This window comes from Lynx rufus, unplaced genomic scaffold, assembly GCF_022079265.1.
Source record: "Lynx rufus isolate CCGP_SWC_20201006 ecotype Redwood Valley unplaced genomic scaffold, mLynRuf1.p SCAF_14, whole genome shotgun sequence".
Lineage (NCBI taxonomy): Eukaryota > Metazoa > Chordata > Mammalia > Carnivora > Felidae > Lynx > Lynx rufus.
The window spans coordinates 35,032,620-35,102,406 of NW_025814828.1; the positions used below are offsets into that span (position 1 = coordinate 35,032,620).

Consider the following 69,787-nt stretch of genomic DNA (forward strand, 5'->3'; position numbering starts at 1 on the left):
TAATGTCTTCAGATGCTGGAATGCTGTCGTAGAACAAAACATTTCCCTTCATATAGGAAAGGCAGGGGGAAGGCTGGATTCTTTCCCTTTGCCCGTTTTCAGATGATGAGGTTTTCCCCAACACTCCTCCCGGGGGGTTCAGTGAGTTTGTGTCTGCCTGCTGTGATGAACTCCCGATTTGAACGTATCCGTGATTTTTATATTCATTGACGCTATCCTCGCTGATGCTCAAAGCAGCCCACATTTATCGTGTGGGGGCTTCTCCAAGTTGGTGGCTGGTCTTTTTGACATAGCCCCACCAGCTTATTGTGTACGTCCACACCCCCCTCCAACTCTCTCCCTCTGCACGCCACAATCAGCAATTTCTCTCAAAAGAACCTCAATTCCTCCTAGCCGGATAAGGTAGTTAGAAACCACAGTCTGGGATCTGGTGGTGCTCATTTCTGTAGGTCATCCTTTCGAGGACTTTTCAGAGGACAGAGCTGTGAAATATTTTTTTAAGATCGAGTTCATCATGACTTCACAGCAATACTTCTAATTCAAGGGCAGGACTACATAATTTGTATTCAACCGCGCCCATCTTACCTTTGCATCCCCTTTCTCCCCTGCAGAAAATCTCAGTTCTCAACAACAGACGCTTTTTGCTCTATCTCACAACGCACACAGGACCGGCTCGGAATAACAATGCGGACACTCGCGCCAAGGATGGGATTATTGAAAACAACTTGAAATGTTTTTTGCCCTTTTCTGTCGTCAGGATTAATCCACCAAGGATTATATAATCAATCGACTGTGTTTTACAGACGCTTGGGACAGTTCTTTTCTGAGTGGTTGTGCCACCAACTGGATACAAGTTGGGTTTGTTTCGTTTTGCTTTTTGATTCATAGGCATTGCTTTCAGTTTAAAACTGTGTAAACTCTAAAGTCAAATCGATACAAGAAGTTAAATCAGAGATGGGCAGCTTCCATCCTCCTTCCCTTGCGGCCGGCTCTATTTTCCCCAGATGTAACCATTTTCTCAGAGGTTTTTCATTTTTATTTGACTCACTTGTATTTTTTACATTTTTTAATGCATTTTATGTTTTTTATGAAAAAAAATTTTAATATCTCTTTCTTTCTGAGGGGAGGGGAGGAGCAGAGAGAGAGGGAGACAGAGGATCCCAAGTGGGCTCCACGCCAACAGCACAGAGCCCGATGCAGGGCTTGAACTCACGAACCATGAGATCATGACCTGAGCCGAAGCCGGATGGCCATCGACTGAGCCACCCAGGCGCCCCATTTTATTTTTTTAAGATTATTTGAGAGAGACAGAAACAGTGAGAGGTTTTGTGAGTTCAAGCCCCCTTGAGATCATGACCTGAGCCGAAACCAAGAGTTGGATGCTTAACCGACTGAGCCACCCAGGCGCCCCGGAGGTGTTTCATTGTTAAAAATAAAGCAGATAGACGTATAGGCTTAACTCCCCTTCCCCATCTTATACAGTAGGAAGCCACGCATACTTTTCTTCACCTTGTTTTTTTCATTTAATGATATACTCTGAAGAACATTCTAAAGCAGTTCAGAGAGCTGGTCCTCAGTTCCTTGCACGGATGCACCACCGTGAATTCACCCAGAACACAGGAGGCAGAGACTTGGATGCTTCTGGTCCTTTACTGTTAACACCTGTGAGGACCGAGTTCACACGGGTGGTAAGCGTATGAAGATCGGGTTTGGCTGGAGCAGTAGAAAACCTCAAAATAACAGTGGCCTCAACGTACTCGCTTATTTTTCCGAGCCATAAAAGCCAGGAAGGGCGGGACAGGGCTGGGGTGGTGGCTCTGTCACACCAGGTCCTCAGGGACCCAGGACCCACCCAACAAACACATTGAGTGCTTGACTTCCACGCTTCACGGTCCGGGGGTCCGGGGTGGTCACTCTGGCTACAGCTACCACAACCACATTTTTTGGCCAGGAGAGGGAGGCTAGGACATATTTAGGGACCCCTTCACAAGTGGAAGGAACCACACTTCTGATCCCCACCCGTGATGCGCAATGCGTGAATTTCTACCTGCCATCCCACTACAGCGATTGTGATCTCCGTATCTTACGTCGTATTTGCACTATGGTCCTGCACGCCCGGTGCTACGTGGTCTATTCCTGTGGTCCCTCTCGATTCCCTCAGGGAGCTTTGACACACAATCTCGTCTCTACTCCGGGTCCATTCTTTTTTTTTTTTTTTTTTTTTAATTTTTTTTTAACGTTTATTTATTTTTGAGACAGAGAGAGACAGAGCATGAACGGGGGAGGGTCAGAGAGAGAGGGAGACACAGAATCGGAAACAGGCTCCAGGCTCTGAGCGGTCAGCACAGAGCCCGACGCGGGGCTCGAACTCACGGAGTGTGAGATCGTGACCTGAGCCGAAGTCGGCCACCCAACCGACTGAGCCACCCAGGCGCCCCCGGGTCCATTCTTCAGCCCTTCTTCCTCCGCGTTTCCAAACACACGGTGGTGGCTCGACAAATGTTCTTTATGTTTTTTGTTTTTTAATTTTTTTTTAACGTTTATTTATTTTTGAGACAGAGAGAGACAGAGCATGAACGGGGGAGGGTCAGAGACAGGGAGACACAGAATCTGAAGCAGGCTCCAGGCTCTGAGCGGTCAGCACAGAGCCCGATGCCGGGCTCGAACTCACGGACCGCAAGATCGTGACCTGAGCCGAAGTCGGCCGCTCAACCGACTGAGCCACCCAGGCGCCCCTGTTCTTTATGTTTTTAATGTTTATTTCTCTGGGAGAAAGAGAGCGCGTGAGAGGGGCAGAGATAGAGGGAGAGAGAATCCCAAGCAGGCTCCGCACTGTCAGTGCAGGGTCTGACGTGGGGCTCGATCTCACGAATCGAGAGATCGCGACGAGAGCAGAAACCAAGAGTGACACCAGGAGTCGGACGCTTTACTGACTGAGCCCACCCTGGCACCCCTCAATAAATTTTTTAATGACTTTTCAAAGATTTAGGTATTTATTATTATTTTTTTTAATGTTTATCTTTTAGAGAGAGAGAGAAAACACGCGTGCATGAACTGGGGAGGGACAGAGAGGGAGACAGGATAGAAAGTGGGCTCTACGCTGACCACAGAGAGCCGGATGTGGGGCTCAAACTCACAAACTGCAAGATCATGACCTGAGCCAGAGTCGGACGCTTAATCAACTGAGCCACCCAGGTGCCCCAATACATTTTCTTTTTTCAATTTATTTTAGAGAGAGAGAGAGACCAAGTGTGCGATCTGGGGAGAGGGGCGGAGAGATAGAGAGAGAGAATCCCAAGCAAGCTCCACACTTAGCACGGAGCCCGACGTGGGGCTCGATCCCATGACCCTGGGATCATGACCTGAGCCGAAACCAAGAGTAGGACACTCAAACAACTGGGCCACCCGGGCGCCCCAATGAATGTTCTTTATACTAATACCCCCCTTTCAAGTGCATGAACCACCATCTTGAAAGTCTCCCAACCCAAGCTCATTACTTCCCCATCCACCCCCTTAAACCTGTGGCTCCCACCTGTTTTCTTGGCTTAATTCATAGAAATGACCTTCATCCGGGATGGAACCTCAGCTGGCCTCAGGCCCTCCCTTTGCCTCCAGCCCAAACACAAGTACAAAGAGCTGAACGCCCTGGAGTTATTATTATTATTGCTTTAATTTGGGCTCCCGGGAGCCCCTTGCAGCCTTTAGGAGTTGAGGCTCACTACTCTTTTGCTTAAATTACTTCCACGGGGCCTGTTTGACAGGTCTTGCTGTTTGCTTCTGGCCACTCTCACCTGCTGTTTGAAGGGACTTCCGAAAAGACAAAAATTTGGCAAACTATTAACAGTCGTTTTCATACCAGAATGGGGGATGGGAGGAAAACTTGGCTTGGGAGGGGTGACAACAGGAGCCGGTTTCTCTGAAACGCTTGGATTGTCCTCTTCACAACAAAGGTGAGTTTCTTCTTCCTTTTGTTTTTAATGTTCATTTCTTTATTTTTGAGAGAGACGTCGCGTACAGGTTCGAGCGGGAGAGGGGCAGAGAGAGAATGAGAATCCCAAGCAGGCTCCACACTTAGCGGGGAGCCTGATGCAGGGGTCTGATCCCACGACCCTGGGATCATGACCTGGGCCAAAATCAAGAGTCAGACGCTTAACCGACTGAGCCACCCAGGCGTCCTGAAAGTGGGTTTCTTTCTAAGAGAAGAATGGATCAAACACAGTCCTTGGCTGCCTTCTGTCTTCAGAATACATCCCAAACGTCATCTGGTATTCCAGGTCTTCCCCAACAAAGGGGCTCTCTCATTCCACCTACCGGGTTAGCCAACGGCGCTGGATTTCCCCCTTCCCGGCCACCCCTTGATTTTCCCTCCTGCTGCTAAGCCTTGACGACCCCCCCGTTCATCAAGTACATCAGCTCCATGACCTCTTCCTGGTCTCCGGAGCCGCCTTCCATCTGTTCTGCCTTCGTGTTCTCAGAGTCCGAGGCAGGCCTGGAAAGTACTCAGGGCATTCTGAGCACAAATGGATTTGATACAAGGAATCGCGTGCTTATAGAGTCTTTCAGGTGGGGGGGGGACCACTGGGTTCCAGAACAATCTGCCGGGGTTGTCATCCAGGCGTCCGAAAACGGGCCTCGGCAACCACTGATGCTTCTAAAGACCCCATGTTGGAAGTCTGCTTGGTCTAGTCACTCCAACTGGCCAATGTGTCTGGATGACCTCTTTTATCAGCCGTTACTAGAGCAGGAAGAGGTCTCTACCTCACTCTGCCTTCCGAACCGAAGGGGCGTTCAGATCCTAGCTGCAAGAGAGTCTGGTAGCTTTCAGCCTTCTAGCCTCTGCAACGAGGGAAGGCCATAAAAGGATGTGGGACAGAAACTGGGTGCCGACCAATAGAACCCAGCATGGATACTGCTAGAAAAACTAAGAGCGGTAAAAGATAATGGAAAACATGAGGCCCGGAGGGAGAAGGGACAGCTCGGTGTCTGGAAGGACCACTCCTTAAAGATAAAGGGTTGGCCATGATGGAGTTACCATGTTCCATCAAGGCCAAAGACAACGTACGACCATACGAGGGCATCCAAGAAAATGGGGAAGAGAAGGATCTGAGAGACATCAACCTATATGTCCACGAATTGAGATGTTAGAATAGGACTCCAAATTGTATTCTTTTTTTTTTTTTTTTGGAAGTTTATTTTTGAGACAGAGAGTATGCACACAAGCAGGGGAGAGGCAGAGAGAGAGGGAGGGAGAGAGAGAATCTCAAGCAGGCTCTGCGCTCCCAGCACAGACTTGGGGCTCGGTCTCACGAGCCGTGGGACCATGACCTGAGCTGAAATCAAGAGCCGGATGCTTAACCGACTGAGCCACCCAGGCGCCCCTAGTACTGCAAACCGGTTTATAGGACCATATATTCCCCTGAAGTCATCTGTAGGGAACGGACCATCGTGGTCACTTAAAAAACATCCGCGACAAAAGTGATGTGTTTGAGGAATACACAGGACACAAGATGCTCCAATTTTCTCCTTTCCGCAACAGGTTTATTGCCTTTTAAGAAAATTTTTGTAAAATATAAATACAAAGGCAGAGAATTTACTTACAAAGTTAAAACACAGATTTCAAACATAAACACACAATTCAGAAAATTTTAGTTTTATGTACATTTCCAAGCAACCTCGACATTATTATGTTAGTTCTCAATATTTTACAGGGTACAGAAAAAAATAGCTCAGTCTTCTTTAAATAAGAGCATAAAATGTTTAAACATATAAACAATCCGGTTTGATGCGTGAAAACTAATTTCACAGCTTTTTAAATTAGGATATAAAAGTTTCATACAATTAGTTGTTGTGTGTGGATATGGTTTGAATTTATATTACACACTACCGGATTACATCCAATAGCATTGACCTGGCCCGAGCAGGTACTCTGTAAACAAAACATAAAGGTACAACAATTGCCAAGCGCCTTCACCCAACTCACTCCCCGAAACCAGCCGCGTGGCTCGGACCACACTCCCAAGAGTCGTGGCCCTCCGACGAGGGAGCTCTGTGTGACGTCGCGTCAAAGTGTGGAACTCCGTTTCTTCATTGTTTGTTTTCTCCTTAAAAGAGAAATGGAACAAAACAAACAGTCCCAGTAAAAACGAACGTATCCCAAAGCGTGTGTGCATCGAAACAGTAAAGAAACGTTAGAACAACTTCATAAAAACTGACGGAGACGTTTAGAAAGAAAAGAACAACGACAGCAACGAAATCGTGTTTTCTAAGTCCTTCTGACTGGAGCCGTTTCTCTTATATAAAGAAGAGATATTTTCGTATGTAATAGTGTCCTTTCTTTACAGAAATAGTCGTATTATGACACATATGCACAAAGATTAACACTATACCACACTGTACATGGAGGGCCCGGCGAGCTCACCAGTAGTCGTCCGAGCCCATGTCGCCGGGGTGGAGCCACTCCATGGACGAGCCCAGCAGAGTCTGAAGCTCGCTGGTGAACTCCACCAGGTCTAAGAGCTCCTTGCTTTCGGGGTTAAAGGCTTCCAGGTCTTTGGAGCAAGAGAACAGGAGACTTGCCGAAACTTGCCGGTAAAACTCTGCCTCTGCGATGGTGACGATTTCCACATTTGGGAAGTTGCACCGGAATATGCGGGAGGACATCTTCAGTTTCTTGAGCACGTCCGAGAGCAACAGCCAGTTTCGAGGCCTGCGCGTGAGAGGGGAGAGCGGTTCGAGGCTGCGGCCAACTTAAAAGCGTTCCCCGCTATTCCCCGCACCCTCCCCCCCCAAGGAGCCGAGTCCCTGGGCCAGGCCAGCGGTTACTTCTGCCCCCGCCCCGGGTCTCACCAGCCCTGCGACATCTACTTTTACGCGGCGACAACTCTGGACTCGGCTGGATTTAGGAAGAGACCGTCTAGAGACGATTTAAACGGGAGCAGGGACCGCGCCTCTGAAAGAGCCTTCTCTTGGGAGGGGTGGGGATCTCAGTGCTGCCAGAACCTTCCAGGTGAAACACCTGCTCGCTCAGCTCTGGCCACACCTCGGGTCACCACTCTCCAAGGGAGTGCCTCGCTGCCGTCACCGCGGGAAGCCTTCGGTCTCCCAGCCTGACAGTGATGCAGAGGCCTCTTTGGTCTCTCGTCTCCTCCAACCCCCATGAACGGAGCGTTAGACACCCAGAAGGCTGGCTGGCTTTCTTCCCCCCTCCCCCCACCCCTCAGTGCTTTGGGGAGTGACGCTTTTGAGAGGGAAGGTGTTACATTCCCTCTGTACACCCTCAGCATACGTGAGGAGGATGTTACTCGTTAAGCACCTCTGTCAACATTTCAGCAGAACAGTTTCCTGACATGTACGCACCCCCCGAGGGATGGGTCAGTTGCAGCCCAGTGGCCTGGCCGCGGGGGCAAGACTGGATCTGACCAAATCTGAGGACACACGAGACCCGAGGTGCCCTGGGACGCGTTTCCCAGTTCACACGAGAAGGGGCCATGTGGGTATAGGCCAACAACAGACCTCAAATGCCTTGGAAGGTCCCTACGGTGGCCTGTTGGAGCGGGGCGGGGGCGGGACGGGGCGACTCCTAAGGAGGACCCCTTTCCAAAGAGTTTAGTGACCCAAGGATCCAAGTTGCGGACTCTTCTGTGAAGTTCCGATCAGTGAATTCAACGTCCCTTGGGCTCCAGGGGTGCTGTGTTCCCAACCTCCACGCCTTTTCTGGGAAAGGCCTGCTGTGGGCTTCGTGGGCTTCGAGGAATCCACTCACCTACCCACCCACCCGCCATCTGCTTAAAGGCGTCTCTAACTCCTGCCGCCGAGCAGCCTAACTAGTCCACGAGCAAGTGATGGCCATGCTCAATGCTCACCCCTGAGCGACGGACACTTGGATGTTATAACACGGTAAGAGGGGGCTTTCTGAGAACTCAAATTCAAACACGTCGCTGTAGGCCTCATCGTCGTCATCCTGGTCCTCCGGCCCCGGGGGGTTTGCCAAAACGTCATATCCGCTTTCGTCATCTGGCTCTAATGCAGGGCAAACGAGAGAGAGAGAAATCAATAAGCCACCGCGAGGTATCAGCTCTTGTCGAAAGAGGACGCCGTGAAAAACTCTTTCCCCAAGTCGGCCCTGCTCGTGGCGCCCACTGCCCACCGCCCCTCGCCCACAGCACAGAAAACTCCTTCACTTCCCACCGAACCAGAAGGAACAACGGCTCACCGCACACAGCGCTGCCATAGAACTCCCAGGAGCCATTGGAATCTTCGTCACTGCGACCCTGTAGGTCATTTAAATAATCTGGAGGGAGAAAAGCAAGATAAAACCCGCTGGGGAGAATCAAATGCTGGCCGCTTTCGGGGGCATTTTACCGTCAGGCCTGGCATGCGACTTCCCGGCTATCCCACAGCGCCCCCTTTGTGCCCTGCTGCCAACACCCGGTTCTCTGCCACATCAGACCAGGACCTGCATACCTGTCCACCTGCCTTCCGGACAGACGGGCCACCCTCACTGCCCCTGGAGCCCACCAAAAAACCTAGACGGGCCAGCTACGCATTTTCTCAGCCCTCGAAAGCAAATTAAGAGTGTGTATCTTGTCTTTGAATTTCGTATCCCTTCTCTGATACACTCACTTTCCCCAGGAAGTATGACTTAAGGTAAACGAGGGTGGGCCCCACGACTGAGTGGTATTCCCTGGACAGAAACGCGCAAAGAAGCCATCTAAATGGTTGAGTAGTAAGCCCACGTCTTGAACTCTGTCGTACCTGTTAAAAACTTTTCCATAAGCTCGCTGTGGGTCATTTTCATGATGGTTCTACCTGAGTACGTAGCCAAAGTGGGGTCAGCACCATAAGAGAGGAGCAAACGGACGATTTCCAAGTGATCGTTCTCGACGGCATCGTGGAGAGGTCTAGGAGAGACACGCGGCGGGATTACACGTGTGCTTGCCTCTGACAACGTGCAAGACTGGCTACGCGCGGGCCAAGCTTCCCGGGGGGGGGGGGGGGGCATTTCACCAAGGTGTGCGCCTGCCTCTGCCATTCCGGACAGGGGAACTGAGGCACCGTGAGTGGCCCGAGGTCAAGCAACGAAGCACTCTGTTGTGATGTCTGTACTTAACCCCTTACAAGGCAGGTGAAGGGACACATTTCAGGCCTAATTCTCAACTGCAAGTCTATTTTTAACCCAGGACCCCAGGAGGAACTCAAGCCCAAAGGAAATCATTTTCAATGAACTTAAGCAGGGACAGACTGGAAAAAGAGAATTTATGGGGGGGGGGGGAGGAATCGCACCATTATGGAAGCCAAAACACCAAGCAATTGTTATACCATTAAAAAAAGAAAAAAGAAAAGCTTATTCCTTTTTTTAAATGTTTCTTTTTGAGAGAGAGAGAGAGAGAGAGAGAGAGAGAGTGAGTGTGAGTGGGGGAGGGGCAGAAAGAGGGAGACACCGAATCCGAGGCAGGCTCCAGGCTTTGAGCCGTCAGCACAGAGCCCGACGCGGGGCTTGGACTCACAAACCGCGAGATCGTGACCTGAGCCGAAGTCAGGCGCTCAACCGACTGAGCCACCCAGGTGGCCCAAGCCTACTCCTTTTTTCAAAAAGAAACTAGGTACGAAGTGGAGCCTTTCCTGAAAGGCGCATGTCAGCAGCTTAGAGATCAATGATCAAACCTCTGGCCCAGAAGCAGAGTCCCTGGGGTGAGACCTTGGGAGGGTACACACTCTTCCGGCCGGTGTCCACTGGGGTCAGGCGGTTGCCCACAGTCCCGTCCTGAGGGAAGGCTATTTGAAAATCACGAAACACCAAATACCTTTCAGTTTTGCTAATTTTATGCCTGTCAGGAAAGCCCTATGCCCCGCCTCCTGGTGGCATCCCATGCACACAACCAGGAAGATGCTTGGGCTGACTCAGACCTGGGCCTCTGACCAACAAACCGAGGTCAAGGGCAGGGTAGGGGACAGGCCTGGGGATGTGAGTGGACAAAGCGGGTCCTACGGAGCCAGTGGCCTCTGGCCCTCTGTCTGTACTCCTGGGACTTTCAACTCACGTCTATTTTAAATACAGTGCTTTAATACATGCTGACATGGGGCATCCGACTTCGGCTCAGGTCATGATCTCACGGTTCGTGAGTTCGAGCCCCGCATCGGGCTCTCTGCTGTCAGGGAGGAGCCTGCTTGGGATCCTCTGTATCCCTCTCTATCTGCCCCTCCCCCGCTCGTGCTCTCCGTCAAAAATAAAAGACACGTTAAGAAAAACTGCTGACAATAAGTCCAGGGTCTTCAAAGGCAACACCTGCGATTATTCGTGAAGGCTCCGACATTTTCAGGGACTTCTGTCCAGGGGAACGTTACTAACTGTTAACGTTCTATCGAAATTTGCCAGAAAGGTCTGTTCCATTCCATTCGAGGACTCTGCTGTCCGCGTGCTTACATATCAGTCTCTATCTATCTTTCCTTCTGGGGGTTTTCCACATGCCCTGAGAACCACCGCCACTGACCTTGTTCCGTCCTGGGCACTGCAGTTGACGTCCGCGCCATATTCAAGGAGGTGTCGCACAATGTTGAGCCACCCCCTGGCACAAGCCTCGTGCAGGGCACAGTAACCCGCGTTGTCTCGATGGTTCACGTCACAAATCTTGTTCTCCAGGCAGTACAAGACCACTTCCTGCGGGGAGAGGGGGAGAGGGATGCCATCATCCATCATCACACGGCGAACCTTCCAAGGGTGACCTCTCCAGAGCCCGTCAGTGCCTTCTTTCAAAGGCACGCCCCCCCCCCGGGCCCGAGAGCCACCGCGGGGTGGGCAGACGGTGGACGTGTCGGTGAGGGGGTGAGGGCATGTGTGACAAAGATTGAACGGGCCCATTCAGTAGGTGGTAGTGGAGAACAACGCAAGTCTGGATGAAAGCATGGACGACCGACGCGCAGAGATTAAATCAGCCGGAGAACATTCCTTCACGTAGCGAGGGAGGGGTGGCCGGTTAGGTTAGCCAGGTCCTCCCACGCTCCCGCTTGCAGGGTAAGTAGGGTAAAAGAGACACTCTTTGCACCACAGAAAACATCAAGAAGGGACACGAAATTCTTCAAACAACCCCCGCCCTATACGTTACCTCGCTCCACCCCCCTCGGAGCGGAATCGATATGATATTTACGGATTTACCGAAGTTAAAGATGAGCATCCGACATACCACACACTGCCGCCTACGCGTCTCAAGAACTAAATAAAACAAGTCTACCCTTCCCCCTTCGAGGAAGGTATTCTGTGTCAACGGTTTGCATTAGAATCACTGTTATTAATCTGACTTCTTTGGTGTATTAAAATATTAATATGAACTGCTCCCGGTAAGCAGAGCAGTAATTTATTCAGTGTTTTATTACCTTGATTAAGAAAGTTTTCAAACACACGGAACAGCATTTGCCACCAGAAAACACACTACACTGTTCTCCTACAAGTCATGTCCAGCAGAGAGCCGTCAGGTCCCGAGAGCTGGGGGTAGGCGGGGCCTGCCCACACGTGGTCTACTTGGTAAGAGGGAGCTGGCTGGGGTCAGAGCAGGCCTCCCGGTGACAACTTTTAAATAACTCATCTGTTAAACCTCAAACAGGGGTCATTCCAGCCGCCCACAGATGTAAGGTGGGACCTGAAAACCTTTCGTGGCCTTTCTAGGACCCATCAATCAAAAGCGACCGCTTCCTTGGGAGCTAACCGGAAGGTTCCATATGCTCACCCTGGGGACCTAATATCGCACGCTGGTAAACCTGGCCGTTGTGGCCCTGCTGCTTCAGGCGACTGAGGCAGCTCCCTTCCAAAACAGGAGGAGGAAGAAAGAAGGTGTGGCCAACAAATGAGTGTCTTCGTTCAGACCCTAACCTGCCAGGAAGCCCACAATCCTCTGGGCTCCCAGGCCACCTGCCCTGAGCCCTCGTATCCAGGATACCGCATGAAGCTGCTGCTCTTTTAGCAGGCCCTCACTAGCCAGACTCGAGTGGACGGCTGCAAGCTAATGAGTTGTGTGCCCCAGCCAGGGAGAGGCCCCGTCACGTGGCTCTGGGATCAGGTCTGAGCACCACCGCTGTGCACAGATCAATTTACCCGCGGCCCGGCGGCCGGCCCGGTGTCCTATCAACCCAGGGTTTATTTGCTCTGACAACTATGGCCTTCACCTGGAAACCTTTGTCGCTACTGGACGGATCTGAGGGTACCTAGAAATGAAAGGACAAAGCTGATGGGTAAGTCAACCCTCTTTTCCTGGAGGGTGGTGGGGAAGGCAGTAGTAACCCGACGGCCAGGTCAAACTCTTTGACGTGGGCTGCCCCAACTGAGCCGTGTGGCTATCGCCGTTTACAAAGGACTTCTCCCTCTCCCCAAATGAGTATGTCATCTGTTATCCCGCGGTCATCTAGGAGACCTCAGGAAGGGAAGGCGGTACTATTCTCGTTCAACACTCGGGTTTCGAAATAGAGGTCCGGAGAGGTTGGAGCCCAAGTTCAATTCACATGAAACCCTAGACCTATGGCTCCAGTCTTTTGGTACCTGGTCAGCTAGGAAGATTGAGAAGGCCCAAGAGGGCCCCTGCGAGGGGGGTGCAATCGTGCTGTGACGAGCATCCCATCCCGACGCCAGGCTCTCTCGGTTAGGGGGTCGAGCAGGCTAACCGCTCTCTCTTAGCTGGGACGGCGGCGGCCTCTATAGGCTGGCCACCGCTGTCACCAACAGAGACAATGGTGAAGAGGCTGGGCAAGTTGGTCTCCCCAGTACGGTTCTTGGTTTATTTTCCACACTAGAAATGGGACTGTTCGAAGGGCAGCCCACCCATTTCCAAACAAAATCAAACTGTTTTTGTTGGACAATTCTCTGTTAAGCGGCTATAAGCCGTATGCCATTAACCGCAAAATGTAACCATAAAGGCCATAAACCCGACATTGTTAATTAATTAAATGCCTCATTAACTTTTTTAAAAACATGATTTATTCAATTCATAGAAAATTTAACCATCACCACTAAACGCACAAGCATGTGGCTGCACATTGGCATTTTAGCCTAAGAAACAGAAACCTTTTTACCGGAAGGGAAAGGTTTGAACGTCTCTGGCCATGCACGTGGTCTATTTAACACAGAGGGTGCTTCTGAACCTTAAGAACCAGATAAACACAACACAAAGCTTGGACAGCCTTTTGCTTTCACATAGTATGTCCAGCTCAGCAGAAAATGACAGTGGGAAAGACTAACTTCAGGAAGGCCTTCCCAAGTCAGTGCCTTCGTGAAACACACCTTTACGGGGTTAAACAAATTGTCCTTCACCTTTCAAAGTTTTAGCCCACCACATCTAACTGGCCATCATCGAAACATTTTAAGTCCTGCCTGGAGAAATCCTGGGAAGTTGGAAGTTAAAAGTCGGTAGTTAAAATGTTCAGCATCCGAACCGCTGATCTGTGCAAATTACATATTGAACTTTACATGTGAAGGGGGGAGAAAAAACCCCGGTCGTCCTGACATAAACACTTCTACGGCTTCACGTGCCATCGAAGGCCCTTTAGGTAGCTTACAAACGTCTGGATCAAGTAAGCGCTCCTTGGTCCAGGGCTCAGACCCACTGGTTCCACGAAAACCAAAATGCAAACTTCCTCAGAGGACCAACCAGGGTCCGTCCCTGGTCTGAAAGGGAGACTGGTGGAAATGTCAAGATCAAAGGTGAGGCTGGGAGCCCCGCCCTCCACCGCCCTCCACCGAGGGGTGGAGCCCGCTGCCCTCCTGCTCCCCCTCCAGCCCTCAGGTGAGGCTTCCTCTGGGGCCGCCCCGTGGGTTTCACCTTCCCGAACTAAAAATCATCCCAGAGAGCTCCCTCCAGGTAATCTGGACATCTCCAGAAAAGACACGACCGTACAAACGACAGCACATTTCACCAACGAGCAAATGGGGCAGGGGACGGGCTGGCTTGGGGGTCAAGGCGGTCACACCGACAAGAGCCCCCCCGCCCCCACAACGGATGGAAGCACAGAGCTGGTCAGGCTGTGGGGGCCAGGACTTCGGCAAATCCCGGGAGCCCCCGGCAGAGCCCTGCCACCGCAGCCCTCGGCCACACCTCCAAGCTCCACACTCCGCCTGCTGAGCCCCGTTTTATTTTCACCATTCAACTCCCAGAGGGCTGATGCCAGCATAAAAAATGCCTTTGCCCTGTGGGCTATTACATCACAATTTCATCTGACAAGTGTGGTGGGGGAGCCGCACAGGGCAGAGGGGGTCATCTATCTCAGAGGGCAGCTCCGACGTAAGCCAGTCTTGGAGAGGAGCAGGGTGGGGGAGGGGGCAGTGAGTCTTAGGCCTGAGTCCCGCTCCTGCTCCTGCTCCTCCTCCTCCTCCTCCTCCTCCTCCTCCTCAGCAGCCCTCAGGCTCCCTCGCCCTCTCACATAAAAGACTCTTCACTCTTCGGGTCCGCCCCCCTCCCCCACCAACCCCCTACCCCTGCCCAGACATTTCCCGCCCCGCTCCCCACAGGGGCACCGCTTTGCCCGAGAAACAGCGCAAGCAACCCAAAATAGAGCTAATAACTTCTCTCCCCCTTGCTAATCAGAATCCAAAAGGGCTCATTAAAATTCCCCCAGTCGCCAAGCCCTGGGTTATGTCAGATTTTATATCAGAGATAAGTGAGCGAGACTGGAGGATGCCGAAGCAGCCTACCTGCCTGAACACGAACTGAACATCAGAGAGGCCTTTCTTTTCACATGGCGATTGAACAAGCCAGCAAAGAGTCGGAACGCGAGTGGGGCTAATGCAAACATCCTGCTGGAATACCCAGCCCAGCCCCTGATGGGGGAGGGGAGGGGCGCTGGGCTCCGAGACCCTTCGAGACCCTGCCCGGCTCAGCCAGGGCACCCCACCCCCCCCACCCCCACCCCAGCCTCGAGGAGCGACAGCCCAGGCTCTTGGAATCCGGGCACCCCCAAGGACGCTCACCTCGTAGCCAAGCCGGGCTGCCCGCTGCAGGAGGGTCTCGCCTGCGTTCTTATTGACAATAAGTCTCCGTGCTTCTGGCGGCATCGGGCGCGACTGGGTGGTCTCGGGAGGGGAGCTTGAGCGCGGCAGCTGGGAAGACTGGGAAGCCGGCAGCAGTTGTTGCAAACGGTCGAAGGGCTTCTGGTCCTGCTTGGCCGGTGACAAATCGTAGTCGGAACTGGGCTCGGGCCGCTTTCTGAACCTCCGGACGGTCACCTATCACAAAACCAGGCAGCGCTCGTGGTTAAGCCGGCCTTCCAGCCAGCACCCGCGTCTCTTCCCCTCCTCCCCGCAAGTTACAAACCCGAGTGGGGGAGGCACTTTCCCCTTTCCGTTTGTTTGGGGGAGGGGGGCTGTGGAGTGGAGGGAGGCTGGGGGGAAGGGTTTCATTCTTAACTAGTTTGAAACTTGGCCACCACCCAGGAGACGTGGCCCCTAGGATGGGGGAGTGACGTTTTGGGAGGGGAACCTGGGAAAAGGAAAGCTTTGTCCCCAGAAGCCGAGAAGCAGGGGGCAAGAGGTACCTTGCCGTCAGTGTTCTCCACATAGTAGTCTCCGGTCAGCGACAAGCCCTGCCTGGGCTCCGGAGGGATCAAATGCTTGGTTTTGCACAGTCTCTTCCCGGATGGTTTCTCGCTGTTGTCGGTGTATTTCTGCAGCAGGGAGGCAGCCTGGCAATCTTCTTCTTCGTCTGTGCACAGCACATCTGTCTTCTGGCTTTCTTTAATTTTCTGCTGTTTGGCAGGCGGCCTCGAGGCTGGCGCGCAGCTTGGCGGAGGCTGCTTTTTGCCGCTTGCATTGGTGGATGAAAGGCTCTTCATGGGCGGAGAGCCGGAGAACACAGGCAAGCCTAAATCCGGAGGGGGTGGCGGGCGGGAAGGAGGGAGGGGGAGAAGAAGCAGGCGTTACACGGTTGTAGCCGGTGCGGAAAGAAAAGCCCATTGTTAGCACTGATCACTGGAGCGGCTTCAGTTTTTAAAGATATACCAATTATGTTTCCAAAGCATTAATATTTTAATTATCCCACATTCAAACGGCAAATAGGTTAACCCACGAAACGCCAAGCGGCAAGTTTCTCCGGAGGGCCGGGACAAGAGGGCACAAGCCAGCCCTTCCCGGACCTGCCACCCCCAACCCGTGGGGGGCCTGGGTGCTCAGCACCTAGCCATCGGCCACAGCCTGAGGCTGCCACCGGGGTGCTGGCGGGCCCGCGGGGTCACCCAGGCTTGCCCTTTCTGCAGGGAAGTGGGGAGGCTGGAAGGACCTCCCGAGAGAACTCCCCGCCCGCCACATCCTACATCCTACAATCAGTCCATTTTCTATGGCGCCCTTCCCCAGGCAGGTGACCCACCCTCCGCGAGCGGGGCGGGCGGTCACGGGGTGGCCTCCGCGTACCTTGTTCGTTGTCACTGGATTTGAGGGACTCCTCCGACCAGCTTCTGTTGCCTTTGGCCTCTGCCCTTTTCCTGCCAGGTTTCTCTTCGGGGCTGTTATTGCCCTGGGCAGTGACCTCAGGCTGAACTGCCTGGGTCACTTCCTTCCTGCCCTGCCGGCCAGGTTTGCTCTCTGCTGCCGACACCTGCTGCTCCCACCGTTCTCTAAGGTGCAGCAAGTGGCGTTGCTTTTTAGGATGGAGCCCTGTTAATTCAATGCACACCTTCAGGTTGGTCAGCTCACTATAATGTGGGTCTTCTAAGTAGTTAGAGGAACTGTTTGTCATTTCCCTCTCAGGCCAGTCATCTAATGGAGAAATAACTACAAATTAATCAACAAGCCCCCTGGGGAGGGGGGGGAACAAACTGTCTTAAGCATCACTAATGGGGGGTGGGGGAGGGGAGGGGAGTGGTCACAGCCTCCGCCCGAGGGCTGTCACCAAGTCTTGGGAGGGGGCCTGTTCATCTTTGGCCGTCTTGGGGCTGGAGCTCCTTGCATCTGGCTTTGGGGCAAGGGTGAGCGGCTTCCCCAGGGCTCCGGGGCGGGAACGGGGGGTGGGGGTGGGGGGGTCTCCACTGCTCCGCATTAGGACTCCCCCTGGGCGCCCTGCGGCCGGGGTGCGCGGCACACGTCATGTCCGTCCACCTCTGGCCGCGTGCGCAGGCAGTCGAAGCCGACCGAGCTCACCTTTGGAGACCCGTCTTCGCTTGGCTTTCAGCAGAGGGTCCTCCGGCAGGTCTTCCGCTGCGGTCTCGGTGTGGTTGCTGTCACCTGAGACTTTGCGCTTTCTGTCCAGCCGGAGGGTGGGGCTGTGTGGCATGTCCCCGGCCGCCTGGTCGGCGGGGGGCTCGCTCGCAGGCTGCCTGTCCACGAAGTATTTCTCCACGGGAAGATCTTTGTCCTCCGGCGCTTCAAAGGGATCGTGTTTGTTTCCAGCACTGTATTCGCCTGGCGGACGGGAGACAGGAATACGAGCGATGAAGGCCCGAAGGTCACCACGGGAAGGCAGGACCTCCATGCCCACGGTCGTCCGCCACCAACCGACCGTTCTTTGGAAGACCGGGGGCCTCACGCGTTGGCGGCACAAAACCCGCAGAAATACAACGTCTCAAAAGGGAGGCACACACCACCCTCGGCTTTCTCTTTCTACCTTTTTATAGTTGGGGCACAAAGAGAGTCGGGAGACGAGGCATCCTCACAACTTCAGTGATGCTCAGGTCCCTTCCAGGGCCCTGTCCCGCGGGGGGCAAGTGACCCCGCAGCAAGACCCAACCAAGCCAGGGCTGACCCAAGAAATCTCTCCGGAATCATTTGCTGAAGGCATTATTTTGAAATCAAAGGAAAGCTGTGTAATAAACAGAACGAATAGCGCCGCCGCGTCATCTGCAGAAGGGACAGCAGCAATGTTCCCTTGGGTCGACAGGGGAGACGGGGAAGAGAGAGGGCTGGGGAAGGAGTGTGTTGGCAGGCAGGGAAGCTGGGGGACCAAGCGGGGAAGACGAGCCTGGGGAAGCCAAGGAGAGGCTTCCTGGTGTGCACACAAGAGTCAAAGGCAATTTCTTTTTTCTTTTTTTTAGGTTTCTTTCTTTTGAGAGAGTGGCGGGGGTGGGGGGGGGCAGAGAGAGGGGAAGAGAGAATCCCAAGCAGCCTCTGCACAGTCAGCGAGGAGGCTGATGCGGGGCTCGAACACTCGAACTGTGGGATCATGACCTGAACCGAAGTCAGACGCGTAACTGATTGAGCCACCCACGTGCCCCAGAAGGGTCAAAGGCAATTTCAAAGAACTCAACCTGATTACCACACTCCCCTCGGTCTTTCTGACATCTGCAGAGTGAAAAAAGTGTAGTGTTTTACTCCAACACCTGGGTGACACCATGCACACCCACGGGGACCCAACCCGGCACTCCTTCCATGCCTTCCTTCACACGCAAACATCTAGGGACATTCCAAACGCAAGGATCCGCCCCCTTTGGTGCCCTTAAATCGGCTCGGCCCAACGTCACGCGCTGCTTTTGCTCCAGCCTAAGAAATGGCTCATCGACGGCTTTGGTCCCATTTCTTCTAATCCCTGAATAGTTTTGTAACCATCACTGTGACGTTAAGGAGCGGGAGTTCAGTATCTCGATGGTAACACTGAGCAGAACTGCTCAAGTCCATTTCCACAGGAAGTCATAAACACACTCATCATATGCGGACCCCATTCCTCCTCCTTCCCCCGCCTAGGCCACTTCAAATATCACTCCCGCTCCTGACCAGCCCAGCTGGTCCCCTGATCAGACTTTCCTTGGGGGCATCGGCAGCATTCAGTGGCACTCCGTTGTGGGGGGTGGGGTGGGGGGGGAATTTCACCCTGGCCTCGGCTAGCCTGAGCTGTCAACGGTGGAAGGACCTGCCCACGTGGGTCTTCTGTCACGGCAGTGTCCCAACACAAAGCTCAGTGGCGGCGGCAGGAAGCCCGCGCAAGCCTCTGACCCATGCTTCCGGGCGATGCAGCCGGGATGACCGGCGGACTGGGTTTGGCCCAGGCGAGCAAAGGGGACAGGCTGTGACTCGCATGCCTGCCGCGCTGTGACCCTCTTAACCGCTCTGGCGGTAACAGCGCTCCTTGACAACGCGGTCCCCCCTTCGGTTGTAAAGTGGGAACACTGCTGCGAGCTCTCCTCCCGCCGGTGAGCTGCCTCCCGGGGGTGGGCTCCATGAACAGCACGAGCCCAGCTAACGGAAAGGCCGGAGAAATCACTTTAACGGACGGGATGCCAAGACTGTCAGGCTAGGCTTGAGTGTTAGCCCTGTATGCATGAGATGTTAACATGTGAGCCCTCCTGGTTAACACCATTTGACGTTCCTGGTCCAACCAGCCTTCCCCGAAAGCCCCGTGGGAGGCGCTGGGGATCAGTGTACAGATATAAGGGCTAGCTCAAGAACCACCGTGTGCAATTTTAAAGTCAATTCAGTGTATCCGCCTCCCCCACCCTTAGGTAGGAAAGATGGTTCAAACGAAGTGGGCTGAAAGCAGGGGTAATCGGGAGATGACGGATGCCTTCTAGGGTCACAATCAGGCAGAAAAGCTCAGCCGGTGACCTGCGATGTGCCCCGATCGGTTTAAGCCTCTCTTCGCCCCCGAGTGCTTCAGATTCCGCTTCTACATTTGACATCTTAGCTGCAGGTCTCGAAATCACCTGTATCTGTTACGGGCCCTATCCGGCGAAAGAGGCGCGTCTTGCTCGGGGAGAGGGATTTCCGGGCGCGTTGGCCCTCGCTGCCAACTTCCCACAGTGCAGCTCGGTTCTATTCTCCCCTACCTGGCCTTTCACCGTGTCAGCAGGCCGTGACCGACCGGAGACCTCGTCTCCCCTTCCTCGCCGAAGGACAGCAGCCCTACAGGCGCACAACAGCCTTCCCCTTCACCCGCCGGGATGGGGAGCCGTGGTTCACTGAGATCACCCACCCACGCAACGTAGCTGAGCTGCTTTCGTCCCCATTTGGCGAAAGGATCTTTCCCCAAACTAGGTCCATCCATCCTTCCCACAACTCCCGAGCCTCTCAGGGCAAAGATCCCAGTTCAGCCGAGGGAAACTGCCCCCCCTACCGTGCCCAAGACCTCATGCGCCACGACCTTACCCAGGCCAGTAATTAATAATCCTAAAGAGCACCCGCCATGACTGCCCTAGATACACGTGGCCAACCAGCTATGGGGGACACGTGCCATGTCACACACCTGATCTGCCGGGAGCTCCTCGATGAGACTATTCTAGCCACAGCTGCCGGGATTACCCTTGAAAGCAAAGGAGATGGAGAGCCAGATACACAGGGGTCCTAACTACCCACTCCACCACCTGGTCCCTTCTAAACGTGGGAAGCTATGTGCTCTTGGTCATTTGATCCAAGCGGATGCGAATGTGGCTCTGTTGTTCGTGGTTTAACACTTGGTCCCTGCAGTGTGGTCACGTGACTCATGGACCATACATCCCATAATTTATCATGGTTGTGCCATAGCACCACCTCAAAGAAGCATCGCCATGGCAACATTTACAAGTCACCGTGGCAACAAAGCACCCTCGCCACCGTTGAGCCATGACCAGTCAGCCCTAAACAAGGTGGGAGGGTTCCCCATGATGGAAATTCCCTGCTCTGCAGATAACTGTGACACCTCAAGCAAAGGCTAACCTTGTGGAAACTTACGCCCTCCACAAAGCAGCATGGGGAATCGCGGTTTCAAACTCAGCGTAGTTCATCAACATGCAGGCGGCTCGGCCAAAGAGAAGTTTCGTGAAGCCCTTTGACTGAGGCTTCCTCCAGTTCCTGCCCAGGCACGGCCACTGAGCAGGTCCTGGGTCTGCCCCAGCCAAGTGGCTGGCAAGGGAGACGGCCACTCCCAGTTCACGAGGGAAGGGACCAAGGTCTCCTTGTCCTCCCCGCCCCCCCCCTTCGAAATGCCACTGATGGGGAGGGGACCCTCAGCAAAGTTCCAAGCTTGAGAACCCGCCTAGGTCCTCTGTTGACCTTCTCAAATAAAAACTTAATTCAGCCACGCCTACTATCATAAAGCATAAACGAAAATCCCGGCCGCGGTGTTTTCAACTTAATTCACTCTTCTCAGGCCAGCCCCTCCCAACGAGTGCATACCGAACGCCTGGGAGGCAGAGGCCACACAGGAAGCACCCACCAGGTTAGAAGCTCCTGGGGTCCGCAGGAGTGGGGGGCTGCTTTGGAAGAGGGACGGCATCTCGTACCTTCTTCATCACCCCTGCCTACCCCAGATCCCTGCCCCACGTCTCACGTGCTCACAGCTCCACCTTCGGCCACACGGACACCCGCGAGGAGAGAACCAACTGTGAAGCAGGGCCTGAGCCCACACGGGACATGAAGACATGAGACACGAAGGCCAAAAGGACAAGAAGGCCCGTTAATTTGCGGCCGGATGAATCTAGCACCTGCCGTCCCCTGGATGAGGAGATGGCAGCAAAGACAACCAACGGCTCTTCCAAGTTATTCCTCTTGACCAACACAAACCACAGGTCCCCCAGAAGATTGGGGACGGGGACCCACCTCCTTGGTCGCCCCAGTCTTTACAAGTGAGCCCCCCTCCCCCCCGCTCCTCTATCCCCTTCCTGCCCTCGGGGACGATTTAGGCCTTGCCGGGCCATGTCCTGGGTGCTCCAGGAACAGTACCCACTGGTCGGAGCCTGGACGGACTCAGGGGAGGGCAGAAGGGAGGCCTTTCGGAGGCGTCAGAGCTCTGCTCCCCATTGGCCTAGTCTGATGCTCGTCTCTAGGTTCCGCAGGAAAGACGAGGAGGGACATAAACTTCCCTGGGAAGACGGCCGGGGTGAGGCCGCTGCGATGTGAAGCCGGGTCTGGCCATCGGACTGAAAAACCAGACAAAGGTCAAGAAGACTCCGGGCTGGCTAACTTCCCACTCCCTTCCTCCGGCCTACCTCTCAGTGCACCCAGAGCAAAGAGGGAGTGTCGGGCACGGGTAGTTCCCTCTCCTCAGAGAAGCACCTACCCATTAACTTGGCCTTGTCCACTTCTACAAGGTCTCCCTGAGAGATTTCCCCAAGAGCCGGCCTTATGAGGCACGTCAGAAAAAAAGGCAAGTTACCCAGATGCCCAGGGTGAGCGCGCGCAAAGGGGAAGGCGTTCTCTGCTGCTTTACTCAAGGGCGGCCCAGACTCTCCAGGTCTGCCTATCAACGCCATGAGCGGGGGGAGTAAGGAAATCTTCACTCCAGGTACATCAGAGGACCCGCCACTGACTCGCCACCGAAACTCCCTTCTTTGAGACTCACGTGAAACAAACCGGCCCTGGTGGGTGGGCCTATCCAGAAACCTGGCCACAGGCCACTGTCTGACCCCAAGGCGGACTGGCGGGTGGACGGAGGAGGGGGCTGTGCCCCAGGCAGCGAGAAGCAAGCTCTCCTGGACCGCAAAGCCTCCCCAACTCCACCAGACGCCCACGAACCGCGTGTGTGCGGGAACGCCCCGCCCGTGACGTCCAACAGCACAGAGCTCACACGATGCACCCGCCATCCCGGACTGTCCCGCGTCACGAGGGTTCTGCACCCATCGTCTACTTGACGTTCAGCCAGCAGCCCTCATTCACAAAAGCACTAGCTCTCTCCCCATTTTGCCTCCAAAACAGAACACAACCTCGGTGTGGTGGGAAGAACGCGCTCATTTACACCACGCCCTCGGATCGTGCCGTCGACATCTAACGATGGCAGACGAACCTGCCGCAGAAAACAGTCATCTCATCTCTATGTTGCCTTCGCTCCCCCCCCCCCCCCGCCCCATCTCATTTTACCAAAACCACTGCTTTTGGAGGGGGAATACGAGACTGTCACTGGGTGTGTGTGTGTGTGGGGGGGGGTGCCTCTGGCTGGAAGGATCATTCCACTGCTACCAGAAAGAAAGAAAGAACAGGAAGAGAAAAGAAACCCTATCTGTACCTGCTACAAAACAGAACGTAACATACGTGCCACATTTACATCTCCCGCTGTCATTCTGCCGCTTATATCGTCCCAGGCTGTTACTGACTACAGGACCGGTGCTTCTCTGGAAAAGGAGAGGTGTCCCAGGAAATAATCGTCGGTAGGTGCCTCATTCCTGGATGCCACCACGGTCAAAAGGACAATTGGCCCTTGGCTCCCTTGGACGGGAAGGGCGGCCCATTTCTCTGAGCAACCCGCTGGACGTCGGGCCCTAGCAGTGAATTGCTTCCTGTCCCCTCCGTCAGCCCTGGGAGCGGTGGCCCGCTGTTCCCACCGACGCGGCACCACACGTAGGCTGCCGGGGTTTACTTACATCTCTCATTGTCATTCTGGTCGGCAATGGCCTCTTCCAGGGCGACCGACTTTGGCTTTTTGTCCGGATTTCCTTTCAACCTCTCCCAGTCAGCGGGGCTGAATTTGCACACCTCGGAGTCTTTGGCTGTTGGGTGGCCACCTTCTCTCTCTTTCATCTCCAGCTCTGAGAAGCGCATCATTGCACGCTAGAAAGAGAACGGAGATGGAAAAAAAAAAAAAACACAACACCTTACCATAAAAGCTATTTCGTGTGCCTTACCTTAAAGGAAAGTATGTTCAAAGAAAAGTTTGCCCAAAGCCAACCACAATTTATGATACAGCGGAGATATTTTAAAATGTAATAGATAAAAATTTATGAGTATCTATACGTAAGTAATCGCACATTCTTTACTCGTAAAGCCATATGTGTATAGATATATATGTGCCGTGCATGTACATCCATACATACACCACTGCATAGAGACATTCTCTTTCGAAGGTAAATAAAACAAAACAAAAACACAACGCAAAGAAAACAAAAAAAAAAACACAACAGAAAAGAAAACAAAATGCACAATGAATAAAGACGACCATGGCCCACAAACTTCCCTTTGTATATTTGGAAATGAAATTTAACTCAAAAGGTTTATGTAAGATTCTAGTAATAAAAATTTGAAGAACTGACCTCACAGTAAGCAGCGGGGAGACATAAAATACTGTCCTCTTGTAATCCTTCCATCTATGTAATTAAAATGGGCACTCAATGGATCATTTAGATAACTTCATCCATTTTTATAAGCATAAACCAATTTTTTTCTTAACATTGCAAAAACAATTTGGCTGTATTTATCTTTTAATGAAAAGTAAAATATCTTAAGGAAATGCCTATACAACATCTATCATTCGCTAGCAAGTTAAACACATACTCTATCCCTTTAAGCGAGCTTTTTTTTTTTTTTTTTTTTGTGAGAGAAATCGCACGAATCCCACAGACATGCGGCTGTTCTACACCTCCACCAAGTCTCACATAAGGCATTCTCAGCGGCTACAGGTACTATTTGTTAACGTACAGTAATGGCAGAGAATTCAAAGCAACTGATAGGCAAACATCATGCAGTCTTTCGATATCCTTTGCAACAATTACCACTTCTGTTAGCAGCAGCTGAGTGGCGTTCCCTTAATATTATCTACAGAATAACTTCAAGTATCCAGACACGCGAACCTCCTAAGAGCTACCGCTCACGTCCCCTTACTGGACACATTTCATACATTTACATTTACCATAAGCTCCATTAACCAAATCTGCCTGGCGTCCTGCCCTACCACACTCCCCCAATCCTCTTTCCACATTAAAAAAAAAAGAACTGACAACTGGTAGAGTTCCTGAGATTCGGGTGGGGGGGCGCTCACCTGCAGGGCCCGCTGCTCCCGGCTGAGCTGGCTGGAATCTGCATACAGTTCGGTAGTGACACACTTGAATCGGTCACCCACGTAACCGGCGGAGTTGGCGATCCTCTTTGCCAGCTTCGACGGCTTCGGTTTCAGAACTTTGCCATCGTTCGATTCCGCCTCATCGGCTCCATCTTTGGTATAGGTGGGGGCGACGTCCACGCTCGGTGGGGCACTGCCCACGCAAAATGGTTTGGGATCCTCTTGGGTTTTACCGAAAGTCACAGCAGGGCCATCGCTCCCCAGAGTCGGCTCCAGGAAGGGAGTCGCCACCGGCATCCCCAGGTTCTCCTTGTTGGTCCCCGCTGGAACGTTCTCCTTGCTCAGGCTGAAGACTGACTGGCCCGGGGCCTGTTTGAACGCGTAAGCTTCGTGGAAATCGCTGATGCGCCCCAACTCCTCTCTCAGGGCGATGAAATCGCGGTGTGGCTGCAGGGCCGGGTCGGCCGGGGGCTTGGCGGGCTCGGCGCTCTGGCCCACGCTCTCCGCCGCGAAGCCCGGTTTGGACCCGTTGGCGTCAGTTTTGGCCTCCGGCTCTTCGCGGAGAAGGTCTACGTAGACAAGCTTGTCGCTCTTGACGACCGTCTTCCCTTGACTCCAGCCGGGGCTCGGCTTTAGGCTCTTGTCGGCGGCGGGGACGTCCTGGTGTAACTTCGTGCCGCTAGCTTCCAGCATCTCGGAAAACCGGTTCCGGAGCGTCGGGTCCTCATAGCGGGCTCTCTCGTGGGAGCGGGACCTCCTCTCTGGCTTCTCGTCTTTCGTGATCTCGATGGGCGTGTGAGGTATCAACATGGGATGCACCATGCCCAACCCCAGTGCGTCCTGGTAGGTGACAAACTCCGGCCGGCCTGTGGGCAGCCCGTAGGGCAGTCCGGGCTTTGGGGCAAGGTGCCCGGGAAAGAGACTGCCGTTGGGCAACAAAACCGGGTGGGGGTAGACGGGTCCCTTGCCGTGTAAGGAGAGGGGACTGATAGCAATGCCCTCGGGCGCTGGGTAAGGGAGGTAACTCCTGGGGTAGGGGATCGGTGGGGACCTGAAAGCCTCACTTGGAGACAGAAATATCGAGCTCGGCGGGAGGCCATTCTCGTTCGCTTTGAAGCTCGGCTCCGGGTTGCTGGCTTTGGCACCCTTGCTGCCGGTGCTGCCGCCGTGCTTGGCCGGCGTGCTCGGGGGCTGGCCCACGTGCTGAATGACGGACGGCGTGGTGTCCATGGAGCTCCTGCCGGTCTTGCAGCCGTCTGCGGTGGCATTTGGCGCAGGCGACGCGGAGGCTGGGCGGCCCGCGCTCGATACCGACCCTGCGACGTTAGCGACCACGGCGTCGGTGCCGCCCATGCGGGGACACGATGAACTCCGCTGCTGTGGTATGGCCCAGTCCAAGGCCTTGTTTTTCGGCGGCACGTTTTTGCCATTGTTCTCGTCGTTAGGGCTCGGCCCGGGCACCACCCAGGACGAGGGAGCCGTGCTAATGATTTCAGATCTATAGATAGCACAGCCGCTTCCGGGAGGAGATAATGTTTCTTTCGGAATCTCGCTTCCGGACAGCACTAAGCCGCTTCCAGCTCTGCTGTGCACGAGGACCGTGGGAGCCATCTTTTTCATGTGGTCAGCTTTGGAAGCATCGACATCTACCACTTTAGCAGACAAGTCGAGGGGCTTATCGGTGACGTCTTTGGTAACCGTCTGCTTCTCCAACAGAGGCGGCGAGCCCCCGTCTTTTCTGTCTTGACCTGCTGTTTTCCGGGGGTGCCCGGGAACCGGCTGGGCACTGTCGGTCCCTTCCGGAGTCTTAGGATACTTGCCGTTGGAGAGCCTGGCCGAGGGGAACTCACTGCTGACCGTCATGTATGGCTTTGACAGGGTGACGGACGGTGACGTGGAGATCCTGGCGTAGTGCTTGTGAAATTCGGAGTAGGAGTCTGCAGTGGGCTGGGGGGGCAGGTGGACGCGGGGTGAAGGCCGGGGCGAGGGGGGCAACAGGAGGGCTGTGTCCCCGGGCAGGCCACTGGTGACCGCCTTGGCGGAGGGCACCCTAGGCTGTTTACTGTTCTGGATGTGGGGATAGGCGTGGGAATCGACGGGGTTCCCGGGACTGACGCCCATCTTCCAGGGCAGGCTTTTGTCTGCGCAGTGGACCAGAGGTGGGATGGCCGGGGAGGCCGAAGGCGTCGAGAGCCTCATGGGCGAAGCCAGGGACGACGGGATGTGGGGACTGACGTAGTGAGGCGGCGGCAGGTAGAGAAAGCGCTCCCCGTTGGTGCAGACCGGAGAATACAGCGGCTGGGCCAAGCTGTAGGACTGCTGAGGTAGCAAGGCCTTGTACATGTTCAGTGAATACTTATTTGGCGAGTCAAGGAACGGGTAGATGGCTGGAGTGGCCCCCTCCATGTAGGGATTGACCCAGGGCAGCCGCAGGTAACTAGCACCATTGATGTTGAGAGGGCTCTGTTTGTCGCTGGCAGGCCTGTCCAAGCCCAGTGTTTCGGCTGTGGGCACAGCACTTTTTTGTATTCCGGGTGGTGTCTTATATATAGCACTGAAGCCGTTTGGGGGCTTTCCCGAGACGGCGGAAGCCTCCACGGTCTCGGGGGTGTTCGGTTTGAACTGCATTTCTGGATTTCTCTCAGAAGAGAACCCGAGACCACCTAGCGTGCTCGCGGCAGCCTCCCGACCTTTCTCGGAGCCCAGTCCGCACAAGCTAGAGTAGACGATGTTGCCGGGGACGCGAAGCCCTTCCCGGATCAGGCCAGTGCGGTCCATGCTCAGTGCTGCCAGGCCATCGATCCTATGACCAGTAGTGGCATCCACCTTTACGGAAGAACAACACGGGTGTGACTCGAGACGAGCATTCAAAGCGGCAGGGCCCATCCCGAAGAGAAACCGCCATCTAGCTCAATGTGCCATCAGCCTTGCCGTCTGAGCAGAAAGGGTTAAAAAGACAGGTCCCACGGGGCCTGCGACCCCCTGCCCACTTCTCCAAAGGCCTTTGCCGCCCGCCCGCCCGCCCGGCCGCCTTCTCACCTCGGTTCAACTAGTATCCTGAAAGCCTGTAAAAGGTTGATCCCTTTAGACTTGGGGCCCATACATTAAATTCAGTCATCTATTAACTCTGGAAAATTCACCTTCTCAGCAAAAATTCTCTGCTGCTACAGAGAGGACACCAGCTCCAGTCCTCTTAGCGCCGCCCCCCATGGGGTACCGACCTGAGCCTCCCAGGCCTGTTAGGTTGGGGGTGGGGGCGGTGCTTACCGGGTTGGGGTTTTTTTTTTTTTTGGCTGGACGCAGGGAAGCATTATGATTTAACATAACAAGAAAACAATCTTCAGTGGGACAGCAGGGAAGGAGGACTTTGGCGGTCTCATTTCTAAATCAATAAAGAGGCCATGGGTCAAACTGTGGTTGTGTCTTTTGACTTCCTCTCCCTGCTGTCTGAAGACGGTTCTGTGTTTCATATTTTACTGGAAAAGCAAACCCTAAGGGTCTCCTCGGAGGCTGGAAATTTATCCAGCTCCAGGGAGCACTGATGTGGCACGCAGCTTATCGAAGGAAGGGAGGCACGCATCCCACCAGTCACTACACGGCTCGGACATAAGTGGCCAGCGTGCCAAACGGAGCGTAAGGGCCAAGAAGGCGAGCGGAGAAGAGCTTGGGTGAGGGCCTGAGGAGGGCACATTCTACTCAGCCCTGCCCTGAAACAGCCCCGCCCCGCCCCCCCAAAAGGCCCTTTAATGGCATGCAAATTAATGCACGATTGATTACAGATCACTGATATTCAGATAGCCCGTCAACAGAAGCCATTAATCTCTTACCACGTTGTGGTTCAAGGGATTCTCTTCCCTTAGTTCCAGTCTGGCCTTTGAAGCGTCACCATCATTTACAGGAATTTTCCTATTTAAAAGGACACACCAACTTCGTGAAAGCGTTCCTTGCTTAACGCATCTTTCCGTACGTAGATGGCCCCAGGAGAGACCGGCTTCTAGTAAGCTCCATTTTTCAAACCGCCCTCACAAAAACATTCCTCACCAATGGCCCGCACTGAAAGTTGTCCCCAAATGGTGATTCAACTGGGCTGGGAGAAAACAAAGGAAAGGCAGGGCACAACGGGGACGTGAAGTCACAAATACGTCCCCCAAGGTGGAGGACGCAGAAATTAAGATCCTGCGCGACGCCTTCTCCCAAGAGGCCAAGTAGGCTGTGCGAGCCGACCCTTCCAGGTTCTACCTGAGGGCAGACGTTAGGGAGTCCAATGGCCAAACGCCAAAGTGGAAAGACACACAAGGCCGGAGTCTCCCGGCTGGCCGCATCCATCACTTCTGCGTTCCTCACGAAGGCAGGCTTTCGAAAAGTTTTCCCCAAACAAAGTTTAGGGACCCTGTTCTACACCACCGGTTTCCATGGTGATAATGAAGCCATATTTGACTGCCTTTATCAAAATGACGGGGGGGGGGGGGGGGAGACACACGAATATCATACAAATGCCAGCTGCTCTAGGCTCCCGAGAAAGCCGCACACCTGTGCCAGGCTGCTGCGGCTGCCCTGGGACTTGTTATCAGACGGCATCGATAAAGAAAGCGCTCAGTGCCAACTTGCAACTCCCCAGGATGAAATCGCTGACAAGCAGCAGCGGATACCCCGAACAGCAGCTTCAATCATCTACCGCTTAGCCGCCCCTACCCCACGCTCCAAAATTACGGATTAGGAAGCGTAAGAGAGCTGTCGGGGGATTGAGACCAGGAGCCGAGGGCCTCACTGAACACCCAGCAGAGGACACCGAGAGACCCTGGGCTTAAAGGAAGTGAGGGGTGGCTATCTCCCCATTTATTACTGAGCAAACTATTTGTTTTAAAAGCACATCGAATGCCGATCCACCTGGGCCCACACTCCTGACATTTAGAGTTAAAGCAGCATATAGACTGGGATTAATTCTCCTTCATAAATATGAAATAATAAATTAAGGACGAAAGTGCACTGAAAGGCCGCTTTAGGGGCTAATCTTTTAAAGGGCGGCAATGCTTCGCTGAGCCGGGTTGCCTGTTAAAACTGTAAATCAAGGGCCGCCGGCTAGGCGGGAGATCTTTCTCCCCCCACCCCTTTTGCGCCCACTCTGGCTTTGAGAAGGTGAGGGGGGCTTCCGCATGGGCCCTGCTCAGGAGCTTGGGGGGAGGGGGGGGAGGGGGAGGGGGAGGGGAGGGCACCCACCCTCTCTCCCCGGGCCCCAGCCAGACAGGCCCACTCACCTGTCTTCGTTGATCCCACACATGCGGACCCTCTCGCTGTTCATCCAGCTGTGAACGTTCCCATACAGGGGGGTTGCTGAAAGCATGTCGTCTTCTTGGATGGCAGCTTTTCTTCAAGCGTCTAGTCTGTTAAAAAAAAAAAAAAAAAAAAAATTCCAGGAGGTTGACTAAAGAAGAGCCAAAGAAGGAACCGGAGAGGCTGTCTTTCCAAGCAATTCATACAGAGCGCAGACTCAGGAGGGCACGTCGTACTCGATGTCCTACGGATGTCCAGGATGGATGGGGCACACCTGACCCAGAGGGTCCCGGGCTGACCGCACGCAACTCCCTGGCGGGCGGGGAGGGGTCCAGGTGCCGCACACATCACCACCACCCCTGGCCGCCTCGGCCTGCCCGCTGGCCTCCCTTCTCCTTTCCCAGCCTTCGGGAACACACTTGGCAGTGCAGTATCTGGATGGAGGGTTAAAAAGAGTCGGTGGGCTGGTGAACCATCCCACCCGGCCCTAGATTAGATTAAGCGCCGAACCCGGGTGGTTTTGCCTGGGTGGTTTGGCCTGGGAGCTGCAGAGGGAGGCGGTTGAGTAATTCAATGACGCCTGCTCACTGGGGACAAGAAATCATTAGCGAGCGCAGAAGTCTTAGCAGCCCAGGCTGCCGGGCTGCGAGCCACTGGCACGCTGGGAGCGGGCAAAAGGCACCCATTTTCCACCCACGGGGAGGGGGAGGCTGCCCAGGCAGGGGAGGGGAGAGCACCTCTCCCCGCCCTGCCTTACCTTCTCTGCCCACCACCCCCACCCACATCACATTCTAGTTTGCTGCATGAGTGAAGGGTCAGGACAAGCTGCATTTTATTAACAGGATTATCACGGCGCGTGATTTATCCTCGTGCAGGATTTTAATTGCTCTTTGGAGGTTGAGCCGTTTCTTTTGACTGCGCTTCAGCCCATATCCTGCTGTTAAATGCTGGGTTAATAAGTAGGGGAGCCTTTAATGCCTGGGACCGATGGCCCTCGGCAATCTCCCCCCGCCCCCCCCCAACCCCACTCACAAACACATCGTCATCCCCCTTGTCCGGGCCGGGCCATGGCATCCTTACGTGGGACCCAAATCTGAGTGTGGAAACACTGGTGTGCAGATCGTCGGGGGAACTTTTCTTTCTCCTCCCTCACACACCCACCCACACAGTTTCCGAAAGCCCAAATGTTCCCTAACTCGACACATTTCCTTTGTTAGCAGGGAAAAATATGCAAATGCTCGCTTTTACACTTGAGCACAAGGAGCAGACTGCCAGGTCGGCTGGGCTGGAGGCACCGGGTCCGGGGACTCTTTCGGAGAGTAACTGAGGGTAGAGGTGGGGGAGGCACCTGGGAGACCAGACTCCAAGAGCCAGGGCTAGGCTAGCCCTCGGCATTTCTTTGTCCTAACTAGGCCTTTTGTCCACCAGTATCCCCGTCGGCCCCCTATACATGGAACACCGTCTGTTAATCAAGAGCCACACACACAGACACCAGGGCTCAGAGTTGGAGCTCAACAATGAGGCTGGAGGAGGAGGAGGAAGAGGAGGAGGAGGAAGAGGAGGAGGAGGAGGAGGAGGAGGAGGAGGAGGCAGAAATCTGCAGTTGTAGCAGGCCTGGTGGGATTCCGAGCGCACGACTTGCCTAGGAAGTGTCTCTTTCTCGAGACAGAGGCGTTTCCGATGGGCTAGCTGCGGTGCCCCAAAAAGACAAACTGGGGTCCCTAAAGAAGGTTCTGTCGGGGCTTGTGGGCTTGTCTCCCTTCTTACAGACATACAGATCATGTTGGGGGTCGCCCGCCCCTAGTGCAGGGATGACCACAAGGCACATTCAAGGGACTGTCCCCTCCCTAACCCCTGCCGCCCCTTCTAACAAAAGGAAGACATTCTGGGTGGCCCGGCCGTCTCAGATCATCCTACTTTATCTCCCCCCCACCCCAGGGCCAGTGACCCCTTTCCCTTGAAAGGGGTTTTCTTGAGAAGGGGAGGCCTGCGCTGATCGGAAAGGTGAATGAGATTTAGAGACACCTGGGGCCATTGGGTGCTTTCAGAGCTGTTCGCCCCTCTCCAGGGCTCGTCCTGTGGGGCTTTCAACATTAACGCCGCACACTTAAATGACACCGGGCGTCAGAACGAAGTGGCTTCGCGTGCACGGGGTCAGATGGAGTGCTGGGGGTGAGGGGCAGAGGGACGAGACTGAACATTGAAGATACAAGGCAGGGGGAGGTACATTGTTGGATCCTGCTGACTACACACACACACACACACACACACACACACACATACACACACAATCTTTAGCTGCCCCATGAACTTTTTGTGAACTGTTTAAAAGTGGAGGTCTGTTGAACAAACAGCGGCGCCACTGCCAGCCATAATTTCATTGCAACAAGCTAAAGACTTTTAACTCTTCGGGTTCCTGGCCAAACACCGAGCCAAGTGGGAAGGGCCAGGGAACAAGGGCCCTGCCTGGCAGGAGGCCCTTCTCCAAGGTGATAGCCCAAATCCCCAGCAGGAACATTGTAGGCAGAGGCCATGTTGCGCCCACCCTGCGGCGACTGAAGGCTGGGGACCCCCCCCTCCCCCACCTCTCTGGGGATGTAGAACCAAGGGGACGTTGGGGGAAGAAACACAAAGAGACTGAGAGGCGGAGATGCAGCGATGCTCATCCCATGCTCCACTTCTAGAAGGGGCTGTTGAAATAGTTGGGGTCTTTTTTTTTTTTTTTTTAACTCTGAGAGAAAGTGCTTCAAAACTGACTTCGCTGACCCTTGGGCCACGGTGGAGAGGACAAATAATGTGCTTTAGATGACAAACAGGAGCAGGCACTTTGCTGCCGCGAGAGAGGCTCTATTTCCCCGTGTGCTCCCCACCCCCCTTCTTCTGCGTGCAGGCCAGAAGCGCCACGATGCGCGAAGTCACTCCACAAGAGCACTTTACAGGCACCAACCTGTTTCCCTGTGAGCTGCTAAGTTACACCTTGGCTGTGGGGTTTAACCCTTTTTTCCAGGAGTGGAGAGAAGGGGGCCGAGGACGCAGGATAGGGGTGGAGAGGGAAGGGGAAGGTGGGCCGAGAGAAAAGGTCCGACGGGGAGACCGAGCAGTGGCTGGTTTCTAAAGAAAAGACCCAGGAATTGGATTGGAGTGGGTGCCCACCGGCACACCCAATTCCGGGGAGAGACCTGGCTTGCAAAACGCGCGCGTGCGCGCGCACGCACACACACACACACACACACACACACACACACACCCTGCGAAGTAGCCTCCAGCTCTTGGACTGGAAGTGACTGGAGGCACAAGAGACCTTGTGCCTCCCCCTCCCCCACCCCAGGACAGACCAGGGTGGTTATATGCTGTGGAAGCCAAGGGTGATGGTACGAGTACGAGGCTTGGCTTGGACACTGGGGAAAGGGCCCCACTGGCAGAAAGAGGTCACAGGGACCAAAATTAAGAGCTGGCGTCCCTGACAAGGGACACTGCCAAGCCTCAGACCAGACAGAAGGGGCACACAGGCCCCCGAGAGGCACCCACCACCTCCACCATTTGACCCATTCGTGCCGTGAGAGCTGCTGGTCTTTCTTTAAAGGCGATTTACCCTGGCAGACAGCAAACAGCAGGTTGAAAAGAGAAGGAACAGTGACCCTGAGAGGCTGGGAGGAGCCAGGGGAGGGAAGGCAGCACCAGATCGCTCCTGGCACCCCTCTTTTTTCTCCACCGGGCTCCTCCTGGCACCAGGCCACTTTTACTGCCTCCACCCTTGAAGCGGTGATCGGTTCAAGTCTGCACGTCACACGCGTCAAGTTCACTGACAAAATGGAAAGCATCGCCAGCAAACCACCCCAACTCTCACGTGGCACGCAAGCATGAATGGTGCCCCTTCCTAGGGTCTCTCTCACTTGGCGCCCCTCTCCTCCACCAGGCAGTTTTCCGGCCAGTGGCCAAGAAGGCCTGGGCAGGTTTGTGGGGGGCTTCTGGCTCAGGAGGCTGAGCCGGCAGCAGGGAGACCAGCCGGTGTGCAGCGTGGGCTGGAGACCTGTTGGGGGGAAAGGGCCTCCCTCACGTCATAGCTGGTTCTCTGGGCAAAACATGCAAGAACGCGGTGACCACAGCCGGGATCCCAGCTCCCACCCTCATCCACAGGGTGTCCCTGGGCAGGTGGCCGAACCTCTTCAACCTGGGTCCCCTCATCTGTAAATATCTGGCACCGTGTTTTCCAGAGGATTAAACTGCACTGGGGACTTGAGTCTTGCCCGGCAATAGCGAGTATAGGCGGCGTTTAACCCCATTAAACAGCATCTGACTCCACGAGGCACGCTGTGGAACAAGCCCAGAATGGCTGCAGAGTTTCTCTGTGGCGGTGGGAAGGCTGAGGCAAGGACACAGAGGGGGCCAGGCCAGGGAGGGGTGACCTTCAGCAGAGTTGTGTGGATTTCATCAAAGCCCAAAGCGAACCCCGCGGGAGCCCTTCCTGGGGCCGCTCCAAGAGCAGACTGAGTCACGCCCAGCGGCACTTCTCTCCCGGTGTCAAGGAAGGGAGGGGTGAAGAAGTTCCTATTTTAGGATGGGGGGAGGGGGGCTGTGTGGGGGTAGAAGATGTGAGGGAAAAGCTCTCCCGGATGTGCACTGTTGGGGGCGGGTCCTCCTGGGCCCCTTTCCAGGGGCGGGTAGCAGCGGGGAGAGGGGGACCCCAAGACAGCCCCCTTCCCCCCCCTCGCCCCCCGCCCCGCGTCGGGACAGGGCTTCCAGAGATGTGTCTGAGGTTGGTGGCTGGCTCTGCCCTCCCGTCCTCCGAGGGTGTTGGAGGGGTGGGGGGTGGGGAGGAGCGATCCAGCTTGCCCAGGCGCCGTCTCTTGGCACACTTCAAGCCACGGCCATTGCCTCCGGGGGCGTCCCCACCCACGCCCCAAGTTTTGCATTAGTAACAGACTGAGCTGCGGAGCAGGAGGGGAGAGGGAGCGACGAGGATGGGAAACTCGCGCGGCCCTGACCTTTCGAGCAACCAGAACCTTCCCTGCCTCCTCCCGGGGCGCCTGGGTCAGAGCAGAGAGCCACTCGGGTCTGTCGGGGGGTGAACTTGGCCCTCGGCGGCGGCGGCTAGGGCGAGCGGGGGAAGGGCGCCCCCTCCCCTGCCTCAGCCCCGAGCGCGATCGGTCGGCAACAAAGGGATTTTCTCTCCCACCACACACACCCGTGCTGCTCCGGGCTCGCCCGCCCCTCCTCGCCGCTCCTCCGCCGAGGTCCCCGCGCCGGGCCGCGCCACGGCACACACACCCACACCCTCGCGACGCGCCCCCGCCCCGCCTTCCAGGAACTCCGGCTCTCTCCGGGAGGCGGCCCGACCTCCGCAATCCCCAGTCCCCCCCGGCCCCGGTTAACCCCTCGGGCCCTGCGGCCCCGCGCGCTCCTCTGGGGTTTCCCCCTCCCGAGGCCCCCGCCGCTGAACCTCTGACAAAAAAGAACTTTGGGTGGGCGCATACAGAACCCAGGAGATGCTCCGAGCCCGGCCGGGGAACGCGCACCGCACACCCTCTCCTGGCCGTCGTCCTGGGCTCCTTCCGGAGCAGACTGGCGTGTTATCCTCCGTGGACATGCTCCACCCCCACCCCCCGACCCCATGCAAGCCAAATGTAGCCAACTGTGAAGTGGGAAGGGGTTCGGGTAGGGGGAGGCCCCTTGCAAAGGATCCACGGGGAGAGGCGCTGCCAAACCGGGGGTGGGCCCCCCACCATGCACCCCCCCCACCGCCACCTGGCACAGCCATGGGGCGGGGCGGGGCGGGGGGGGGGGGCGGGCTCTGCAGTTGGACCAACGTGGGACACTCCCCTTCTCCCCTGACACGGCTGCCCCCTTGTCCCTTTCACTTTCTTTCACGGTGATGCCACACACCACCACGTGGGCAAGAGAGGGCCCATTTGGAAGCTGGTGTCCCTGGACAGGACTGCGCCCAGGACAGGAAAGCTAGGTTGGATGCGATTAATCACCCTTACTTCCCCCTCCCCCCAACCCCACACCCCCTTGGGAGTGTGCACAACCTGGGGGCAAATCCAGAATAAACGAGCCATGTCACAACTCCAGAGGGGGCGTCACTGCACTGCAATCCCTACCAGGGTTTTGTAGGAATGAAACACACTTAATGCTCCCCACCCCACCCCAAGGAAAAAGCTATACCATGAGGCTATTAACAACAGCTATCATGAGTACACAGGAAGCACAAAGGAACTTTTTACGCATAAAAGATGCATAATACATTGGGTCCTGTGATCTGCACCCGCGTTCCTTGCTGATTGTGCGCTGCCTGGGAGTTCTGGGAGGGCCGGGGATGAGGGTCAGAGGAGGAGATGGGTGCCCACTTTCTTTACAAGGAACAAAAGAAACCCCATGCCTGCTACTCGATCCTGGAACTCGGAACACCCCAAACAAAGCTGTGGAACAACTACGGTGGAGATGGGGGCCCCTGAATTTTTGTAGCTGTTCAGAGCTTAATTACTCCTCCTTGATCCGTGGGACTAGACACGACACCGCCAAGGTTAAAATGCCCCGAACAGCACCGAGCAGATGTGAGCGAGCTGGCAGACGCGCAAATGAGGCCTGCCTCCGAGCACGATAACAAGTGACTAATACATTGCATATCGTTGAAAGAAAATTATTTTTCTCTAATTTGCATTTGCTTGGGGAAAAAAAAAAAAAGCCAACCAGAGTCCCTCTTCACAAGCACGAGTCTAATCCTGGAAATACAGCCCGGCTGCTTTAAGAGAGCTGGAAGGAGGGAAAGACTGCCAGTGTTTTGGCGTTACAGGCTTGTTTATCTTTCCGCCTTTCCTCCAAGGCGAAACTCGTTTTGCAAGCAACATTCCTACAGAAAATGGCACACGTCATAAAAAGAGACCAATTTATAGAACTGGCACCGAAGTTCATGTATCACTCCAGAAGCATCTCCCAGCTCCCCACTGGGGAACCCAACTGGATAGAGAAGTCCACGTTGAAACTCGGAGAGGGTAGCCCTGGGGGGCTGGGGGCAATGAACTCAATTTGCAGATATCCTGGAGGCTGTACTCTCAGGGACCAAAGTCACAGAGAAGGACAAGATATGGAATTAAATCAGCTCTGGATCATCCTCCAAACCCTAGAGGCCAGGGCTGGGAAGGCTCCAACCTTGGGATGGGGAGGGGAGCGATTCTGACACCCAGTTTGCCCCAGGACTGCCCAGAGGCAGGCCCACCTTTCTGGCCATCCCGAACCCGCCTGCTTGGGCCGGCCATGCATCTCCAGGAGTGGCCAAGGCGATGACTGCCGCCACCAACTGCTCTCCCGTCCACCCCGGCGCCTCCCCGCCTCCCCGCAGTGTCTGGCCAGCGACCAGGAACTCAGAGGAGGCCTGTGGCTGGTAGACATCTAGTTGATTAAGTCACAGAGTGGGCGGCGCTGTGGGCACACCTCAGGACCCGCACGGTTGCGTCCTGCAGCTGAAGGCGAACGTGCTCTTGAAAACGGGAAGGCTAGGATGTCTGAGTAGCTCAGTAGGTTAAGGGACCGACTTCGGCTGAGGTCATGATCTCACGGGTCCGTGGGCTCGAGCCCCGCGCCCAGCTCTGTGCTGACAGCTTGGAGCCTGGAGCCTGTTTCAGATTCTGGGTCTCCCTCTCTCTCTCCCCCTCTCCCACCCGCACTCTGTTCCTCTCTCTCTCAAAAATAAACATTAAAAAAATTAAAAAAACAAAAAGAAAATGGGAAGGCTAAGGGGTGTGGGCGATCAAAAGCCAAACCGTACCCCTGCCCCCCAATACACCCCCCCCTTTTGGGTCCTGAACCTACATGCCTGTCTCTCCAACTTGTCTCAGTACACGAGCCATTTCAGAGCAGGAACAAGGACCATCAGAGCCTCTGCAACTTCCAGAAAGCCTTCAGTTGTGAATACATTGTTTCCAACAAGCTTGCTTAAGGGTTCAAAGTTCCTTTCCCAAATCTTGAAAACCCTGCCTGCAAAAGCACCTGAGGAGGACCCAGGTCCACAGATCCTGGCCAAACCCCTCCCGACTGGGTGACACTCAGGACCCTGTGGGCCTTCTCTGCGTGACAAGCTCCCTAAATCACAACACACACACATCCCGCACCTCCATCCCAATTCCGGGAGCCCCAAAGGTGTGTGTCGGGGACCCGTGGCGGGGAGGGGGGGCGGCGCACGGTGCTGCTGAGTCTCGCTCGCACCAGAGGACGCTCCGGCCGGAGAGAGCGGCGGCCACCTCTGCGGCTCTCCGCGGGCCTGCATAGTGCACGCTTTGTGTAAGTGCCGAGGAGGCGCAGCGCTGCTCGTGCACCAACAGCTGTCACATTATTTGCACTCGCTGTAAACAGCCTTCACATTCCCCCCTTACCACATAGTTAAAGCCAGACTAACAATCCACAGTTAGAGATCAAACCAACAACAGCAGCATTGTGTCTGCCTCCGCTGCCTTCGCACCAAGCCCAGCAGCTGGCAGGTTTCTCCGGAACAAGGGGACCCCCCTCTTCCCCCACCCCGCCAGGCTCCAGCCAAGGCTGGCCAAGGCAGCGTGCGTTTGTCGCCGCTGATTGTGAAAGCAAAAAGAGCACAGCCATTTCGCAGGGATTTCTGTGTGGTTTATCAGCCCTCTCCCAGAGTTTTCTCCTCCCTCCCGGTGGCTTGGGGAGGCGCCCCTCCCCCACTTCCTCAGCTGGGAATAAAGGTTGTTCAGGCTCCCAGGGTCGGTTTCTGTGCTCAGCAAAGCGTGGGCTGGCCTGCCCCCGGCCGGGCTTGGGGTCGGGGCAGGGAGGCCTGCGAGCTCTCCGGGCCTCTGCACTTCCCGCGGCCCGCGCGGCCCCACGGCCTCCCGTGCTTCGAAAATTGTCCAACTCCCTGAATACTTACTGGCCGCCCCACTGATCAAAATGTCTCCTTTATGATTTTTGGTTAAGTCGAACATTTCCATAATCGTCATTATTAGCGCAAATTACACGCCTAATCGGTCCTTAAATAGATTTTAATTAAATAATCATACAAGGCTCATTTTATGACTTAAGAAAGGCATTACTTTTCGTTATAAACTTTCCACCAGGATATAGACTAACGATACCAGACAAATACTTATTCTTTGAAAATCACCAGTAACTGATGGGCAGAGTATCATGAAATGATACTGTTTCACCTTCTGGAATCCAAGCAGAGACCAGACATAGCCACATCTGCGCAACTTTCCTCCTGAGAAGGGGAGGGGGGGGGGGTTTCCCCTGCACAGCATTACTTTTGTTGTCTTCTCTTTCAGGCCAGTGGAAACAACCCCCCAAAGCCACTTTCCCTTACCCATCTGAAGAGATTTCTCCAGCTGGACGTCTCTCTTAGAGACCACTCCTCCCCCCCCCCCCATCCATCCGCTTTCCACCCTTTGGTCGGCTCTCAGCCTTGGTGCAAAGCAGGCAGGCCGTGCTTGTTAAATGCTGTGTAAAATGCTGTTAATAAAATAATAAATACAAAGGATGGAGGCTGCTGGTTCCACGGGTGTTTTGACTGGAAATGCCTTGGCACTTGTCATGTGTTTATGGGAGGGCAGACAACTCCAGGATTTACATAGTTTGGACATTTCTGTACTTCATTTATTCTGTCCTAAATGACGTAGGCCTAGAGCTATTTCAAGTTTGCATTTGTACAGAACTGTTAAGTGCCTAAGAGCTTCTCCAATTAGACCAAGTTTTAAATCAGACCCAAAGCTGGACCGTCCCTACACTCTGACTCGCCCCTCTCTGCCCCTGCTGCGGGAGAAAACAAACACTCTCAACAGCAACCCCCTGTCCCTGCTCTCGCCACCTTCACCCCTTCTGGGGGGCATCCAGGGCAAAGGTTAAGGTGTCTTCAGATTACAGGCACGGCCCTGGCTACCCAGTATGGAAATCATGGCTGTGACACGCACCCTGGCCACACTCTACCTCTAAAATAGTGAGCTGAGATGCGGGGGGAAACTGCTGGCCTGGTAAAACCCACTGTTCACAAAACAATGTCAGCAAAGGCTGGAAGGCATTCTTTAGAGAGGGACCAGGGATTCGTGCCTACTGAAGCTCTTTCAGCACAAAGGCTTTTAGGGGAAGAAGGGAAAAAGAGGGAGGAGGGGGGGGGAGGAGGAGAGAAAGGGAGGGCTCCTGTTTCAGAGCAAGCATCCCCTGAGAGTCAAGAACCAAGTGTAGCTTCAATCAAACGCTGACTTCCCCTCTGGGAGTCGAGTAGGAAACCTGATCACAGTAGCTTACTACCGGCCTGGATCCATACAGGTCTGGTTTTCTTCTCATGCTGGTAATTTTTTAAAATACATATCGATATAAAAAAAAAAAAAAAAAAAAGAAGCAATCCCTGGCAGACTTTATTGAAAACCACACTGAGACCTCGTAACATCCGGACTTAATCCCTATCAAACAAACCACAGCACCTCTGGCCTCTGCAGCAGGCCACCCCCTCACCTCTTCCAACCAGGTCTCTCCCCTCCAGCCCCTGGCTGGCTGTTCTCTCTCCTGTGAAAGAGAAGGACGGGAAGGCTTGCCAAAGAGCACCTAGATACCGGGTTCTGGAATCAATTCCTAACCATATAATGATCCCACTTAGGGGCAAAGAACTGCAACAAAAGAGGAACCCACGGGGGGCAGGCCAGAGGAATATCCTTGGGAGGGGAATTTAAACCTGCATCCTTGGTCCCTGGACACTGGCTTGAGCAGGTCTCTGGGGCGGTCTCTGGGGCGCGCAGGGGCAGCAGGGAAAAGAGTAGCAGCCCATAGGAACAAGACCAGTCATTCAAAGCAATCCCTAATCCTCGGGGCCTACTATGTGCCAGGCAGTCTTCTTTGATCCTAAAGGTGGATAATTATTCCCAGTCTTACAAATGAAGAAACTTACTGAGGCTCAGAGGCCATAAATAACTTGCCCCCAAGGTCACACAGCTAGTAAAAATGGGCCACGGTCAAACTCAGTCCTGGAGTTGCGGAGAGGAGCCAATTATTGGTTTAATTGTACCATTTGAAATCCCCAAGAACTTCGGAAAGCTTCCTTGGCCCTTGTACTCGAGTACAGGGGGAAAGCGTTTAACACCTTTGCGACTCAGGCCACAAGGAGACTGGAACCCAGTTTCTCCTACACCCAGGAATCTCTTGGCCCAGTTGAAGTCTTTCCCAATTTCCCGACTCCCCCCACACCTCCCTACACTGGAGGAGCCCAGAATAGGCAGGGGGTAGGGGGGTCGCTCCTCCCAGATCTCTGCAAAAAAAGCGCTGACTCCTGGTACTAGAACTGGGCCCGCCACCATAGTTGCCACATAAAGCAATAAATCACATTATCTAGATAGAGCAAGAGCCCTTTGGAAACAGTGCCTACACTTACCTTTCCCAGGGTTTTAAGGTAAAACCTCAGGGACCAAAGTGGGATGGGGGAGGAAATTAAAAGGGAAGTGGCTTGCAAGAGGCGGAGCCCTACTGGACTCCCCCCCCCCCCGCCCCCGGGGGGAGGGGGGGCGGGTCCCCACAAAAAGCCCAAGCCGGCGGACAAGCTGGGGACTGGTTGATCTTTCATTTTCCCAACTTCTCATCCCAGAAGCGGGGGTGGGAGCCTAACATCCCCACCCCACCCCTTCCCCAATTTCCAGATCTGCTCCAGGCTTTCAGATGCTCCGGGAACTCCCCACACCCGACGACACAGGCTCCACAGCCTCTAAGGCCGAGGGCCATCTCCTGCTCCGCTTCGGGGCGACCGGGAAGGACAGGGGCACCGGACAGCCGGCTGCCCCTGCGGGCTTCCCGACCCCGGACCGGTTTCTCCCCCAAGAGGCCGAGGCTCCGGATGTGCGAAATGGCTCCAGGGGCGACTGGGCGGGCAAGGGCCTCGGCAGCGGGAGGGATCGAGGCAATGGCGGCGCCGGGTCCTCACCCCGCTAGCCAGCCGAACACGCCCCCGCCGCCCGGCGGCCCCTGGCTCCCTGCCAGTGGCTTTCTCTCTCTCTCTCTCTCTCTCTCTCTTTTAAACTTTTCGGCGTTGGCGATTGGGACAGGGTTTCCAGCCTCCGCCCTGTCCCGGCCCCCTAACTCGGTGCAGGTCCGTCCAACCCCCGGGAAGGCGACCCCCGCCCCGGCACCACGAGGCAGTGGCCCGGGCCGACGCCTTCCCCCCACACCTAGAGCCACCTGGAGCGGGCAGTTTCCCGAAGCGATCGGCATCCGGTAGAGCCTGGGACTACTGCGACCGCTGCGACCGGGGAGGAACTCCCGCAGCCTCCAACGGTCCGGGCCTGGCCGCTGCGCGTGCAGTGCGCCCCACACCCGCGCGCTCTCGGAAAGAACTTCTGCAGGGGGGAGGGGAGGGGAGGGAGTGGGGCGGGCAGGCCTGTGGGTTTGTTGTTTTTTTTTTTTTTTTTTTTTTAAACTCTCCAGTTGCAAGAGTTTTGGGTGTCCCTGGCACGACAGCCAGCGCTCGGGTAGAACAATAGAAATGGGGGCTTGCCGGAAATGGTGCAGGAAGACCCCCCATAACCCTATAAACCTCTCCTCCCCTTGCCATTTACTGTTGGCATTAAAAGACCCCAGTGCCTTCAATGCAATGGTGCCTGTTTATAACTTTTCCCCGCTGGGTCCCCATACCCTAAACAAGTCCCCCTCCTCACATTATGAAATCGTAAGGGCAAAGATCGCTCCCAAATCTGTGACCTCTGGGAGCTCTTTGCCACTTTCACCTGCTCCCTCCCGGCACCCCAACCTGACTCACCCCCTCCCCCCAGTAGTTTCTCTGGTTTGCACCTAGACAATAAATTTAGTTTAATTTAGCTTCCGGTCTTTAATTTTAGCAGGTCTCCTTTTTGCATGCAAATCAATATGGCAATTACCATCTAAAAGCTCGCCCAGCCCCGGGTCAATGTAAATTGATCATTGTCCGCCTTCCACAAAATAACACCGGGAGTCTGTGGTGCATAATGAGATTATACTGGAAACTGTCTTTTAGATCACAAATTATATTTTATGCTGTCAGGATCTTCTAGCGGACTTCCCCGCTAGTCTAATCACAGGGAGCCGAGCCCGTGGGTGCGGAGGGGCAATGGTTGGCTTGGGGACACACGGCTCTAAAAAAATAACCAAGTGAGGGACCCCCATTTCCGAGACCCTCGGCTGGAGACCGGCACAGACGAGCTTGTGCTGGGAAAGGGGGCCTTCCACAGAAATATCGCGGAAAAGCATCGTTCATTAATCCCCATCCAACACAAAGTCAGATACCCCTTCCGGAGGAACACGTTGTAGACAACCAGCAAAAGCCGTCGGGCCGGGCTGGTGGTCGGGGGAAGTCTCGGGCCAAGTGCTCCAGACGAAAGCGGCTTGGCTACCATCGGGGTTGCCTGAGGAGGCCATCTACTCCTGCCCCGGCAGCCTCTCAACGGCGCCGCCGCCACCTAGGCCCCAGCAGCGCAACCAGCTTTTGCAAACAGACGGAATCCCGCGGGCCGTACACACTGGCAAAGCAGCTGGGGCGGGCCGTGGCCGGCCTCGGCCTCCCCTCCCCGAACCGTGTGAGCGGGCGGCCGAGGCCTCCAAGCAAGGATAAGGTCCTTTCTCGCCGAGAGCACCACTCTCCCGCCCCTCTGCGGCCCCCAGGGCACGGGTGTGACCCTGGGGCCTAACAAAGGGCCTTCAGAGTTCCTTTCGGCCCCGGGCGGGCGGGGGAGGGGTGGGGCCAGTGGGGAAGGGGTGGGGCTCGCCGGCCGAAGTGGACCCTCGAGGTCCCCCACCCCGCCTCGCCGCGCCCCGCGCCCTCGAGGAAACCGCCTAGGTGGCATTGTCAGGGCTGCCGGGCGCTCCAGAAGGCCGTCCTGGAGTCCGGGAGGCACTGCGGCCTGCAAGCCTCCCGCCCAGCCCGCGGCCCAGCCCTGCCCCGCCCGACCCGGCGCGGGCTCCACCCGAGTGCGGTCTTCCCAATAAAAGCTGGAATTCCCGGCTGGGCTCAGACAAAGAGGGACCGCGGCAAATCGACGCCGCGGGCAAACCAAACCCTAGCCTAGTTTACGTGCGCGTCTGGGGTCACACAGGCGCCTGCTAATCCACCCTTACACAGGCCGTCCCCGCAAGGTCTCCTCCAGGAGAGGGGAAAAAAAAAAAATACAAAAAAAAAAAAAACCTAAAGCATGCCAATATGAAAGCCTACCTCCCCTTTATTCCTCCCGGAGGCCGAACTTCGCACTTCTTTCGGTTCTATCTTTATCAGTCCACCAGGCTGAGAGCCACATTAGCAGACAGGACTTCAGAGCAGTGCCACCACCCATTCCTCCTGACCCAGAGCTGAAAGCTACTCCTCTTTTTTCCTCCACCTTCCATCCACTCAAGGTCAAGAACACAAAACCTCTTAGAAATCCTCCTACCTGCTCAACACACGCCCTCTCCCCTGCTCCAGAAGCGAAGAAACTATAACCAAAAGTGATAGTAGTAAGTGAGGGCCATCCACCCTTAAGCTAGGCCACTTTGCCCTCAGTTTCCTTCCAGCCAACGACTCGCGATTTCCCTGTGAATGAGTGCAGGAAGGCGGTGGTGCGGCCCACACTTGGGTGCCCACGGAGCTCCTGCCCGGCAGGAAAGTCCACAGTCAGGCAGTGAGGCGTTTTTGTCATTCAGCCTGTGTATCTAAGCACGGATGTATGCATATGAATGCTTTTTGTGTTTCCAAGTGACCCTCTTCACACCTTTAAATGGGCTTTTGTCTCTGGAACGCACTGACAGAAATTCTGCCCCAGTTTCCAGCTCAACAGAGTCTGGGATTTTCTCTTAGGATATCACTATAGGTGTCTGTATTTGCATACCCGTGTTTACATTCCTCTCGGCCAGTTCTTTATCTCTTCTGTATCTCTTGTTCCATGTGGGCATCGGAGCCCAAGTGTCTTGATTTGTCTCAGCACTTGTCATCCAGGCGCACATCTTAATCTGAGCATTCCTGTCTAGCTCCTACACCTCCCCACTACGTACAATTCTTGCTTTGCCAGTAATGTGGCCCATTCCCAGGCTACACCAATATGGGTTTGCAGTTTAAATGGAACTAGGGGATCCCCTGGACCACAAACCCTACAAGGAAGAGGGTGGGGAAGGAGACAGAGGAGGTGTGCTAACTAATGATGCATTTATACACAGGGTAACCCACCCACCAATTTCAACCTCTAAAAAGAACTAGACCACTGTCTGCAAAGTTATGTTACATCTTCAGATGGATTCAATATCGACCCCATGTATGTGTATATGAATGATCGATCTTGTACACATCGCTATCCAACTCCTGTTTAGAGGCTGTCTCCTTGCACATATCTGATCCTAACTACCCACAAGTTCATGGTTAGGGGTGCGTCTATTTATACAGACAACCCAAGGACCTCTATGCTGTGTCCAACGCATACCTGGACACACGGGGCCTGACATTTCAGCCTCAGGTCTCAGGTCTGCAGCAGTCTTGGTCAGAAGCCCCACCCCACTACAGCTCAGGGCCGACCTTCCTATTACTAGATGTCTGCATGAATTCTCTCTGGGAACGCTGAGGTCTACATCTGCATTTCCCAAACTCAGTTCCTTAAGTGAGGGTGCCCGCTATGTGTGTTCACACCTCATTCCCACTGAGAAGTCCTGGGTCAAATTAGATCATCCAGCAGCTACGTGTGGTTCGTCCAAGAATCGAGTCCAATGCACCAGGATGTGAGCGTGCGTGCACAGAAGAGAAAGGAAAACCCTAGGCCCAGACTCCCGCCCCGCCCCCTCTCCCCCCCGGGGGGTGCTACTCTGCCTCCAGGAATTTCTACTAGGATCTTTGCCCCCACACCCCCATTACACTCCGTTGCCTTTAAAGGGTTAAGAGAAATCCTCACAGCCTTCCCTCCACCCAGCTCGCAGAGCCCGCAGGCTTGCTCGCTCACTCGCTGCTCACGGGAGTCTGCCGCCGCCTCCGCGGCCCGCCCCCCCCTTTCCCGTCCTTCAGCCGGGAGGGAGCCTGCATGCCTGTCTAGACCGATCTATCACAGGCACACCAACAACACCCGCGAGAGCGCGGAGACCCTGCCCAGGTCCCCCTGCTCGCACGGTTCCCGGCGGGCAGAACCCGAGGAGCGTGACCGCGCCTGCGGGGTGGGGGTGGAAGCCTACCCGCGCGGGCCGCCCCGAGCGCACCGCGGGTTCTCGCCGGCCCTGGCCCCGGCCCCCGGCGCTCCCGCCAGCCCGGCTGCCGGGGCAGTCACAGCTCTGCGCGCTGGGCAGTCCTATTTTTATCTTGTCTAATCCCAAACTGGGCGGGGAGCACAGGCGTCGTGCTTAGAGAACAAGAGATAGGCGAGGGAGGCGGGGAGGAGCAGCCAGGCAGCGACGCGAGCAGGAGCGAGTTAAAGACACAGTCGAGGCGACCGAGAGCAGGAAGAAAGAGCGGGTTGCGCGGGCCTCGCGGCGCTGCACGCAAAGCGCAGCCCGGCGAAGTTACACACTCGCCTCTCCGCCACCCCTCGCTGCTAGTCCCTCCCCACTTCCCAGCGGCGCTCTCCGAAGCCCGGGCCGCGGGGGCCCTGGCCTGTGTGGGAGGCAGAGGCCCGGCCGGCCCTGCAAAGGGTTGGGGAGAATCGCTAATGAGCTGTGCGGCCCATTGATCCGGAGAACACTTCCTAATTAACTCTCAGTCACCTACTGGTGACAGCGCCTCAAAGGACAGCGCTGGGGCCGTGCGAGCCCCAGCCCCGACCTGCCCGCCAAGCGCCTGGCGCCCGAACCCCGCGCGTTCCCCTAACTACCCCAGGTTCTGGGTGAGTGGCGGCGGATACCCGCACACTGAAGGCTAGCCTCCCATTAAACCTGGACGGCATATTAATCACCGCCATCTCACCTCCCCCCCTTCCTCCACGCGGTGAAATCATGCCCAAAATAAACACGAGAACCAACACTGCAAAGCCCAGACCAGATAACAGGTCGGGGGTGGAGTGGGAAGGGTCGAGAAGCAAACGTATTCTCCAAGTGCCCACGTACAGAAGTCTCCGAGGCCGACAATTAAAATGCCTTCCACACAAGCAATTTCGCTAGCAAAACCGAATCCAACACCTCGTAAGGATTGATTTCGGCCCGCGGTGTCCGTTTCCAGGGCCACAGGAAGTGTCAGATGGCTAGAAATACCCAACTCTGTCTGCGTTCGCCACCCACTACCTTCTGGGGTGGGCCATTTCCTCCCTGTTTTCACTTCCAGGCCAATTTTAAGGATTTTTCGACAAGAGGCTACCCCTGGCACCAAATACCACCACCCCTCCCCTCCCCTTCTCTCCAAAAAATTTAAAAAAAAAAAGAAAGAAAGAAAGAAAAAGAAAAAAGAAAAGAAAAAACCCCAGCTAAAACCATGAGCTGTCTGGTCTAGACACAGAGAGGCTGTGAGAATACCTATTTGAAGCGCGCTGGTTTCTTTTTAAGGTTTGTTTTTAAATACACATAACCCTCCCCCTTCCTTCGCTCTGCAATTCCCCCAACCCCCACCCTTCAGACGCCGGCGGCGCGCGCCCTCGCGCGCAGGCACTCACAGCCTCTAGCTGGAGATCGCGGACTTTCTGGAAAAGATTCATTAACAGCAAATTAAGCCTCGCCTGGCCTCGGCCTACACGCGGCCAGACTCCGCCGTCTCAGGGACCCGAGGAAGTGCCCACTCGAAAGTGCGAGCGGCGGGAAGCCCGCCGGGACCACGCGTGCCTTGAGCCGCCCTACTCCGCTCACGGCGCCCCAGGGCTTGCTTGGTAAACAGCAGGCGCACGTCGCCGCCGCCCCGAGCCCCCGAGTTGGCAGAGGCTCTGCAGCGCAGCGGCCCGCCTGCTCCGAGCGCGGGCCCCGCGGCGCGGCGGCGCCTTGCCCGCCTCGCCCTCCCCACCTCGGCCGAGGATCGCGCCCGGGTGCGCAAGTTCCTCTTCGCCCTCAGCCTCTGCGCCGCACGCCCTCCGAGTGGGACCAACTTCCTCCGGCCGCAGACACGCACACGCCCAACCAGCTTCCCCACCAGACTCCCAGCAGCCGGGTGGAGGGCCCAGGTCTCACCCCCCCCTCACCGCCCGCACCCTCCCTTCCCGCCGCCGCCCCCGCACATTCTACCCCCGCCCCGGGGGGCTCACAACTTAAAACCTACTAGGCAACGTCGGGGAGGGCGTGGGGGTGGGAGGGAACCGCAGATTATAATTTCAGAAGAACATTTTAAAAACAAAGCGTCTGACCTGGCGGGCGGGCGGGCCGACGGGCCGAGTCGGAACCCCTAGCACAGCTCGATTTCCTAGTAGTTTCTTCTTCTTCTCCTTTTTTTTTTTTTAAATCCACGTGATTCGCGCTTTGGGGCAAGCCAAGAAAAAACCCGGGACTCCCCTCCCGACTTGCGCGGCGGCGGCAGCAGGTCGAGCTCGGCTCGGCCCGGGGCGCCCGCCACACACCCTCGCGCACGCACACGCCGTCGTTCCACTAGGAGGAACGACCGTCCCCTGGAGAGGCGAGGCGAGGCGGCGGCGGCTGGGGGTTTTTACAGTTCTTTCCCGAGTCGAAAAAGAAAGCAGACGGGAACCCGCCGCCCTCCCCTTCCTGCTCGCGAGCTAACGCCGAGCCGAGCTTCCCAGCTTCCAGCCCAGCTGCCCCCCCTCCCGCGCCCGACTCGCGGCGCTCCGCGGCGACCGCGCTCCCGCGCACAGACACACACAGGCTGCAAACTTCCACTCGGCGAACTCCCTGCTCTCCTCCCAGCCCCCCGGGAGGCGGCAGGCCCCCCGCCGCGCCCCTCCCTCCCCGATGCCCACGCGGGGCCGCTTAGGCTGGCTGCATTTTTAATAACTTACAGCTAGGAGATAAAAACGAAAGCGAGCCAAGCAGCCAAAGGGAAGCGCAAGGCGAAAGCTTCGAGCTCCGCGGGGTACGCGAGAGTCGGAGGAGCAACCCGCTGCGGGCGGGGGCCCCGAGGGAGGGGGCCGACTGCAGCCCGCGGCGCGCCCGCCCGCCCGCCGCCCGCGCGGCCTCCCCGGGGAAAGGTGTTCCGAGCACTGACCTGAAATCCCCGGCCGGGGAGTGAGCTGGGAGCCTGCGATTCGGCGCTTTGAAGTTTTCCCCCCGAACAGAGTCGAGGCGGCGAGGAGGAGCGAGGGGCGGATGGCTGGATGGGGAGAGGTGTGCGGGGTTGGAGGAGAGTGGGGTGGCGACGTTAGCGAGCGGAGAAGGAGCCGGGCCGGGGAAGCGCGGCGAGCAGCAAAGTTTGCCGTCCCCGGCTGCCCGCAGCCCGCTCGCGGCGCCGCGCTCGCTCGTCTCCCTCGCCGTCTGCTGCCAGCCGGCTGCCCTCGGGGTCGGCCCCGCCGAGGGGTGGGCTCTGGGCCGGGTGGGGGCGGGGCGGGGCGGGCTCAAAGCCTCCGGGCAGGTGGCGACAGCCCCGCGCGATCCTCCGGGCTCCCGCGGCTGGGCCGGGCTCGGCCGGGCTCAGCAGCTCCCGCGCCGCCGCTGCTGCCGCCCGCGCTCGGGCAGGAGCCCCAGCGCCATGTTGACGGATCGCCACGAGCGCCCGCTCGGGCTGGGTGTGTGTGTGTGTGTGTGTGTGTGTGTGTGTGAGTGAGTGTGTGTGTGTGTGAGTGTGTGTGTGTGTGTGTGTGTGTGTGCGAGTGTGTTGGCCAAGTCGTCCCTGCGCGGCGACAGCGCGGCTTGGGCTCCCCGCCCGGCGGCTCGCGGGCTCCCCCTCCGCCGCCGCCGCCCGCCTCGCTCCCGCTCTCGGTCGCGGTCTGGGCTCCGGCGCGTCTCCCCCGCAGCCGCCGAGCTCGGCCCGCGTTCAGCGAGGAGCGTAGCTCTGCCTCACCTTGCCGCTGGGAGCCCAGGCTCCGTCTGCCGCCGCACGCCGCGATCCCAACGCGTCCCCCTCCCTGGTTCCCTCCTCTTCCTCCTCCCCCTCCCTCCGCCCGCCCTCCCTCCCTCCCTCCCTCCCAGCAGCCGCCTCCCCTCCCCCCGCAGGCGCAGCGCTCGGGCGACAGCCGCCCGCCCGCCGCCGCCGCCTCCAGCTCTCGCAAGTTTGAGCTCCCCCAGCCTCCGCTCACCCTCCGCTGCGGCGCCTCGGCGGTGGGGTTGTGGAGGGGTGATTCCCCGGGAAAGGTTGGCCCGAGTTTCCCCAGCGGTCATCGATTCCTGCCCCGGCGCGTTTCGCCTCTCTGGGTCCGAATCCCGGACCACTTGGGTGGCTCCCCCCCTCGCCCCTTGCCCTCCCCTCCCCCGCTCGGACCGAGTTGGCCGCGCACACCCGGCCCGGGCGCGCGTCCTGGGCGAGCCAGAGACCGGCTCGGGCGGCGGCGGCGAGGGCGGCCCGTTGATCCCGAGCCGAGGGGATGGGGGGCGGCGGGGGCGGCTCTCCCAGCCGCGCTCCGAGACTCCCCTCGCTACCCAGAAGGCCAGTGGAGGACCGCAATTACCATAAAGCGCCTCGCACTCCGCGCAGCCAAAGCTGTCAAACCCCGGCGGCAGCCGCCGCTGCCTCCTCTCGCCACCAGCGCTGCGCTCTCCCGCTCGCGCGTCCCTTCCGAGACCCAGCAGAGCCTGGCGAGTGCGCGTCGGCGCCCACCCTCGCCCTGGGTCGCCCTTTCCTCCGGGAGGAGCCCTTGCCCATTCTGGTGTCCAGAGCTACCTGAAAACCCCACGCCGGGCCCCAGTGGCCGTTCCGCCCGAACTCCGCACCCGAGTTCCCCGGACGTTTCGATTGTGTGGGAATTGTTTGGATACGCGAGGGGGTGGGCAGCCAGTGGGGCACAAGGAAGCGGGGGTGGGGGCGGTAGGGGAGCGGAGATCCTCCAGAATTTCTCTCGGTTCGCGGGCATTTCATAGTCTGCACCTCAGATGGTTGGAGGCTCCGTCCTGGCCCCTCACCCCAGCCTCGGGAGATTATCTCCCGCGTTTTATTTTCCTTGGCAGGGAGCAACTTTTGGCTTACACCGTTCGCCCCATAAATTTCCACTCGGTAACGTCGTGCTGATCGGTGCTCGGCGGCGGCGTACAGCCTGCGCCCGCAGCAGTTCAATTCAATTGACACGTATTGAGCTTCTCCAGCGCACCCGGCGCGGCGCTGGCCGCGGGGGGGGGGGGGGGAGGGCGGGGGCCGGCGGGCGGGAGGGGGAGGCGGAGAGGCGAGGTTCCGGCCTCCCCGGAGCGCAGAGCCTCTAGGGCGAGCCGTGAAGCCCCAGTTCGTGAAGCTGGCGGGAAGGGGTGGGAGTGGGGGAGGGGTGTTCCGGCCTAGCCGCACCCAGACCGCGGGCCCGGACCTCGCGGCAAAAGGTGATCCTACTGGGCCCTTCGCTAGAGTCTTTTTATGCTGGGGGTGGGGGAAGTCTCTTTCTGCCTAAGGACAAGATGGAGGTAGCTTGTAAATCCACACGGAAAGTTTTAAAATATCCTGGAGTGTCTCCATGCCAAAAATAATCAAAAGCATCTCAAGTTGATTACGAAGTCAAGGTCAAGGCCAAAATCAGCTCTAGCTAGCAGATCCCTTTTACAAATTAGACTTAATACTGACTGCGGGACTGGTGTTAGGTGCGATGTTATTTGTGCTGCTTTAGTTCTCGGTACGTAGTTATAAAAAGAGCCCTTTTCAAAGCAGAAGTGAAACATCTCTACCGTTTGAAACCCGAAACTTCGGGCAGAATTAAATCTTCATGCTCCAGAGCTGCTTATAACAACTGATGTAAAAGACAGGCAGGCAAGTGCCCCCGAGAACAGTGCCCAGCCCTGCTGGGCCAGCGCCACTTCCAGGACTCGCGCCTGCATAATGGAATGCACGCCTTTTTCTTCCCAGTCTTTCTGGAGGTGGATGTCTCTGAAAGCTAACCCACACATTTTTTTAATCTCCGGTAACAAGCAGAAAGACACCTGGACTATTATGCTGTAAAGCTATTTTTTATAAAGACATTTTAGGGCCAGACATTAAAAGTTATTAGACTGAACGCATGCGAGTTACAGACACAGCTGGAGAAAAGGCCTCTGGTTGTGTGTTGTAGCAACATTTCTTTTTGAAGCGACTCCTTTTATTCAAAACAAGTCTAAAATAACCGGGAAGGCTGAAGTTGGGTATTTGTGGGGAAACTCTCTGAACGTGGTTTCAGGCGAGGAGGCCGCTGTGCCACTGTGGGCCGCGCAGGAGAGCTGGCCTGGGCAAGTGTGGAGCCATGCCAGGCCCTTCCGGCTCGGTTAGGCCGCCGCCGAGACCCTGGCACGGTGCCCGGCCACCTTGTCTCCCCTTCCCATGCCTCCCCAACTCTCCCCCCAGGCACAGGCTTTTCCCGGAGTTAAGAGTCGCATGTAACCGTCCAGAACTTTTGGAAAATCCAGGAACTAAGTGAGACACGGAGCCTGCTGCCTCTGAGTCCTGTGGCCTCCTGGGGCTGCTGACAAAGGGGCCTGTTTGTCTAACTTTAAAAGTCCTAGAGTTAAAATGAATTGCGGGGGGGGGGGTGCGGTGCTGTAAATGTGAGGGGGCCTCGATGCTGGAGACAAACAGGCCAGTACATTCGCCTTTGACGTAATCTGCAGCGTTCAACCCCCCCCCCCCCCACACACACACACATACACTGTTTTAAGGAGCCGGGCCTCCATGGTATCCCCGTGCGGGCTGGTGGGATTAAAGGGTTTCGTTTCCATCTCTGAGGGATACATTTTCCAACTCTGTGGGATTTTAAAAATATCTTATTAAGGGAGTCCTAAGAGGCATGAGTGTGTGTGTGGGGAGGGTGGTTCGTGACTCACTGGGAATTAAAATGTGAGATTTTCCGGAGGTGCTCTAAGGCAGGGGAGGGGTAGGGAGTTTACACCTATTGGCCCGGTTAGTTGGAATTGTTCCAGGGAGGAGGAGAAGAAAGCTCATGAAGGGCAGTCCCATCCTGAGTCCCCATTCAGGAGGGGACTCCGAAAGCTGGGGACACCTCGGAGCCTATGGAGCGTTTGGGCAGCTAGGGCCTTTCTGGGCTCCCTCCTCCCCTGCCCTCCCACGAGTCCCCCGGGAGCTGACCTGGGGGTCAGGCCGCTATACCCAGCACTCAGCAAGGGGAGGATTTCAATGAAAGCAGAGGAGGAGGCGGAGAGAGCCAGTGAGTGAGTGCAAAGGAGAGGAGGCAGCACAGGCAGTGGAGAAATAAAGAAACAGGAGAGGTGCAAGGCTACCCCTCTCCCACCCACCCAGACCTCAGGCTCTCAGGCACTCTTCTCCTGCACATTCTATCCAAGCTCTGCAATCAGGCAAGCAGGCCGGAGCCTCAGGGAACAGGCCTGGAGCCCGGCCACCCTTTTCCGCCCAGACTGACTGTGCAAGACCTGTCAGAGCCTCTTCCACACCTTCAACCACCGCCCAGGCCTAGGGGAAAGGCCATTCCTCCCGTGGTGAGGTCCTTACCTGGTATTTCGTGGACCCTGGGGTTCCAGCATGGTGGGTGCGGCTCATTTGTAACAAACGTGTAAGATCTAAATCATAAAGCTCTGTAGACCCCTGATGACACTCTTCAGAGGCTGTCCTCACATTTATGACACTGGTTATGGGGATAGGTGGGATTTGGGTGGTCACGGGCGATGTATTTTTACCTTACATGGTGTGAGCTGGCCTATTAATGTTAAACGTTTTAAATAACACACAAACACCCATACTAACCGGTTGCTTTGTGCAAAGAACTCTGGGCTACCCAGTGGCACTGAAAAGATTCACTAGCCTGCCCCCTCCAAGCACAGGGCATCCTCCTCCGTTCCAGGGATTTCAGTTATGAAGAAACATCTAAAGGGAGCTGCTTTCCATGGCAGAAGTCTGCTAGACTGAGAGGTCGCTAGGTTGAAGAGGGCTGTTCTTTCAGCCCAGCCTTTGAGGGGTTACTGGGCGTTTGGGGGAGGAGGGTTCAAGAGGCAGGCAGAAAGTTAGTACCCACTGCCTCTTGGAGTTCACACCGAGGGGCTTGCTGGGTAGATGGGTGTCAGCCTGATGAACATAAATAAGGGTGGCTTCAGGGAGGCCCTGTCTTGCGCTCCACCTGCCCCCCCCCCCTTAAGAGCCCTCGAAGCACCGCAAGGGCCGGGTGCTCCTGGCGATAAACCCTGACGCCAAGTCCCACCTTGGCTGCTTATTTAGCAAGGCACCTTTGGCTCATATTTTACCCGGCCGGGGGGGGGGGGCAGTGAGTGGGAGCCCCGGGGAAGGGGATGGAGAACCACCAACGGCTTGCCTGCGGAACCAGCAAGCTGGCTTTCCAACCCCAGCCATTTTGTATCCTGCCTCCCTCCTCCACTCCCCGGGGACCCCTACGGAAACGCATCACCCTGAGCCCGAGCCCCTTCGCAGGCACCACGCGGGGCCTGGAGGGATCTGGAAGGCTCCACTAGCCCCTCTCTCAGGGAAGAAGGGGACTACAGCCCAGCAGATGGAAATGCGGAGCTGATCTCTCTAAAAACCTCTGAGGCCCTCGCAAAGTCGGGCGCAGAGGTGAGTGGCGGGAGGTGGTTGCCTCGGGAAGGTCGGCCAGGAGCAAAGCTTGGGGGCAGTGCGAGGCTGGGGATTCCACAGGGCCTAATCCACGGCACTTTTTCACCCGCTCCCATTCCCCCTCTGGCCCACTCTGCTCTGCCTTCACCCCTAGGGCCCCCCTCCCCATCCCTGCGACCCCAGTGCGTTTGCAGCCGCGCAGCCCCTGACCGAGAGTGTGGGGGGGGGGCGAGGGGGGAGGGGGCGCAGGGTGGTTTGTGTTGCGAGGCCTGACAGAACCTTCTGTGTGCGGCGGAGGGAGGAGGCTAATGCATAATGCACAGCGCCTGGAAGCCCGGCCATTAGCGGCCTGTCGGTGACACAGACAAACGACTGAGAGAGAGGGAGGAGATCCAGCTCGCTCTGGAGTTTAAATATACCAGCGTGGAGGGGAAACGCCATGATTTAAAAGTGTGTGTTTGCAGACACTCGCATATATTTTAATGATTTCCAGCAGGCCAGGCGTCCCAGCCTTGCATCCCCCTCCCCAAAAGGGGGATGTGTATGGGGAGGAGGAACCAGGGCAGAGTGAGAGGCCCCAACCCGAGACCCATCGGCAGCTTTGAGACACGAAGGGAAGGAGAGGTTGGTCAACGCAGCACGGAGAAAGCAAGGCCTAGGGAAGGCGCACGATCCAAGGCCATCTCCAGATTTTTTTTTTTTTTTAAATCTGGCCATGAAGCCTTCCATCCCAGACTGGACCCTCTACGTTGTACTAGAAAGGCCCGGGAGGAAGACTAGATCCGGCCACCCTTGTTTCCCCCCAGGCGCCCCCATTTTTGAATCTTCCTTTTCCACTGACAATCCAGAGACCTCCTTCCTCCCCGTTTAACACACCAGTGTTTTTTAGCAATTAAGGCGAGAAGGGGGTGGGGATAAAGATAAGCCAATTTTTTTTTTCCGCCATGCAAGTGTGAAAGATAAGATAACGCTAAGCTGGGGCAAAGCGGCCGCTTACAACCTCCCCTCAGCGATTTTGATCGGTCACTTCTTATCTCGCAAAAATGCTCCTTTCGAAAACTGCATCAAAAAAAAGAAAAAGGCCGAAGGAAAGCATTTTCATTTGGAAGTGACATTTAAAACCCACCTCCTGTACACCAGCAACCACCCCTTTACCCATCCTTGGGGCTCCCAAGGAAAAGTCGCACCTCTACCACAGGGATTCAGGCTTTCTCGGGTGTGTGTGTGTGTGTGTGTGTGTGTGCGCGCGCGCGCGCGCGCGGGTGCGGGGAGGGGCAGGATTACTAAAGTAATTAGGCTGAATAAAACCAGGGATGCGTTATGAGGATTTATCTTGCATCCAACCTCAAGCTCGCAGCCGGGCTTTCTTCTCTTAGTTACTGTCCAGTGTTTGCGTTTCACCATCGCGCTCGCGTGTTGAAACTAAACAGGTAGTTATATTTGGGAGGGTCATATAACTATGTCAACACGAAGTGGTTGTTAATGCGAAATAATAAGAAACTCTGCTGGGCTTTGCAGGCCCCTGTAAAGGAAGGAAAAGGCATCATGCGCCCCAGAAACCCGAGAACTCTCGACCGAACCGGACTCTCGGGGAGTTTTATAAAACCCTCCTCCTCCCCCCGCACAAATACATCACGCAGGGGTTTCCGGAAGACTTTGTATTTGTTTAGGGAGGTTTCGGTATTGAACTCCAGGCCCGCAGGGCGGCCGGTAAACTCCCCCCAGCCCGGCCGCTGGCTCCAGATCGCAAACATCAAGGCGGGCGCCCCAGACCGAGTTGATGAGCCTCTGTGTCCACCTCCGGCTTAGAGCTCCGAGGTTCCCACCACCTCACTCCCCCCCCCCCCCGCCCACCCCATCCCGGGTTCGCACCTCGGCGCTGGGCGCACACCGAGTCCGCCCCCTCCGGCCCAGGCTGCACGACCTAAAGCCCGGGGCCAGCCGCGGCCGGATTGTCCCCCGGGGAGCCGAAACCGCCGAGCGGGGAAACCCCTCCTCTCGCCCTTCCCCGAAAAGCCTGGCCGCGGCGTAGGCGCCGAGCGAGCGGGCATCCGCTGACAGCCGGGCCTCACGTAAGGCCCACACGCGTCCCATTAGTCAGCCTGAGTTCCCCTCGGGCGAGCCGTCTGGCGCGGCCCCAAGGCCGGGCGCGGGCGGGGAGGGGTGCGGGGCCGCTGCGAGCGGGCAACGGGGCGGGGGCGCGGGCTCTGCGGGACCCGGCCGAGCTCGGTTCCGCGTTCCTGGGCCCGCGGGTAAGCTGAGCCGCCGGGGCAGGCCGCTCCCTGGCTGGCGCCGAGGCGCCGAGCTGCGCTTCACGTGCCCGCCATATCAGCGGCCGCGGCGGCGGCGAGGAGAGGGGGCAGGGAGGCGCGCCGCAGCTCCCGCGGGGTCTCCAGCCCCCGCCTCCCCCCTGCGCGCTGGGGGCTGGGCCGGGACCACCCCGCAGCCCCCGTCCCCGCGCAAGCCGAGAGCGGCGCTGCCAGACACCGAGAGGCTCCTAGGGCGCCGCTCCGAAAGCTGCGCGGAGGCAGCAGCCAGGGGAGGGTGCTCCTCGCGGCCGCCCCGGGAACTTCCCAGCCGCCCCGCCGCCGCTGCCGCCGCCGCCGCCGCAGTCACCGGGACCGGAAGCCCTCGCGCCGCCCCGAGCGGCCTCTGCCGGCCCCCAGGGTTGTTCCAGACGAGAGCTGGCTGCGCGTCACCCTCCATCCCTCCTGGCCCCAGGCGGCCGCCCTCGCCCTGGGACATCCCCAGTTAAGCCCGGAGGACCCTTCTCGCGGTCCAGTGAGATCTCCTTCTGTGACCGCCATAAGAGCCCCACTACCACCCACCCACCCTCCCCGCCCCGGCCCCAGTCCCAGCCCCGCAGCTGGGACGGGAGGGGCGCGGAGCCGCCACTCCGGCCGGGCGGGAACACCTGCTCCCGGGGCCCTGCAGCTGGGCGCGTGATGCCGGGAGAGGCTGCCTACTGTTGTGTGCAAGGATCGCGGAGGAGAACACGGGGCTCCGAAGCTCTGGGCCAGGCGCAGCCGCGTCTCGGCCGCCCCCGTCTCCCACCCGTTCTGTGCGATCAAGCTCGAAGCCTGGGGACTCGGGTCTCCTAGGGATCGAAGGGCCGCCACCCCTCGGATCCGACTTCTGGCCTTAAGAGGTCGTTCGCAAGACAGATGGGGCAAAACCTGTTTTGGGAGCCTTCCCGGTGACCGCCCCCGCTCTCCAAACCAGACACACTCATCTCCCCTCGGCCTCGATTCTAGCCTCCGGCGGGGGACGAGAGTAGGTCATGGCGGCACCGGCAACTACCCCCCACCCTCCACGAAGGGGCTGTTCTGGGGTTCGGACTTTGCCACTCTGCGTGGGGAGGGCCGATGGACCCTCCGCATCTTCTCCGTGCCCCGAGGAGATCGGGCGGCCGAGATGACCTGCGCTGCTCGCCCTGCCTCACCTCCCCCCCCCTCCCCCGTCCCGCCCTCCCCAGCGCTCCTGGCCCAGGGCCCGGCCGGGGAAGGCGTTGTTTTGCCAGCGGGGGCCGAGCGAGTGCGCAGAGAAAAGCCTCCCTGCTCTAATGAGAGTGCACACAGCGCTGCAGCGAGGAGGATGATTACCCGGCGGGCGGGGGGGCGCAGGCCCGGGCCGCGGGCGGCGTGTGCGGCGGCCCCGCGGGCCCGGAGTCCCCGCCTGTCTGGCTGCTAATCGCACGCTTTCTGCTGTTACGGAGGCAGGCGGGAGCCGGCGGCCGAGCCCAGCGCCGGCGACTCGGCGGGTGACACGGAAACATGGCGCAGCGCCCCTCCCCCGCCCGCCCTCCCCGCGCTCCCGCCTCCCGCCTCGCACTTCCTCCCGCCCGCGCGGCTTTTGCAGTTCTAATGCTCTGCTGTCGGCCCGGCACCATTACGCTAGCAGCCGCTTCTCGGCGGCCCCGCGCGTCTCTTTCCCCTTTGTTTTCCGGGTCTATAGAAAACGTTTGCTTTTGTCCCGAGCTCTCGTTAAACCAAACTTGTGGTGGCAACGGAAGGCGGTGCGGGCGGGGAGGGACCCGGGGATTTTGGCAGCAGCCGACCAGAGCGTGGTGGAAACTTCTCTCGCTGGGTTCCCCGCCACCCCGCCTTCCCCCCCCCTCCCCTCACACACACAGGCCAGCCGGCCTGCCGAAGCTTCCCCCTTCTCCCCCGAGAGGCCTCAGCGCTCCAGGAAGGAGGTCTGGGCCAGAGGGACTGTGGCCAGGGGTGAAGAGCCCAGGGTGCGTGCCTGTGAGCCCCGAGTAGTTTGGGGACACTCGGTAACCTCGATCTTTGCAGCCCTGATAGCCTCTCCCTCCCTTTGGTCATTCGGGGCTTTGTATCAGCCGATGGAGAAGGAAGGGGAGGGAAGAGAAGAAAGTGGTTTGTGTGTGTGGCTTTTATATTAAGGGTTTGTTGGAATCTCTCACCCCCAACAGCACAGCATGCTTTATAGGATCTAGGGCGAGAGGGGGGGGAGACGACGTGGGCTCCACGGGAGAAAGGGTCAGAAACCTAGGCCTGGGAGCTGGATCCTAATCTACTGGCTGGCTCGGCTACACCGCCCGAATGAAGGGTGGGGCGACCCTGCAGAGTCGGGGACGGGAGGGCCAGGTCCCTGAATCCAGGAAACGCCAGACGTCCCTCCCCTGGGCGAGAGCGCAGGTCCCCCCCTGGCGCGCTCCCCAGACCAACGCGCACGCCTTGGCTCTCCGCACCGGAGCTGCTCAGGCGGCAATTTTTTAAGCCTGCAATTAAGCGAGGCGTCGCCGTGTCCTCTGCTAGTGTCGATCCTGTCAGTCGCACATGGCCTTGGTGCTCCGGTCCGAGGCCCCGCGATTAGTCACAGGCTCGCTTCGCTCCTTCCCTAATCCGCCTCTGCAGGCAGCCTGGGGACGCGGCCGACTTGGCGGCGCTGGCAGGGAGCCATCGCGCGCGGGGCGGGCCGCCTGGCCAGTACCAGCCCCGCTGCGCCGGAGCCGGCGCGGGCCCCAGGGTGCGGGCTTGGGACTCCCTCCCCCTTCACAGCCCCCAGGCTGGGGCGGCGGCGCCCCTCCTCCTCTCGCCCCACTCCCGGGCCTGCGAGATCTATTTGTGTGGTGTCATTTGCATAAAAATAGGACAAGTGTTTCAGTGCGTTCGAACGCGGGAGGCGAAATCCTTATTGATGTGTCTGTGTGGAGCCCTCGGTTGTCGGAGCGGTTTGATTTAGGGTGTTTGTGTTGCCTTCTGCGAGAAATGAGAGGAAATCCTGCGCAACGCCTTCGGCGGCCGAGGCCCCCCAGAGCATCATCCCCCTCTGCGCGGCCCAGAACAGTCCACCGCCTGGACCCCAGCGCTCCGAGTCCACAGCGAGCAGGTTGAGGGCCAGGCGGGCGGCCCATTATGACTCATAAAACCGGGCGGCCTAATCACCAGCTGCCAACCCGTTTACGTGTGGCGCTTCCCAATGCTCCCTTCGCCCGGCCCGGGCCTCCAGCGGGCTCGCCCGGGACACGGCTTAGAGCCGCTCGGTTGGGGCTAATCAAGTGGCCGCTCGGTCCCGTCGGCAGCGCGGCTTCCCATCCCAGGCGACCCCCGCTCTCCGGCCTTTGCGCTGCTCGCCAGCAACTCCTCAGCCTGGACAAATAGCTGGGAGGGCGCCGGCCTCGCGGAGCCAGTAAATCAATCATTAACTCCCCGGTGAGGCCTGGCCAGCGGAGACAGGGAGCAGCGGCCAGAACCGAGTGTGCGGGGCGAGCGCAAGGCCCCCACCCCGGATTGGGACCCGTCCGTGCCAGCGGACAGGGTGCGTGAAGACGGGTCCCCCCGGCGGCCTGTCGATCCCCTCCAGAAGCCTCCGCCTGCCGGGCCTCTGAAGCCCGCACCTTGCCTCGCCAGGCAGGTCGGGTTACTGTGCGGCCCCGGGGCGGGCTTGAACATTAACGAGGCGCCCGGGGCCTCGCGGCCTGGTCTCCCCAGGAGAGCCTGCTGCGCTTGGGCAAGCTCTTCAGATCCGGTTGGGCTCCTCCATACTCGGGCTTGCCAAACCAAACTGCTCGCCCCCGTGTAGACCAGCCTCCCTGCGGCGCCCTCCCCACGGAGCCCAACGTGGGACGGCACGCAGGGGGTTAAAAGCTCCGATTCGCCCTGGCTCCTTGGCGGCGCTGAGGAAACGCTGATCAAAGTGCTTACGGGGAAGGAAACACACGCGCACTCGGGCTTAGGTCGAAGAAGGCCGACTGGAGAGACGGCTCGGAGCCGCCTGCCTCGACCCGCTTCCCACACTCTCGGGAACGCAGTGACGGCGGCGGCGGCGCTGGCCCGCGCGATTCTCCTGGCGGAGCTCGGCGCGGCGGGGCCGGGAGGACGGCGGCGGCGGCGAGGGGGGGGGCGAGGGGGCGGGAGGCGAGCCCGGGCTGCGCGCCAAGGGGCCCGGAGCCGCAGATTAGTCACCGCTCGGCTCGGCACTCACGGGTGCGCCCGAGAACCGGGAGGGCAGGCGTCGGCCCCGCTCAGCCGGGCTCCCGGGGCCTCGGCGCCACGGCGCGGGTGCCCCCGCCTCCACCCCCCGCGCACGCCCGGCGCGGCTGGATGGACTCTCGGGGGCTGGCGCTGCCGAGATCCACTTGTCAGTTCAAGGGCAGGACAGAAACTCTGCAAGCGGAGTCTTGCGAACAGGAAATTTCTCATTGACAAGGTGCCGCCCCTCCCCCACGCCCGGCTTCAAAACAAAACAAAAACCCAGTGCGAGCGGCGGACTCGGCCCGCCGCGGCCTGCACCCCCCTGCCGCCTCGGCGACCCCCGCGTCTCGGCCCCCGCCCGGGAGGCAGAGAGCTCGCCGAGCCCCGGGCCCCGAGCGCGGGCGGCGGCCGACAAACAGGCCCGGCGGGCAGCTTCGGCTCGGGCCCCGCCGAGGGCGCCCAGCGGCCACCCTCCGGGACCCGGGCAGGGTCGGGCGGGGGCGCTGAGCCCGGGAGCCTCCGCGCCTTCTCGGGTTATGAACCCGGCGGAGCGGTTCTGCGGGGCTGGAGACCGGCGGGTCAGCGGCTCCCCGAGGGCGTGGGGGGCGGGGAGGCGGCGCGGCGCCGGCGACTGGGCGAATCCCGCGGCGGGGACCCGGGAGGGCTGCGAGCTCGGCCTGGCAAAGTTCCTGTTCAAACTCCTTGTTTAGAAACTCCAGCGGCGCTGCGGGAGGAGGGGGGGAGCCAGAACGCGCGGAGCGTGCGGGGGCGACGGGCACCCGCCGTTCACTCCCAGGGAGGGGGGGGTCCCGCCTCCCCCCTCCCTCCCCGCCGGAATGGGAAATCTGTCTGGAGGGCGAGGATGGCCGGGTCCCTGGGCCCATTCTTTTGTGTGTGCCCCTCTCTTTCCTGCACACACTAAAGGAAATTTCTAAACCCGTGTCATTTATTGAATTCAGCCAGGAGAGGAAGCCTTTTTAGGGACCCTGATATTCAGGGTAATTTCGTATTTGACACATGTAAATACTTAGTACTCTCAGGTAAGGTCAAATTATTTATCATCTTAATTTATATTTCAATAGGCCTACAATTTGGAGGCGCGAAATGCCTCCTTATGAATCATTATGGTCTATTAGGGGAAGTAATGTATAAACAGCACTATTTGGGAGGGAATCACTTATGTTGACATTTAAATGGCTCTTCAATAGTTAAAAAAAAAAAGACATTCGAGTGCCTTTGATTAAATATACAATTTACAAGACCATCAGCAAAGCCATCAGGAATATAAATTCTTCTTGGGATTTTTATTTATTTATTTCTGATTTTTTTTTTTTTTTAAGCCTTCCAGGGCATGCGTGTCCTTTAATCCCTATGGGAATAATCGACAACTTTCCCACAGAATATCATTCTCCTCTCCCCAGCTAATGTCTTATCAGGAGCCCAGCACCCACTGGAAAGGTGAGCACCCTCCACTGGGAACTTTGTAGATCTTTGTACCTTTGTGAAACATAGTAGCCTCCCTGCTGGAGTGGATCCTTCCTGAAGGCCTGGGTCCCACCATCCATCCATCCTGGTGTTCCCACAGCACCCAGCACAGGGCCTGATACCATTTAAAGGTCATCCTCCTACACCTGCTAAAATATCACAGCAGACGCTCTTCCAGACTGCCCCTCCCCCAACCCTGTGCAGCATTTATTGAATTACACTGTTGTATTCATTCCCTTGCAACATCTCCTATCTTCAGAATGCCCTTCCCTGACCCCACATCTCCTTCCCCGGCTCCCTATTTATCTGTCCCCTTGCACAGCTGTACTTCTTGCAAGAGGTGTCTATAGCCATGGGGGCGTTTCTGTTTCCTTACGTCGGGTGCACTCTAAAGATTGGCTAGTTTTGAAGTTATTCTATGATTTGGGGAAAATTGTAGTAGGTTTGTTTGCAACAGCATAAGATTAGAAAACCTAGATGTCCAGTAATGGCTTTGATGGTACATGCATAGGACAAAATATCCTGAAATTAAAAAAAAAAAAAAAAGGATGAAATAGTCCGTGGCTATTAAAAAAATGAAGATCTGCTCTGTGGACTGACACAGAGTGACTCCTAAGGTCTATTGTTAAGAGAAAACATTGGATGCAGAAGGAAGTGGTGTATATTGTACGTTACACCTTGGGTATGTTACAGTTTGTGTAAAAACCAAGTAGGGGAGAATATCGACACATATTTCTATGTGTATGAAACATCGTCAACACCCGACACATATTTCTATGTGTATGAAACATCGTCAACACCGCTGGGGTCCACATTACACAAACTGCTTTGTACCTTACCTATGAAACTTATCACTACATCTTAACCGATCATTTTCTTTTTAAAAATTTCTCATTTCAGTTTGCTTATTTTGAGAGAGAGTGTGCCGTGAGAGGGTGGGGGAGGGGCAGAGAGAGAGGAAGAGGGAGAGAATCCCAAGGAGGCTCCACGCTGTCAGCACAGAGCCGGATGCTGGGCTTGACCCCATGAACTGCGAGATCATGACCTGAGCAGAACCCAAGGGTCAGACGCTAAACCGACTGAGCCCCCCAGGCGCTCCCAGATCATTTTCCACCAGCACAGGGAGATGGGCCTTGTCTGTGCAAGGTTTGTGGAATTTCACTGTATATAGGTCCATCACTGATCACATTCTTCAACCCACACCTCCAGCCTCCCTGGCCATTCTGCAGAGAGCGCTGAAGATCACTGGCCACTTCTTTGTTGCCAGGAGTGGGGGTGTGTGTGCATTTTTCCACTCCTTTTTTTGGCCTTGGAATCACTCGGCGCCCCTGACCACACCCCTTCGAACTGCTCTCGGCTTCGCAGATGCCATACACACATGGTTTTCATCCTACCTCTGAGCCTCTTTCTAGGTTCCACTCTATGCTCTACTAGTTGCTTTCTGCCTGCATTCCGCTCCTCCCCTCCCCTCCCCAATCTCATCCAGGCTGATGAATCCTACATTTCCCGTCCCCCCATTCCACACCCCTATATCAAGCTTCGGACCTGACGTCTCACCTTGGCAATCTATGTCCAGTGTAATCATGACAACAGCTAACATTTGCATAATGCAAGCAGTGCCTTCTGAGTGCTTTATGCAAGTTCACTATTAATCCTTGCCCACATTTTACAGGTGAGAAAACTGAGACAGGTTATAGAACATTCCCAAGGCCACTCAGAAAATGGTGGAGACAGGATTCAAACCCAGGCAGTTCTAGCTCCAGAGGCCATGTTCCTAGCCATTCTGCCTGTGTCCTAGCACGCCTAGAAGTGAACTGTTAAAATCACGGATTAATCGACAAATATTTGGGGGTGTTTACGAACCGCCAGGCCCGGTGACAGGTGCTGGGGAAATAGTGGTAAGGCAGGACACACTGTCCCTTAAAAAGGGAATGACCCCTTTGCTTGGAACCTGCCCTTTGTCCCCACTCCCTTCCCTATCGCAGAAAATGTCTCAGCCACTCAAGTAGTTAAAGCAGAATCCTGGGGGACGGGCGGTCATTCTTGACCTATCTCCTTCCTCTACCACGTGATCTTCCACTGACAGGGCTAAACTGTTTCTCTCTCCAAATGTCCCGTCTGAGAAGCCTACTTCCCATTCTCCCTCATCCACCTTAGGCCAGGCCACCATATTCCTGTAACCAAGGATTATTATTCCAGCCGGTCTCTGTGCTGCCACTCTGAGCCCCCCTCCGGCCCATCCTCCACAAGACGGTATTGAGCCAACGCTCTCTCTCATGGCCGGAGAAGAAACCGAGTTTAAGACAGCAAGACAATTGTGGGTGTGGGCTAAAAGGAAAAGGCAGGAGCCTGGGATTGCACAGAGTGCCGCTGTAGTTCTGGTGTGGCTTGAGGCTGAGGAATTTAAGAAAGGGAAAGATGAAGCCCCACGGGTGCATGGGATGCACGTATACAGATCTTCGTCAGAGAAGCCAAGGTTCCTGGGTGTACCCATTGGGGGGCAGGCCTGAACATCCCCAGTATCCTTGCTAAGTGCCACAGAGTATCATCCCCAGGAGATTAGTGAGGGACAGCCAGGAGCAAGCCAGAAACCCAGAGCCACAACCAGAACCTCCTTAGAGTAACTTGCCTATTGCCAACCATTTGGTCCTTACTTGGTGGCAAAAGTTTGTGACTTTCTTTCTTTCTTTCTTTCTTTCTTTCTTTCTTTCTTTCTTTCTATATATTCTTTTATGTTTATTTCTGAGAGAGAGAGAGCATGAGCAGGGGAGGGGCAGGGAGAGAGAGAGACACAGAATCCGAAGCAGGCTCCAGGTTCTGAGCTGTCAGCACAGAGCCCGACGTAGGGCTCAAATTCACGAACTGCGAGATCATGACCTGAGCCGAAGTCGGAGGCTTCACCGACTGAGCCACCAAGGCGCCCGTCACTGTCTTTCTTTTTGAGACCCTCCGAAACCTTAAGAGCGGGGTTCTGCTCACACTTGACCTTAAGCAATTGGAGTTCTTCCCTCAATTCCATGCCATTTGACTTCTTCTTTCTTTCTTTTTTTTTTGGGGGGGGTGCAAGTAAGTGACGGGCAGAGAGAGAAAAAGAGAGAGAGTCCCATGAGGGGCAGAGAGAGAGAGAGAGAAGCGAGGCTCATGTTCACCCGAAGCGGGGCTAGAGCTCACTCGACATGGGGCTCGAACTCACGAACCGTGAGATCATGACCTGAGCCGAAGTCAGATGCTTAACGACTGAGCCACCCGGGCACCCCATGCCATCTGACTTCTAACAGTAACTGTGCCATTACAATGCCTTTGGTAGCACAGCAAAGTCCTTTTTGACCATGAATGATTCCTATGTGATAAAAATAGCTACTGCTTATTGAGGGCCTTTGTTTGCTCTTTTCAGTTACTTTATTAGGTACATTTCCAGTGTTTGTTTATGTACCTCCCATAAGCCCCCAAACAACCTATGGCTTAGGTATTACTATTCACATTTTATAGTTGGAAACTGAAGCTCTTACAATTGCCCTCCAAAAAAGGCAAGGGGCAATAGTGGTGGGGGCGCCTGGGTGGCTCAGTCTTTCGAGCATCCAACTCTTGATTTTGGCTCAGCTCATGATCCTAGGGTCGTGGCATTGAGCCCCGGATCAGGCTCTGTACTGGGTGTGGAAGCTGCTTGGGATTCTCTCTCTCTCTCTCTCTCTCTCTCTCTCCCTCTCTGTGCCCCTTCCCTGCTCAAGATTTCTCTGTCTCTCAAAACCAAACAACCAACCAACCAAACAAACAAACAAAAACCATAGCTGGGGCGCCTGGGTGGCTCAGTCGGTTGACCGACTTCGGCTCAGGTCACGATCTCACAGTTCGTGAGTTTGAGCCCCACATCGGGCTCTGTGCTGACAGCTCAGAGCCTAGAGCCTGCTTTGAATTCTGTGTCTCCCTCTCTCTCTCTCTACCCCTCCCCCGATCACCTCTGTGTGTGTCTCTCTCTCTCTCTCTGTGTCTCTCAAAAATAAATAAACATTAAAAAAAAAAAAACGCGCAGTTAATCTAGCCGAGTTGTCTACAGAGATTCTACCTGACTCCCAATCTGGACTCTTTCCAATGAAGTATATTGTCTGCCTTCTAACCACAGGCCCTGTTCCCCCAAACCTTAAACTGTTTCTGGGATCAGATCCTACATAGCTCCTCTAATCATGTCCTTCTGTGGTCATCTTGGCAACTCGCCAAGTGCAGTAAATATCACCAAAGGAGTTTGTTTCTTTCTGGGATCAGCAGGTCTCCGTTGTGTCGATTGATCTGTTGCATACACCATGGGAACCTAAAAGTTTATCATCTGAATGAAGAGTTGCCTCCTTCCCAGGTAAGCTCGGAAAAAGTGTGGGACCAAGTTCAAGGGAAGGCCTCCCTCCCCAGCACAAGTCTATTCTCTAGCTGTTTGGAAGGTTTCTGTACTCCACCGATACTAAATTATGGCTCAGCGTTTGGCAAGATTATAAACCACCTTGTCCTTTCATACCTCTGGGCAATGTTTTGGGTTTTTTTCCTGCTTTGAGCTTTGGTAAACATTGCTCGGCTCTTACCACGGGTAGAGCTAGAGCAGGGAACATATGATATAGAAAGAATCCCCCGCACAACCCTTCTAAAGCTGGACAGCTTTTGAGACCTGCAGAGAAGAGGGTCACTGGCTGTTGTCGGCTCTTAGAAAAACAATAGCTAGGGGGGCGCCAGGGTCAGTTGAGCGTCCGACTTCGGCTCAGGTCATGATCTCGCGGTTCGTGGGTTCGAGACCCGCGTCGGGCTTTGTGCTGACAGGTCAGAGCCTGGAGCCAGTTTGGGATTCTCTGTCTCCCTCTCTCTGCCCCTCTCCCACTCACGCTCTCTCTCTGTCTCTCTCTCAAAAATTAGTAAGTATTAAAAAATAATAACAAGTTGGGGCGCCTGGGTGGCTCAGTTAAGCGTCTGACTTCAGGTCAGGTCATGATCTCGCGGTTGGTGGGTTCGAGCCCTGCGTCGGGCTCTGTGCTGACAGCTCAGAGCCTGGAGCCTGCTTCAGATTCTGTCTCTCTCTCTCTCTCTGCCCCCCCCCCCCCGCTCACGTTCGTCTCTCTCTGTCTCAAAAATAAATAAAACATTTTTAAAAAATTAAAAAAAAATAACAACAAGAAAAGAAATCTCATTTCATCGAGAAAACTACCCTATAATAAAGGTGCCATTATCCCCATTTCACAGATGAGGAAACTGAGGCTTTACAGGATAATTACCTACTGCGCTTGCCTGGACACTCATTGCCCCATTCCTAGAGCCCAAACTTTTATCCACGTGGTCTCTTGAACTTTCCAGGCCCCTGTGGTCAGCTTCATGACTCTGCCAATTCCACAGGTTCATCATAATTGGGTGCTTTATTCAGATCCGGAGAAAGTGGCCTTCCCGGGCATCCTGGCATGCAAACGATGTCCCCTGAGGCCACAACGGCAGTGAATTTGTCCCGCGGGTCCCTCCGAGGGGCCTCTTCACTTCTGGAGCTTTCCAAGATGAGGCCTGTTCAGGGCGAGCGGAAGCTCCTGTACGATCCCCAAGACAGACTGTGGTAATCCCTGCCCCGCCCCTTGACAAAGCCCTCCGGTCAGTCCGTGGGGTTCCCTCGCCGGTTCAGTGCCAGTGGCTGCGCGGGGACCTTTCTGACCTGCTTGCTGGCACAGGGAGCGTGGAGGAGGGAAGATCAATCTCCAAGCTAATTTAGGTTCTGTCTTTCCTCGAACCAGCCTCTGTCCTCTGCTCTGGGTCTGACGACTATGATTAATGCACCACCAAGGATTTGCTCTCCTCAGCTTCTTCCTTGCTTTGGGGTTGATTTTACAGCCGTTGCCAGAGTTTCTCCTCCAAAGAGAGTAAATACTCCGAGACTGGAGCAGAGCCCTCGGCGTTACTCAGAAAGAATCGCGGGCGGCAGGTGGCACCGGGCCATTTCTGGAGTAGGTGACGTGACTGTTTAGGGTTCAGTGCTAACCCACTACGTCCACCAGTGGAAGCTCATCTTTTCATTATTCGGAAAGCACCAAGAAGAAGGATCGCAGGGAAGGCAACTGATAGGATCACACAGTCTATTCCTCATTCGTAATTACATATTATTATTTTTCGCCCTACTTTGTTCCGATAATGATTTAAGGATGCTTCCAAAGATACACAAACCACAGCAAAGATAAATAGAAGTGGGACATGAATTGTAATGTCATGCCTGCTCACAACATCTTTGCCCTGGTCCACAAAATAGAACTAAATTCATGACGTCTTTCAAAAATGAGGTAATTCGGCTCTTTTGGTGGCAACACTAGGTTCTTTGTAAAGTGGGGGGGGGGGGCGGTACACTGGAGCGGAAACAACCATGGTGGGGACAAGAGAGCCACGCACCCTCTCTGGATTTTGGATCCTGGAATTCTGAACTGTCTCTGTCAATCTCTGGGACTCTCTCCTCCCTCTCTCTACAATTGTCATCCCCCACCCCCACCCCCAAGGCAAGGACCCCACCTCCTTCCAATCTTTAGCTAAAAGCGGGACTCCCAGGAGAGCACAGGTAGCCTGGAGGATATCCTTCAGGGAGGCAGGAGTCACTCCCCTCCAGGCTCGCCTTCCTTTCATTCCCTCCTAACCCCATCTTCCACGTTTTTGTCCCTCCAAGCACCTAACACAATGCTTAGCCTATCATTTGTGCAAAACATTCATGTGGTCCTCCCCCACCCCCACCCCAAGTCTCCACGGGCCCTCTACTGCCTCTACTAAGGATTCTCCAAGATTTCCTCGAAGGATTCCACAGACCAGAGAGATTTCGGGAGGCTGGGCAAAGCCAATCTAAGGTGTCTGAAGTCGGCGCATGTAGGGGCTACCGTGGAGGGAGACTTCTGTGGGGCAGGGAACATTCTGCATTTTGATCTAGATGCTGGCTACACGGCTGTGTTCAGCTTGTAAAAATTCATGAAACTCTACCCTGAGCAACTTACACACTTTTCTGTCTGGGCGCTGCACCTCAATAAAATGTGAACAAAATAAAAATAAAATAAAAAAAAAAACATTAAAGAAAAACACAGAAGCAAACCGGGGAAGAATAAGGCTTGGCGTGAGCTCCGTGCCGGAGACCTGGCTGCAGGAGGGGGGTGGGGCCGCTCTGGGGGGAGTAGGGGTGTGAGGGGAGGGCAGTGAGGTTGTCCTAGAGACAGCCAGGAAGCACAGGGTAAAATCACGTGAACAGAAGCAAACTTTCAGGCGGAAAGCAGGCAGCATTGGCCGAGGGCCAGGCCCCCACCCGGGTTGAGGAGGCACGGCGCGGCTTCGCGGCGGCCCTGCCCGTGGCCCAGGACTCCAGAGTGAGAGCGGAAAGCAGGCAGCGTTGGCCGAGGGCCAGGCCCCCACCCTGCCTTTCCTCCTATCTTCCCCTGCAGCCTGTACAGGGGGTAGTGACAAGTCCTGCTTCTTTTCGCTGGTCACCTGGTCATTACACGCTGTTGTGCATG

General features: G+C 56.3%; 1 protein-coding gene across 9 annotated transcripts; it reads right to left on the minus strand.

Moving 5' to 3' along the window:
• Window positions 1-5,511: 5,511 nt before the first annotated feature.
• On the minus strand, window positions 5,512-49,768 carry BCOR (BCL6 corepressor). Of its 9 annotated transcripts, none has more exons than XM_047076076.1 (17): window positions 48,940-49,768; window positions 29,894-30,019; window positions 28,466-28,544; window positions 24,618-27,464; window positions 23,893-23,946; window positions 23,227-23,413; window positions 17,108-17,368; window positions 16,382-16,624; window positions 15,511-15,836; window positions 14,948-15,202; window positions 10,491-10,657; window positions 9,664-9,774; window positions 8,755-8,900; window positions 8,213-8,290; window positions 7,863-8,019; window positions 6,419-6,706; window positions 5,512-6,101 (listed from the first exon to the last, which is right to left on the minus strand). In XM_047076076.1, the coding sequence occupies exons 2-17, from the start codon at window positions 29,977-29,979 to the stop codon at window positions 6,062-6,064; spliced, it is 5,325 nt and encodes a 1,774-aa protein (XP_046932032.1). In that variant the 5' UTR covers window positions 29,980-30,019; window positions 48,940-49,768; the 3' UTR covers window positions 5,512-6,061. The 9 variants fall into 9 exon arrangements, with proteins under 9 accessions (XP_046932032.1, XP_046932028.1, XP_046932029.1 ...); XM_047076072.1 differs by having other exon boundaries at window positions 16,382-16,726; XM_047076073.1 differs by lacking the exon at window positions 48,940-49,768 and adding an exon at window positions 48,128-48,435 and having other exon boundaries at window positions 16,382-16,726.
• Between the last annotated feature and the right edge of the window lie 20,019 nt (window positions 49,769-69,787).

Excerpts from the sequence above, each read along its gene's own strand:
- BCOR (XM_047076072.1), bottom strand. The coding sequence starts at position 29,979 with ATGCTTTCAGCAACCCCCCTGTATGGGAACGTTCACAGCTGGATGAAC. Across the intron at positions 23,947-24,617 it reads GGGAGCAGCGGGCCCTGCAG|ATGGAAGGATTACAAGAGGA; the intron begins GTGAGCGCCCCC and ends TTAATTACATAG. Across the intron at positions 16,727-17,107 it reads GCGAAGACGGGTCTCCAAAG|ATGACTGGCCTGAGAGGGAA; the intron begins GTGAGCTCGGTC and ends TTTCTCCATTAG.